Source organism: Amborella trichopoda, chromosome 1, assembly GCF_054954075.1.
Source record: "Amborella trichopoda isolate Santa Cruz 75 chromosome 1, AtrichopodaSantaCruz75HAP2 v2.0, whole genome shotgun sequence".
NCBI classification, from domain to species: domain Eukaryota; kingdom Viridiplantae; phylum Streptophyta; class Magnoliopsida; order Amborellales; family Amborellaceae; genus Amborella; species Amborella trichopoda.
The window spans coordinates 41,929,767-42,001,855 of record NC_142336.1 but is presented as its reverse complement, the minus strand read 5'-3'; the positions used below and the strand labels follow the sequence as shown (position 1 = coordinate 42,001,855).

Sequence of the window (72,089 nt, the reverse complement as noted above, 5' to 3'; positions counted from 1 at the left end):
AGCTTTCATAAACGGCCTCATTAAGCACTTGTAAATTTTGACAATAGTATGGGGTAGGCCACGGCCTTCATTTTCATTTTTTAAAAATTTTACAAATCTTAAAAAATGCACTTACAAATAAAAATTTAAATAAAAAATTGTAAATAAAAAATCACAAATATATTAAAAGATTAATTAAACTGTTGCCTGCCAATTCTTTCAAAGAACCGGTACGGACCGATCTGGATGCGCCAGTTCAAAAGGAGACAGCCAGATCTAAATATATTACAGGATTTAAAACGGTTAAGACAATTCTTGATCTGGATCAGACGATTTCGATCTGAATCGCTGGATTTCCAAACAAACACTGAGGAACAATGAACAAAGCGTAACTTAAGTCATTTAAGAAAGAAAAAAAGGCATTATACTTGGGAGAACCAAAACTAAAAGCATCACTAACAAACTCCGATCCATAAAAAAATAACAGAAAAGAGAATTAAAGTAAGAAATTTGCCAGAAGTGTGGCATTAGATGGCTAAAAATAGAACCAAAAACCTCACCATTCCATACAAAAACAAACCCCCTGATATGGAGAAAATCAATATATACCCCACTTTTCTAAAACACAACGGTGGAGTTAGAATTTCTCAGACAACCACAATACCCTCCGAACCACGTATAATTGATTTAAAAAGCACAAAGCTTCCTCCTTATCAGAGATTGATCATACCTTCGATAAGAGATTGATCCTACCTTTGATGAAATTCGAATGAATGGCATGGCTCTGCAATACCACGTTTTCTTGTTGTCCTTCTATGGCTCAAAATTATACAATTACAAAAACCAAGCTTGTGGCAGATTATATCACAAAAAGCATATAAATCATTCACCCAAGCTGCTGCCTCATAAATCCAGCAACTTTTTCTTTGGGCATGTGACAAAAGGCCCAAGAATTGGGGAGTGATATTTACTAAAGTTTTACTATCGTGGTAAGATCAGGCTGGTAGCTGAAGCTTCGCATTGTTCTTCCAGCTGAAAAGATTGTAAGAAGCAGTTTAATACCCACTTTACCACGTGTGTACATGGGAGAACAGAGAGAGAGAGAGAGAGAGAGAGAGAGAGTTGCATGTTGATACAAATGTATTTGTGAACTTTTGTGATTTGTGAACTTTTGTGAATTGTTGACACTATATCTAGTTTCACATTTTCTTTAAAAACCAGTGTGATTCTGATAGTACGTCATATCTTGTCAATCTTCTTTTTTTTCTCTGATCAGCCAAGTCATATTTTTCTGAGTCACGAGTCACAATTATGTTAGTTATGTGGATTTTTACCTGATGAAGTAATAATAGAAAAAATCAGCGTATAGAGCTGTCTGCACAAGCCCCGAGACCCAAGCTGGAAAAAGAAGAACAAGATATAAGAATACCACTATTGAAAAGATTAGCAGTAAAAATACTGGGAAAGTGACATCATATCTTCTAGATGCATCAAAATAACAGTAACAAAAGAGTACTTACATATCCATCGACCATAGTACTTCTCAGTGAAATAGCGGTAAATCCAGTGCAAAACATAAAATGCACGGTAAGCCCTGCAACAAAGATACAAGAATCACCAAAAATAAAATTCAAATTATTTTTCAGTTTTCAAACATCCATATCAAACTTGACTCATACATAAACTAAGGTGTTTTTCAAAAACTTGCCTGCAAGTTGCCCAATCACATAAACAGCATTCCTCAAACTGCAGGCAGTTTTTTCGAAAGGAATTGCATCTATCGTTTAAATCAATGAATCACTTTCCTTTGCTGACTCCCCTTGCTAGAAAACAATTCCAGTCAATTCCATTTGTTAAAATTCATAACACTTCTTAATTTTCAAACATCCATCTCAAGTGTAACTCGTACAAAACTGCATTTTTTTAAAAACATTGCCAGCAAGTTGCTCAACTACACAAGGATATTGTCAACAAACAAAAGATGAGTCATTGCTTAACATCGGGTGCAGAAGCAAAGCCCTCATGTTTCAGTGTAAAGAATTGCCAGACGCAGATTCCTCAAAATTGGTGGTCATTATCATCAATTTCACTTTATATGATTCCAAAATTGAATATCCTCTCACTCCTTTTTAAAATAACCAAAGCATCACAGCAATATGAAATGCCCGTGATTTTTTACTAACATCCTTGTCCAGTGCCCAAAATCTACAATATCTTCCATATAGAGAGTAAAAGAACTCCAAATCATAGTAAGGGAAGGAAAATATCTCAAACTGCAATTGGCATACAACTTCTCAGTATTGATTGTATACGTTTCATGTGAATTAGCTTTGGACATTATTTTCCTCTTAGAGATACACAGTTTTAATTTGTAATGGATCACGTCCAGAATCTCTATAATTTTATTTACTCTTGTTTTTGCTGTTTTCTTTCATGTTCTGTCAAGCCTTCAATTTACTTTCGAAGAGCACATGTAGAAGGCAACAACAAACAAAATCAAGTCCAACTCAAGAAAGTATACACCATGCAATAGGCCTTAAAATGTGAAGAACCAAAATTTTACTTAAAAATGTTAGATGTAGGATCCCATAGCATGAGTATGGAGGCATTTAATTGTTATAGGAAGTGGGTAAATGGCACAGAACAAGCCTCTTGCAACCGAATAATATGCAGAAATGTTATCACACTAGCTCATCCCTACCAATTCCTCAAAGCACATGCAACCCAAGGAATCCAGAAAATCACCAAATCAGTCGCCAAATCAAGTTATGCTTTTAGCATTCTAAGGTGCTCCAACTGGGAATCACGGCACCATTGTGTTATAGTCAAGTTGTTGACATTAGCAGCACCACGTCCTAGGTTCAAATACCACCTCTGCACCCATAAAAGCGTGCTTCTGTTAAATAGGATCCCGAGCAGATGATGACTGAGACTTTTTTGTCTCTTTTTATATCTTTGGTCAATGGTTCATCTAAGGTTCTTTTTCTTGCACTCTATTGGGGGCGAGGATGAGTTCCTGTCTTCCTTCTGGTTTGTGATGATGCAGGGCCATATGATGGAGCATGCATCTTCCTTTTGTTGATGATAGGCTATGAACCAAAGAGAAAAACTTAATGTTCTTCATTTCAAATCACTAGCTGGTGCCAGCGCAGAAAATAAAAAGGTCTCATGATGCAAGTGCTAGTTCAACCAACATTACTAGAAGCATTGCAACTCATCCAGAATGAAAAACTTAGTTTCTTCCTAGCTCATTGCCTGTATGCATGTGTGAGCCCCTTGATTTACGGCCACCCAGAATTCAGTTGCTATAATTAGATTTTCACAGTGGAAACGGAAGTCTCTGTCTTTGGTAGGAATATAACTCCATCAGCTAACAATATCCAGTATTTTACTAATTTAAAAAAAAAGAAATTCTCAATATTCCATACAGTGTATGTTGTCCTTTTAGAACCTGATGCAGGGAAAATTGAGGGAATAATAAAATTTGTACGAAATAAGCCAAACACATGCAATTTTAGAGAAACCCTAAGGCTTTCTCCCACCTATGGCTCAAGCCTTGGGCTTCTTTTACAAGACAAAGTCTTTTTTTTATTAAAGAAGAATACACTCTCCAGCCCATCCATGCCATTATTTACATTGGAAATTATTGTTTTGGACTATTTGTCCATCCAATCAACTTTTGACCAAAAGGTCATAACTTATTTATAACTTGAAACCAAACTCCCTAACTTTAATAAAAATATCTAAAAAGTGCCTAACTGTTCCAGCAATGAAATAAATAAATAAAAACATCTGAAGTAGCCAAAAAAAACTAAAAAGAAATATCCAAACTATTTCTTGCTCTTCTTGTTCTTCTTGGAAGCCCTCCTAGGGTTTTCATTCTCCAAATATGGGCGAAAATTAGGAGGAATCTGTTGCTCCAAAAGAAGATACTCGTTGCTACTTGTTGTGCACCATCAAACCCCCTTGCAAGCACCATCAGACCCCCTTGCAAGCAATGAGAAAACAAATTTGGCTGCCAAACCTCCTAGGCATGCTGGCAGCCCCAATGGGAACTAGGTGAGACTGTAGGCAGCATGTCTCTGCGAGCCCACATAGCGCCTGGACCCAACGTAGGTGACCCCCTAGTGTGGAACCTATACAGCCCTCAAATTGCCCTTGACCGGGGTGAAATACACCCTTGGCTGATGGAAAAAACGTCCTTCTCCCCCCCAATAAGTAAAAAAAAAAAAAAAAAATCCCTTCTAGGTTTGTTCTGGAAAATTTCACAACCTGAAAAATGAAATTTTTAAATTCTTTTTAGAGATGGAGAAATTTTTCCAACTTTTTGATTTCTTGTCATATCAAAGAGTAAATGTTCGTATAATTTTTCAGAGCTGAAGTGGTTGCAAAAGAAGACTTTCAGCCACCAAAGGTCACCAATATGTGCCAAGTTTTATTGTGTTTAAAATGATAGCATATTTCATTTCTTGGTTTAAGGTTTCGGAATTTTAGCTTTTGATTGTTCTTTTCGATTTTCGATAGTTTTCATTTCTTTTTTAGTTTGATCGGGTCTGTTTGGGTTCTAGTTTGAGTTTGTAAATTTCAGTTTAGTTATATTGGTTCTAGTTTGAGATTATTGACATTTTATTAAGATTTGGTAACCCGATCTCAATATTATCAATAAGCTCAAGCATTGTAGGAAATTTTTCTACTTCGTTGGTAACTTTGTTATACATTTGAGTAATTGCTCTCCTATTTGTAAATTATTAAATATTTTTAAATTACTTTATTGCTTTGAGACGTTATTTGGATTTGTTGCATTTACATTTGTAACCACTAACTACACACTTGAGGGATGAATTTGACGAGTTACTTTATTGTTTCATACAGTAGTTTGATTTTGTTACATCTTAAACTACATTCTAGGGACTTAATATGATTTGTTAGTTAATTGTTTCGAGACATGACTCACACTACATACTTGAATTTTGCGAATAATTAAACAGTAAATGCTTGAGTTGTTGTATCCATAGTGGATTTTTTCAAACAAACAAATACGTCTTGATATCGGTTAAATTGTTTGTGTATAGTGTCTTTTTTCAGCATTTGGGTATTCGGGTTTTTGTCTCAAAATTTATCTAGCTTTCGTTATGTAAGAAATTAGAAGTTTTTCTAGCCTGGGTTATAATTATTAATAATACTTGAATCTGAATAACTTGCATCCTACACTTATAGTATAAGGGCCGTAACCCGATGCTGGTCCCACCTAAGCAGGGTCCTAGGAGAGGTGGACTGGAAACGGTCCTAACCTTTGGCTTATGCACAAAGTGGCCGTTCTCAGGACTTGAACCTGCGCTCTTGCGCTGGCTACCTGAGTCTTTTACCGTCACACCAAGTGACAGCCCCCTACACTTATAGAAAATTACTTTTGGTTGTTTTGTCCATTTTTCAGGTTTGAGGGGTAATTTATTAAGTTGGCACCATGTCTTCATCTAGCTTTAACAAACAAGTCAACCCGGAACGGAAAAATAGATTTTGACCAAATCCGAATGATAACAATAAGGTGGTATGTAATTATTGTAAAAAAGGAAATTAATTCCAACATAAATCAGTTAAAAAACATTTGGTTAGCAATAGAGAGGATGTAGGCCCATGTATATAGGTGCTTGCCAATGTTAGGGAAGATATGTTTGAGCATTTACATGTGGGTCGAAAGAAAAAGAAGTTGCGAAGAGAAAACACGATGATGTAATAAGATCTGTAGATACAAGGGGATTAGAAGAAGAAGCTGTGATGATGTTTCCGTGGCTGGGGAAGGGGGCTCTAGCATGAAGGACGGGGTTTGGGCATGGGAGGCTTCCAGGAAGAAGACCTATTGATTCTTACTCCCCCCATCCCCATCCCAAGGTTCAGGTTTGAGAAATGGGCAGACTTCTACTGGAGCTCGTCTAAAAAGGAAGAAACAGTACTGATACCTTGATATCAAATCGGCATGCCTTTCACAATTGAGCTTCCAAGATATGTTGTGAAGATTGAGATGGTTCGAGCCAGGGTGTAAGGCCCCTCTAACTAATGAGCTCAAGTCCTCATTGAGACGAGGTGGAGCCCACAAATCAGTACCTTAAGATCAACAACGACACAGGGGGAAGAGTATGGTCAGTATCATTACTGGGACATGGACCAATGGAGGAATAGGAGTATGATGAATTTAATGGTGAATTGGCATATGGGGAAAATATTTATGAGGTCCATTGATGCATCAGGTTAGATTCATGATGCCAGGTCAATTTTTGAGTTATAAATCAGTGTGTTGAGTGGGGGCAAGCACACGTGGTCCACGGAGTTACTGACACGGTACAGACCAACATGGCAGCTGCTAAGATGTTGAGTACGAAGAGACCATGCATTTTCTGGACAGCATGCATGGCTCGTTGCATTAACCTTAGGCTTGAGGCAACTAGCAAGATGAAAGTGGTGGAAGGAATTCTAAAGAAAGCAAGAATCATCACAATTTTCATATATAGTCACTTATACATTGGCCATGATAAGAAGTAATAGAAAATAAGGCTTTGGTGAGGCCAAAGGTTTCAAGGTTTGCAAAAAAGGACCGGGATCGATGCACGCCTTTTCAGATTGGACACAAAGCAAGTGGTCCAATGATGCAAAAGGGAAAAGAGTGTGCGACCTTGTTGTATAACCCCAATTTTGGAATGGGGTTCGCTACTGCATCAGTGCTTTTGAGCCAGCTATGAAAGGTATTATGCATTGTGGATAGTGACAAGCAATGAGCAACGTGATATATTTACAAGGCTATGAACGTAGCGAATGAACATAGCGAAGGAAGACATGGAGGAACTTTAAAACAAGAAATGCTCCTATGCTAAAAAATGTGGAAGAAAAGTGGGGTTCAAAAGCTGGAAAGGCCCTACATATTGCAAGGGATTTTCTCAATCATGCTTATTTCTATGTTCATCCTTATACAGAATTCTAAGGATTGTTTCATGAAAGCAATTAATAAGTGCAGTGTGGAACACAGCCCCGAGTCTGAATTCCAATACCCAAGTATGAATGGAGCGCGACAAATACAAATACTCAATGAGAACACTTGGAACAGAGATAGCAACAAGGTAGAGTATGATAATTTTGCCATGTAAGTTCAAAATTTTCTTGGTATTGGTCTATTTGTGATTTATGTAGTTGGTTCTAAGTTCTAATTTCTAACTTTGACTTCCAAATATGCTAATAGATATAGATTCTAATTTTTTAAGGTAAAAGTTTTAGCTTCATGGTGAAACAACCATAGAGGGAGCTCTTCGTGCATTATCCAACAGTTACAATGAAGAGAGACATGCTTTAGCATAAGAGATAGGACGAAATTATATTTGTTCAGGATAATCAAAAGATGGAGAAGCGCCATCTGGTGCTCCATGAAATCGATCCAATTGTTGTGCAAGATTTAAATGAAACATGCAAGCAGTTGGTCGGTGATGATGCTAGGGATGATCCAGTATTTACAGGGGAGAGCTTGACATGGAATCAAGTTCACGAGGCAGCTGGAACCACTTCAAGATCTACTCGGGGCGCTAGATCTCAAGCTAAAAGGAAGGGGAAGAGGGAGATGCATACTCAGAGGAGACCTCAAGGAAGAATATGAGGATGGAGATGATTCTGATGATGATGGCCCAACATAATCGACAAATTCAGGTGCATTTGGTGGTGTTTACACTATTAGAAATGCTGTTTGCTAGTAATGATAAAATTTAGGCTGAAATTTGAGTTCATCAAAAAAATTTCTCGTTCTGAGCGTTGTTAAAAGTCCTTTGTGTTATGACATTTTATGGGGGGCGTTATGAGTCTTATGACTCCTGTGAGTTGTGATACCATGCGTGCAAAGAATGACGTTACTTTCCCGGAACCTGAAGAGTTTCTGCGTAGATGTGCCGCAATGACGGTTGAGATTTCAAGAGACAATTCTTGACCTTTGGAGTCACATGGTGAAAGTGACTAGGCACTTATCTCTCTATAAATAGGCACTTATTTCCTCCAGTTTTGGATAGAGAAACAATACAATTTTCCGTTAAGCATTTTTTTTTAACTCTCTCTAGAACAGAAACAACTCTGGTCCTCTAGATCTCGTAGTACTTGTGCATTTGTATTGGCAAGATAGCTTGATCAATCCCATGACAAATTTGCCAAGTAGAAACTTAGATGCACACAAATTTTTATTAGTAAGGGGCAAATATTGTCTTGAGAAAGCGATAGACCATGCCTAGGAACAAAGAGATTGAAATTCCTTTTGTTCTTACATCCTTTTTTTTTACCCCGTTTCACCCTCCATTTCCAATAGGAAGTATGACTTTGAAATTGCACAAATGTATAGCAAAATAACATATACAAAAAACTGAACTACATTCTTTTTTCTTTTTTTTTGTTCTTTCTTTAAAGAAGCATTCGATTACTTCAAGGTACCTGTCTTTCTGTTTGGGTTGCCGAGATATCTGGGTGCCCACCTAGACGGTCAACTCCGCCTTTTGGAATATTGCTTGTTTGTAATGGAGAAGTTATCTTGTGGGTAATGGAGAAGTTATCTTGTCGGTTTATATGGAGTGTTGATCATGAGGGCTCAATGATTCACTTGGTAAAGTGGGAGGATATGCATATTCCTACCTAGTACAAAAGATATAGAGGCAAATGGTTGAGGCTGGCCAGGAAGGCATTACTAAGGACTTGGCCTTGAAACAAGGAAAAGGGAAGGGGAGACCGTAGGAAGGAAGCAAAGCCTAAAGGTGGGGGGGATGTTAATGTGTCAGGAGGGAGTTTCTTGACAAAGCGATCGGAGAGCAAGAGCGCACGAGAGAGAGAGACCCTTGAGGGGGGGGGGGGGGGGGGGGGGGGGGGGGGGGGGGGGGGGGGGGGGTCTCCATTCTGTACAAGTAATGGTATAGGTTTCAAGGGAAACATTGATGTGGGAAAAGAATTCCACTACATTCAGGAGGTTTATTTAGGATAGCAGAGGGCAGCGGGAGGGAGGACAGTCAGTAAAGCTCATATAAAGGAGTGGCATTGGTTTAGAGATATTAAAATGTAGAAAAAAGGCATGATTTATCAATCAATATTCGTGCACAAAGTCCTAATGGATTATTCTCACTGCTACTCTTCATTGAACAATCATGGATATTGTAGTTCAATTTTCTTGAACACGTTCACACTTTAAACAAGTTGCTCTGTGTCATAAAATGAATCCTCATAAGTACTCTACCTTACATATACCCATCATACATTGGGTTATGTATTGCAACAGTGCCCTTTGGCAAGAAAAATAATTACTTCATACAGATTTTACAAGAGAAAAAGCTAAAAGTGAAGAACATGTACCGGGCTGTACATGCCAATCCAGTATCATTCCCTCTCAAATCAACACTGTAAGGTCAAAAGAAGTAAACATTTACCAACCAAGAACAGACGTCACAAGATATTTACGTCATAGGAGCACAAAGGAAACATCTTGCAGGGATGTCTCCTCAAAGGAGCTTCTCTCTAACAATATCATACAAGTTCGTGAAATAGTTTATTCAGGCCAATCTGACATCGTTATTGCTTAGGAAAGTATAGATGTAAATAACATGCCTAAGCCTCTAAATAACCCATTTATCCAGAGTATGTCATTGGATATTGACAAACAGAACCAACTTAATAGTCCAATGAGGCAACTAAAAGAATACTAGATTGCAATATCCAATGATGTGAGCTAATCTATAGATTTGGAGCTTTGGATTGCAGTCCACGTGAATACAAACAAACTAAAACCCATTGATATTCATGTAATGAATGACAAATTGATGAAGCTAGCTCAACGCCCAGGTTGCACCAGTGATCAGTTGCCAAACACATATAAAGTACCTATTTGTATAGGAGAACCGAATAAATCACGATGGGAAAGTGTGGTGGAGAAGTTCAAGGGAAGGCTAGCCTCATGGAAGCGTAGATTTATCTATAGTGGAGGCTGCATTAACTTAATCAAGAGCCAGCCTTTCAAATATCCTAATATATCAGATGTTCTTGTTCAAAATGCATATGAGCACAGACAATAAAATAGAAAGAATTCTTATGATGCGGTGACAGAGGGAGCCACAATTTCCACCTTGTAAGATGGGATTATGTCTGGCCCACTAAAGATCCGGTGGATTGGGCATTGGAAACCATTTTTTTGAGAAAGTTAACCTTGAATTAAAGAATGTGTGTACAAAAAGCTAGGCAAACCACAAGCGGATGCACTAGGGGGAAAGAAAAGAAAAATAACAGAATCAAAAGGCCTTCTTTTTGAAGGTTTCAGTTGAAAGAGCAACCCAAAAAAAGATGCAGATCTAAAAAGACATGCTAGTTATCTGCCAAAGATGCCGCTGTTTTAGCAAGGGTTATTGGCTTTCTGGTTTCCTTCTCTCTAGATATGCCTCCAAAAGATGTGCAAGTCCCTACAAAGGGATTCAATCTCATTGAAATACTGAGCCAGGAACCAGGGAGGTGGGGTGGAAGAGGGCGTCTGCACCCAAGAGATGACGCTCTTGGAATCTCCCTCAATAATAATAGAGAGGAAGGTTAGGGATTGAACTAGCTTGAGTCCTTCCAACAGAGCAACTGTTTCAGCCTCCAAAGAATCAGCATGCCCTATAGGTTTAGAGATAGAGGCCACCGTTGTACCAAGGTGGTCCTTGACGATAGCACCTACTCCAGACGGCCCAGGATTTCCGAGGGAACAACCATCAAAGTTGAGCTTAAGATGTCCGAGTGGAGGAGGTCTCCACAAGGATGCACGAGGTAAGCGCTTGTGGCTGTATTGAAGAACAGCAGTCCAATTTTGGACAAAGGCCGAAGTAGATAACCCTTTGAATCTGTGGTGATTGGACACCCAGAAAACCACGTGTATTTGAACTTGGCAAAGGTCTTGTACCACGAAGAGTACTCCCCCTGAAAGATTCTATTATTATGTTCAATCCAAATTGCCCACAGCAAGGCTGCCACCGAAGATTTCCAGAGTAAAATCCCAGCCTTAGGCCAAGGAAAAGGTTGCAGGTCAGAGAAAATGAAAGGCACATTGGCAGGGAGTATCGATTGATTATTGAAGAGGTTAAGTAGTTTCCCCCACAAACATAAGGCGTAGGAACAGTACAGGAACAAATAGGCATTGGTTTCCTCATCTGCCAAACATAAAACGCATTGGTTAGGAAGCGGAAGGCCTTTTCTTTGTAGCTGGTCTACTGTGAGAACCCTCTGGGAAGCCAGCCACATGAAGACCTGCATTTTCAGGGGCGCAAAGGAGGCCCAAGCTTGCGCAACAACAGAAGTTGGATTCGCAGGTAAGATTGGGGGCTGAGATAAATTAAGGTAGAAAGAGGAACCGAGAAAGTCCTGGATGGTGACGGAACCCATATAATACGGTCAGGCCCAAGGGGGGCGATGAAGCAATCAGATAGTTCAGCTGCAAGGGAAGCAAAGAGAAGAATTTCTGGTTTGATAAGAGCCCTTCTGAAGACTGGATTCCGGGATCTCCGGGAACCTGCCATAGTCATCTCATCTGCAACGGTTGCATCTTGATTCCGGGCAAGAGAAAAGAGACTTGGAAATCTGTCCATTAGAGTATGCCCAAGCCACAGATCCTGCCAAAAAAGGATACAATGGCCAGCTCTCGGGTAAAACCTGATGCGATCTTTAAGTGGTTCCCGAGTGTGAGCAATCTCCACCACCACTTTCCTAGCAGAGTTAGGTTTTGCCATCTCATGCTTTTAATCCCACTTTCCTAGCAGAGCTAGGATTGGGCATTGGAAACTTAAAACGAACCAAACATTGCACTATTGGTGAAGTGTTGTTGGCAGTCTATGAACCACCAGAACCTCCATTGATATCACGTCATCAAACAAACGTATGACCCAGGGCCCATGGGGTGGCTTCCAAACAACCCAGCAATTCAAGAGTCTCCAAAAGAAAAAATTCTGGGACATGGCATGGCATCAGCTCCAGTCACAATGAATTCATCAGCCACATCAGATTCATGGTTACAAAGGGAGAAGGACTAGGTTTTGGAAAGATTTGTGACGAGAACAGATCACACTACACTCTTCCACCCCCACCCTTTCCAACCTAGTGCCTAATCCTGATATTTCAATAGCCCAGTTAATGGAACAAATTGGAAAACAGAAAATTCACCACAATTTGTCGTAACCTCAAAGATGCTGAATAAGAAGTCAAGGTGGTAAAGAGTGCGGCGAGAACTGTAACTATGATTATGATCTACATTAGGTGCGCCAGAGAACTGTAAGTAGAACCGAACTAGAGACCAAGATCAATAACCACCACTGGCAGATGCAGATGCCAATCCATAACCGGTGAATAAATGGACCCACGGTTGAAGCACCCTATGACTGGGTCCTCAAACCTTCTTGAAACACTGAAGTCTTACTTCATACCAAATCGTAGTAGGAACAAGCTAATCTGGGGCCCTAATCCAAAAGATAACTTCTCTGTCTTCATTCTATTATGGCTGATACTCTTCAGGTACGAGACTAACATATTCAAGAATCCCTTGGACCAACCCAACACCTTGAAAGGTTCAGGCCCTAAATTGGCCGGCTGTATCCTACAAAGCTTTAGACCTGGAGCACATCCAACACAGTGGCACGCCTCAGTGTGTCATGCACAGGTCAGAGGAATGTATCGACCATTGATTTCTTAACTGTGCAATGGCCTCAACAGTCTGGTCCTTAACCCTTGATCTGTTCGACGTTACATGGGTTTGGTCAAAATCCATTTAAGGACCTTTCCAGTCATATATTCCCCTCCTTTCCCAACAAGGGGACTATATCCTATGGCACTATACCTCAATGGCCATCATACTGGTCCCGTGTGTTAGGAAAAAAATCATCTCACATTTCAGGAAGTTCAATCAAGCAAGTCGACCTCACTGATCACATGGAATCTTTAGTCGTATCCTGGGCCCTTCCCCAAACACCGAATTCTTCTGACTATCCTTTGCTGATTTTGATTACCAATGGAAACACATAATCTGATCCAAACCAAGTAATCCCCAAAAGCCATCCATGTGGAAGCCACCAAGATGCACTGAAGCTCAACTTTGACAGAAGCCCGAAGGGAAACCCAGGTTTGGAAGGCATGAGGAGGATATTCAGAAACAATGGCATGCAGACCCTTCTTACCTACTTGGGAGCGGCAGGTCTTTGCGAACACATTCAAAAGCAAAAGCATTGGTCCTACTCGCAGGCCTTAAAAACTATAATAGAGAATGGGAAAACAATCTGACCATAAAGGTTGACACATCCAATGTCATTGCTTTGGCATCTAAAACAACCTCATGTCCATGGAAACTGGTACAAATAGTCAATCAAATTCATGATCTGTGCTCAACCATTCACATTTCCCCACACTCGGTGAGCAGTGAATATTGCTTCTGACAATCTGTTCAAACAGAGGGAACTTCTTCCCTCTCCTTCTCAGAAACTCCAAAACCCATTACCCCAAGTTCCCAACCAAGCCAATGCCAATCCTAAACTTTGATAGATCAAAACTTCATGTTTGCAGATTAGCATCACCCATTTTTTGTACAGGAATAGACACCTCCACAATTTTGCAACACAATTGTGTACATATCCTGAAAGATTCATCAATGAAAGTCATTTGACTTTCCAAAGAAAAAGCACATTAGATATTTTGAAAATGATGCATGAATAGATCATTTTAATCTAGTGGGCAATTCCAAATATAGTATATGACCCTCAGAAGTAACAGAAGAGGACAAGCGATTGACATTTCCATTCATAGAGACCGTCTTGGAAGGATCCATCGCTTCTTGGGGCATTGCATCTTCATACACCCCCCCACTCCAAACAATAACTACACCAAACCCCATCCATATAATGGACAGACAATAGTTGACCATACCCAAACACCGTAATTTGCTGGCTAAGTTGGAAGATATTGAGAAACTGGTAGAATAGAATCATAGATACACTACCACATAGAGATGACAGGAGGGACAATCTGGCCTCTTCTGCAGTTATACCTGCAAAATCATCATCAAGTCTTGGTACAAAAAGATTTATATGTTGATATTGTAATCTAAAACCCATCAGTATATGCACCAAATGCATCTTATTCAGGTTATCCTTAAACATCTGTGGATCAAGAGTATAAGATGTGTTCATCTTATTCACCCAAAAAAGAAGTGCTCATCAGCACTTGTTCATACCGAATCTGATCCAAGGCTCTAAAGTTGTTATTATACCCATGCCAGCTTGAGTAAATACAGAGAGATCCTATTCTAACTCATTAATACCTATGCCAGCTTGAGAATATACCCATAATATTTTTAGCTTGGTTTTATTCCCCAATCAATTGTTCCTAACTAGATGCTTCACTGATTTGTCACTTTCTTTCTCGTGCAATTTCGCCCAATTTATCAGATTTCTAAGTGCTCTCTTTCTTTTGGCAGGGCAAGAAGATTACAATAGGCTAAGGCCATTGAGCTACAGAGTAGCAGATGTGTCTGTGGTGGCTTTCTCTCTAGTCAGCCGAGCCAGTTATGAGAATGTTATGAAGACGGTTGTGCTTTTATTCTTTCTGGGTTTTAGCTATGGTGCTTCCCCACACATCTATAATTGTCTTAAATCAAGTTTACAGTATTCCAGTCTTCTGACCTCTAGACTCTTGGTTACCCAAATGCTTTTCTCCTTCGCATTTCTGGGTCAAACTTCACGTCTGATGGGCTCTTGTACATTCACCAACTTGAAAAGAATGATTATCACTAGTTGACGCGAAATAATTCTGTCCTCCCAAAGAAGCACATTGTAATTTGCTCCCATGGGCAAAACCTAGCTAGGAGATTAGCACCCAAATTTTTGGGATGGAACCCACTCAACCTGGCGATCAACCTAAATCAAATTTAATTCACACTCTAGAAGTGCTCGAAAAAAATCACATCCTGGCATGGAATAGAAACCATCCAATTTTTTGATGGGTACAATTAGGTAACTAGGAACTCAAAAATCATTTTTTCTTTTTCTGAAAATACTCACCTGGTGATTCTAAATGAATCCCAAAATTTCAAATCAACAAAATTTTCCAATATGGGTCTTTGGCCGGAAGTAGCAAGTTTTACAATTTGCTCCATGCAAGCATATGGTACGATACACAGCTGCGCAACATCTATCGTGAGTTCATTACAAAGCGCAAAGCAGATAGAACATAGAAGAACAGTAAACTACTACTTTATATACAGAATACACTCATTTTCACCTCAATAGGACGAAGAGAATATGCAAAAAGATCAGTCTAACTAACCATCGCAAAAATCAGCACAACTCTCTATGAGAATGCAGATTTATCCCCAAAAAGGTCTAGAAGAATATTAGCGAGTAATGAATCCAATTGCATATTGATCTCCAAATACAATTATTCACATGCGCGACAAATAGCTTGAATGCTACCACTCACCTTGAAGCTACCAAATAGCTTGAATGCTACCACTCAGACTGGGAAATTCCCATTAGTACCAATGAGCCCGTAATGATTGTGCTCTGCTAAGCTCAAATACACCACTCAGACTGGGAAATTCCCATTAGTACCAATGAGCCCGTAATGATTGTGCTCTGCTAAGCTCAAATACACCACTAGTGTGGTTTTGCAAAACATAAATCCAGGTTCGTGAGTTAAGGCTTTGATTGGAATCACCGTTGTGCAAGAAACCCCATATTACTCGTGTCAAAGGTGAAAATACTCCATGTGAAACTTTTGGAAAATCTTACATGGTTCGGGGCTTCCGATCCACGTGTAACACATAGGCAGTCCTATAGACAAGTTAACAGTAACAGATGCTGGAAGAAGTTGCTTTGATGGATTCTCCAATCCAAAATGATTGAAGAACTGTAATATTCAAAGAGAAGGAGAGGAAGAATTTACACAACCCAATTCCCTGCATGTAACAACTCTACAGTTATTTGAAGGTTGCTCATTTAGAGAAGAATGACCGCAATTAACCTTGTGGAAACTAATAGACCCTCTTCCCTACCATAGAGAAGAAAAAGTGTTAAAAGGAATGAACTGCTCTTGTTGCTCCACAGATAATCATAGCAAAAAATAGATTGATTTAGGATCTTGAGACCAGCTAGCCTGAAATGTATGGAACTATGTCTTAATGCCCATGAAAGGAAGAAGAATCCCTCATGTACAAAGTTCACATAGTCCTAGTGACACATATATCTTTATCAATATACAAAACTACACAGAAAATACAAGAGAAATGTATAATTACATGAATAACCATCAAACCATCTATCAGGCATATCAAAGGAATACGTTTAATTTAGGTCCAGAAGATGAACTTGAGTTAGAAAAGAAAGATTGCACCCATGGGGATAATTCTCACAGGAAATGATACAACCCTTGAAGTTTCTAAACATGCTATGTGATCATAACATTGGTGACCTAAGTGGGAAAACACACTTATGTCATGGACTTATCACATTCACGAGATAACAAAAGAAGACAAACATACCAAAAAAACTTTGATAAAAATAACGACGTCACTTTTGAAACAGCTGAAACCATTGTTCAAATCTTGGTAGTTGCTGAGTCAACCCAACAAGATCACTTCTCATATCACATTTTGAGTGACACTTATCCTCCCCAAGTCTAAGTCAACTAGGGGCTCGTCCGAATCATCCAGGCTAAAACAATTCAAACAAGACTAATTCGCTGTCATTTGATTTCACTATGAAGAGAAGGCATTTCTATTATTTTGTTATGACTTTAACAATATTTTACAAATAGCGGCAACTCATCCCAAGTAAGAGGTTGTAATTTCATTGTGGATCTCAAAAGTAATAAATTCCCATGATTCTAAATCTAGGACTAAGGTATACATGAATTAATTATATGTAATATTTGTAATCCCTTATATTAATTCAAGTAAAAACTCATTCTTCTTTCTGGGGATTTGTAATTTTACCATTTCCTGTAATATAAATAATGCAAATCATCATCATCACCCAAGCCTTATCCCAACTATTTAGGGCTGGCTACACAAATCATGTTCCACCATTCATCTCTATCATATACCTTTATATCGGCTAAGATCACGAGTTGGAGATAAGCAAACTTGAACCGCTGACATCTACCAAGGGGTAAACCAACGCCTCTCAAGCCTCCCCCACTGATTCTACCATAGAGGCCAATGATAAACAATAACCCCCCCCCCTCCCCAACACAGCTTACAACTTTCATTGTACTTCTCCAAGGAGCAACTCCTTTCAAAAATCAATCAAAAGGTGCTGAGTTGGAATCCCATTCTAAGGATTCTTGTGGTTCCGGAGTATCAAGCTACAGGAGAACCAAGAACGGAGAACTCTCCCCCTTTTCAGCCCGACTATTTGGTCTTAAGAATGCTGGTTTAAAGAATGAAAATGGTTATACCCTCAGTTAAACCAATTGGATCAAGATTCATAATAGGGAGATGGCAAAAGTCTTCCGCGGGCTACCAACCTAACACAACTCTCCTCCTTTTTCATCTAGGATTGGAATGAGGCAATTGTTGAGTTCCTCAAAAAATACAAATCACAGGGTTAAATTGAATGGTCTCCTAATCAAATAACCACGAACCAATCAATTTCAGCATGAGAGTTTGTACGCGAACTACGGCTGAAAGCACCAGTCGAAGACCCAAAAGGCTGACCTGGGACTCCTTCGAGTTCACTACACTAGGTTACCTCTCAGTTCAGGAAAACATGGCTTGCTTGGGCTATAATTGAATTATAGCCAAATCATGGTCATCCGGGGTGATTTGAACTAGGGACTTATTTGATTCAATCAAGCAAGATCTGTTGAACAATTCCCATCCATGATCTACAGATCAATTTGAAAATGAATGAGCAATATAAAAAATTTATAATGCAATATACAATAAAAATGAATGAGCAATATAACAAATTTATAATGCAATATGCAATAGACAATATATGGTATGACTATTCTATTTTTCTCTGTTACTGTACTTCCCTCCTTTTTCCTGTTCCAAATCCCACTTTTCCCCTCTTTCTCTTAGAAGTTCTTTTCTCTTGCATTTATTTTCAAGGTGCTAATTTTTTAAACCTTCCCCTTTTAGTAATTGGAACCATCTGTGTATTTCACACTGTCCATCTAATAGATAAGTTGTGCAAATGGCTCTGAGTTGCAAGGATGAGTGCAGTAACCAAAAGTGTGGGTGCAAAAACCTGCTGCCTCTTTCTAATTATTTTCTAGAACTAACACTTTTGCAAATTATATACAATAAAAAGGAGCTAGAATTGCCTGTCCCAAGCCGTGATCAAAAAGGAGGAGGGTTGTGTTAGGTTGGTAGCCAATGGAAAACATCTGCCAGATCCCTATCATGAATCCTAATCCAACATTATACGCTCATGCTAGGGCATTCCCTATAGAGTAGATCATAGAATAGGATTCGTGTAGCCAACCCTAAATAGCTGGGTTAGGCTTGGATGATGATGATATCAAAAGGCACTCAACTCGCCTAGTCAGTCCTTTAGGCCAGCATGTTAGCCCAACTTGGAATCAACCAAGTATACGCCCACGTTAAGAAACTAGGATTGCAGCATTGGAAGGGTGGTTTATTAATCAATCGTTAAGTATGAACTGTATGATACGGTTTTTACATGATGATAATTGCCCTTGCAAGTTTTATGCACTGTTAAAAGTAGAGTATTTGCGGTAATCATCACGAATGGATCCAACTTAGGGGGTTTCTCTATTGGGAAGTAAACAATGTCACATATTCAATTCATGTAAGATACAATCATCTTTATGGGCCCTTCTATTACACATCTTTAATCCAAAATGTGTCGGACTAGTAAGTATCCAATTACTCTGGAATATGGTAAGTATGATGCCTGTGAATCTGATTACATATAGGAGAAAATTGACAAAGAATAGAAAGCATATTTCTGGTTCTCCAGCGTCTTAATCTACAATCTGTTAGGAAAATGTGGTTTCTAAACAGGTCATATTTAACCATTACAAGTGTAGTTTCATGCAACATATATCTCAATGATTAAAGCGGCTAGTAGTAGATCTGTTTTAGCAAAAATGCCAAAACAATGGAAACAACCAAATATGGAACTCTGATGGAAAAACTCTCAATAGAAGTCTTGCGAGAAGAAAGCATTAAATCATGACACTTTGCAATTAATGTATTCTAATTTGCTGAGAGTTGAATATGGAGAATATAAGAAGTCATCCTCAAATCTAATTTGGATATCAGATATCATACCCAAGAAAGAAAACATATTGCACAGTTAGGTTGTCCACGTTTCCACTTCTCTGTACCAAAACCAACTGAGGAAGAATTGCCACTGCCTCTAAGTATATGGAGAATGCCCACAAGACCTACAAGAAAAAAGAAGCAATGAAAGAACATAGGAATATATGACCCTAGTTTGTTGACTTCAGTGACCAATATTTAACTAAAATATAAACACGAAAAAGAATATCCCATTCTATTGGTAGGCAAGCATTTTTTATTTGCTATTTAGATACTTCATATCAGTGAGCAAGCATTACTTAGTTAACCAGGGAATAAAAGAACTGGATAACAGACATAAACACATCTTAAGATGGCAATGAATCTGATTTACCTTAATACAAATTATGAATAGATATAGAAACATCAAAAAGAACAAAGATATTCGAGTAAATGGGGTTCCAACAAGAGATACGTAGAAATCTAAAAATGTGAAAAACGATAGTATCAGGTTCAACGTTATAATTTGGCAGACCTCTACCAAAAAATGCATTACATAAATTTCAAACACTGAGAAAGGAAAAAAGTGATCATCCATATCTGGCATAGAATAATACGAAGAAAATTAACTTCATGTTCACATTACATCCATGTTTGGAAATTCACATGAGAGAAAAATATTCTGGAACAAAGAGCAATTGATGCATTTCCCATAAAATCAATGGAAAACCAAAACAGAGTACCAAATTGTTGATAACAACCAGAATGCATGCATGAAATATTCAAAGAATGAGCTCATCTCATAGGAAATCAGGAAACTCATACAAACAAGCCATGGGGATATGTTTTAAAATAAATAAATAAGAGGAAAAACCTTATATGATCCATCCTGAAATACAGCCAATGTGATTACTAAATGATCATCCAAAAGATAACATATTACACCAGTCTCAAAAAATTACCTCTTTGATGGTGAACTTCTCATGAACAAGGAGCGCTAGGGCAAAAGAGCATGCCACCAGAATGTAGTGGCGAAAGGTGTCGAGATCCTTGTCGTAAGAGTGCCTTACAGAAGGGCGGGCACGCATGCACCACACAATCGCCAAGGAACTCACAATGAAAACCAATTTCATAAGAGAGTTGTATAAGGATATATACTCGGTGAAAAGATCCAAGTAACGAGCAACAAACACCATAGCATAGAGCTCTTGAGTCTTCAATGAAATCCCTAATTCCACACAAGAGTTCTTTGTTTAATCAGTAACCAACTAATGCCATAGATACAATTACTCAGTTAATAATCATTATCATAATCAAAGACTTTTCCCAATATGAATCCTAGTCGGCCATTCTGCTCTATGGAGGGCCATAAGTCTATATCTTTTCTTATTACTTCCAACCATGTCCTTTTGGGCCTACCCCTTAGCTCCACTTGAACAATTACCCGGCCGATAATAATAAATAAAAAGAGTCACCAGAGAAGTCGAGGTTTCATATCACAAATGGTAGTAATAAGTCATGTAAAAAAAGAAAAAAATTGTAAAAACAAAGTGGCAGCAATTTCTCCACGAATGGTCATTGTACATATCTTAATTATTCAAATTTTGGTTAAACAAGGAAGAAAAATACATAATGAAAGAAAAATCCATGACTTGTTATAAAATATACAAGCGACTATCTCCATTCAATGGAAATTGTCAACTACAAAAATGAAAACGAATAGAAAATCCATGAGTACAATTCCACGAGGACAATTAGCACTTGAAAAGTGGGAAGAGAAAAGGAAGTATATTTCTACAGATAAAATGTCATCAATTACACAAAATCCACCAAAAAAGTCGGGAACACTCTATAGTCAATGCACATTCCACAGAGAGAGATGATTGAGTTTACCTGAACACGATTGGGTAGCATAGATCTTCAGGAGGAGGACCAGAATGCTGAATAAATGGGTCATATCCCCGAGAAATCTAAAGATATTCATGGCTTCCTGCCCTAATCTGACACTATGCTCTCTCTTTCTCAAAGCTCCAAATTCTTTTGCCCTAATTCTTGGACCTGAGACGGAGAGCGCGTGTTTGAATGTGATTTTTCTTCATTGGGGCAATTGGACAGGAGGGAGAGCGAGCAGGCCAGATGTCGTTCCATGGAACCAGAATATTAAGATACCCCTCGTTTTTCGCTCATATTTCTAAAGTGGCTCTTTATAGGACACGTCCGTTCCCAGCAATGTTAAACAAAATTACTCCCCGCCACCTTTTAAAATCACTTCTTCAGTGTTCTCACGATACTACGTATCATATTATCACATTCAGTCCTTCGAGGGATTGTATATAATGACACACCATTTATCTCAAGCAACCGGAACGATTAACCAACAACGGGGTCGGAAGCAGTTTAACCGGTTCAATTGGTAAATTGATCAATTCAACTGTTTTAACTGGGCAAGTCTCAGGCGGTCAAAAAATTGTTGAAAAAAATAAAAAAATACAAAAAAACTAAAAATATGAAAAGCATATAAAAAATGATTAACACAAAAAATATTCAAATGAAGTTGAAAATTAATGAAAAAAATGGATTTTAAAGAATCGATTTGTGTCAAGGGGTATTGTAAAAATGAAATCTTTTGATTAACCATGTGCATTTTGGTTAATTTTTTTCTACACTTGCTGCAACAATATTTGCAATATGATCTTTAATTTATTTTTTTTCTTATTCTATTTCATTGCAATAAGATACATCCATGTGTAAAAATAGTTTCTATATTAGCAATATTAGGCTTTAAATCTTAAGAAATTTGGAAAATTTTTGCATTTGCTACAACAATAGTTGCAATATGATCTTTAATTTCATTTTTTTTTCCTTATTCTATTTCATTGCAATGAGATACATCCATGTGTAAATTTTTTTTCTATATTAGCAATATTAGGCTTTAAATCTTAAGAAATTGGAAAAATTCTGCATTTGCTACAACAATAGTTGCAATATGATCTTTAATTTCATTTTTTTTTTTCTTATTCTATTTCATTGCAATGAGATACATCCATGTGTAAAAATATCAATGTTAGGCTTTAAATCATAAGAAATTTGGAAAATTTTTGCATTTGTTACAACAATAGTTGCAATATGATCTTTAATTTCATTTTTTTTCTTATTCTATGGAATGAGATACATCCATGTGTAAAACATTTTCTATGTTAGCAATATTAGGCTTTAAATCTTAAGAAATTTGGAAATTTTCTACATTTGCTACAACAATAGTTGAATATGATCTTTAATTTCATTTTTTTTTTCTTATTCTATTTCATTGCAATGAGATACATCCATGTGTAAAAATATTTTCTATATTAGCAATACTAGGCTTTAAATCTTAAAAATTTTGTAAAAATGCATGCACATTCTCGTAGGCTTTTGAATTGGAAATTAACCAAACCAAACCAACACAACCCAACCCAACCCAATTTTTCGTGGGTTTTTTATTGTTGACCTACTTTTTTGTCTTCTTCTTTTTTTTAGGTTATACTAAAATAGCTTCATTAACTGAGAAGTCATAATCCGATGATGTTTTCCTCTATGTGGGAATAAATCATAGTGTAGAATACATCTCTAGAACAATTCATAGAGCAATATCTATCTGTTGCAATTTTTGCATGTAGCAAGTTGGGTTGAGAAAAAATATGATTGGTATTTTTAAAATTGAAATAAGTTGTGTTTCTGATTTCATGGTAATTCATGTTATCAAAGGAAGTGTTTGCATGAAATTTTTTTTCCTTCTCTCTCTCTCTCCCCATTGATCAACTAATGAGACTTCTTGAGATGAAGGTTTGAATACATATATTTTTGTAGTTTGCAATTTAACGTTGGGTAAGACAAAAAAATGAGATGGATCCCATTAATTCAGTTGGTCTAAGATCTAGCACATGCCCAAATGTAAACAACATGGATGAAATCCTTGATGGTGATTATAGCTCACCAAACAAAGACCAAGAAATAGAAGAACCATGTGTAGGAATGATGTTTGGATCAAAAGATGTTGCATATGAGTTCTTTAAGTCTTTTGCATTGGACAAAAGTTTTGGTACTCGCAGGGGAATACTCATAACAAGAAAGGTAAACGGATAGATAGGGTTTATGTTTGCTCGAATGAAGAGTTTAAATAAGAAAAACCTAATAAAAGTGGAAAAGTTTTCCCTCAGTTAAAGTGTGGGTGTGCGGTTAAGATATGCATAAGTAGTAAAGAAGACGACGAGTGGAAAGTGACTAGCGTCGTGCTAGATCACAATCACAATCTAGTTAGTCCAAGAAAATCTCATCTAATTCGCACACATTAATCATTGTTGAGTGCTACGAAGTCATTGATACATTCAATGAGCTCGGCAATGGTTAAGCCTAGACATATTCATGATATATTCATAGAGCAGGCTAAAGGGATTGACAATGTCCATTGTATACAAAAGGAAATCCAAAATAAAATAGCAAGCATTAGAAGAAAACTTAGAGGGAAAGATTGGCAATTTAATTTTGCAATAGCTCTATAAAAAGAACAAATCAAACCTATCATTTTTCTATAGATTGAGATTAGATGATGATGATCACATTCTCGATTTCTTATGGGTAGATTCTACATCTAGAGTTTCCTACCAGTGCTTATCTGATGTGGTTACCTTTGATACCATATAAAAGACAAATACATTTGGTATTCCCTTTGCACCTATACTTGGGGTAAATCACCATTTCAATACAACTTTCTTTGGATTTACACTAATATTTGATGAGAAGATATAATTGTTTACATAGGTATTTGAAAAATGGTTGGAAGCCATGAGTAGACGGCAGCGAGATGTTATTCTCACTTACCAAGATCCTGCAATTTTTTCTACAATGAAACAAGTTATTTACCAAAGTAAGCATCATTATTGTAAGTGGCACATATTTGCGAAGATCAAAGAAAAAATGTGTCATGTCTTGCGCATGCATCATTCTTATTTAGATATCTTAGGAGGAGCGTGGCTAGCCTAACAATTGAATAATTTGGATGGAAATCAATGATTGAGAATTATAAGCTGGAAGACAATGAATGGCTCAATGGCTTTATGGTTGTCGTATACAATGGGTTGATGCATACTTGGCTGACACGTTCACTGTAGGTATGTCTTTTACTTAAAGGAGTGAAGGGATGAATACGCATGTGTGTCTTCTAATCAAAGGAGTGAAGGGATGGATACGCACTTCAAGATGTACTTGACACCTGCAACAAGCTCGCGTACATTATTAGAAGTTACTGCAAAAGTTCAAGATAAGAATGTGTGAAAATAGAGGGAAAATGATTTGAAAGATATTCAAACTACTCTAGTCTTGCGAATAACCACTTTCATTGAGTCACATGCATCAAAAATCTAAACTCAAAAGATTTTAAAGATATTTGAGGAAGAGGTGACTAATTGTTTTAATTTTAGGAGGGAGACAATTGAAGACAATGGACAAGTTGCTACCTTTAAGGTGTTAGTCCCGGGGACCACACCTAGATCTTACTTAGTGAAATTCATTTACCATGTCAATTCTATTTCTTGCAGTTGTCACCTGTTTAAGAGGATGGGCCTTCTTTGCAAGCATATACTGAAGATTTTTATGGTGAAAGATGCGTTTGAAATTCCTCTGTAATATATAATGAGGCGTTGGACCAAACACGTAAAGAAGGGAGTTTTTCTTGATGACATTGGAGAACAAATTCAAGTAACATCTAAACTACCACGCTCCATTAGATATAATGAGGCTATGCAGGCAAGTCGATCCCTTGTTGAGCATGCTTTACAAAGTGTAGAGGGCCATGAGTTTGTAATGTCCATTATACAAAATGGAATTCGTCAGTTTGATGAAAAGTTTGGGTGCAAGAGAGGTCCACAGGATGACACCATGAGTCATGTCAATGAAGATGATAATGTTATTAATTGTAGTGGCATACCAAGTGGAAGTAACCATTGATGCAATGTCCTCGAACATGCATGAGTACAGATAAAGGGACGACTAGCCACTAAAAGAATTAAAGCTCGTTCTGAGAGATGGAAGCCAAAGGAAAAAAAAAAAAAGGAAATGCACAGTTTGCAATGGCAGTGGGCATGCTAAAAGGAACTGCCCGTCGTTCGTTTGTGATAGGTACAATTGCATACTTTTACATTATTTTGATTTGGAATTGTATTAGCTTCATTATTGTTGATATATTTGATTTTGTAGACATGAGAGCACATCCTTAGTGTGAGGGTACACCTAAGTGGACCACACCCCTTCATGTTGACTAACGTTACTACATGGAGGGATGTAGGGAGAGTTGTCATCTCTTCATGAGGGGGTTACCCTCCCATGAATAGCATGTACCATGCACCATAAGGGTTCCCATTCATGAGGAGGTTACTCTCACGTGAATGAGATGGCCCCTTTCTCTTATTATAAAAGGGGAAGGGTAGAGGTCTCTATACACACCACAACTCACACACGATAAAGGTGTGAGAGCTCTTATTGTGAGAGAGAAAGTGTGAGAGAGAGTGAGTAAAATCCCCCTCCCATTCGAGTTCTAAGGATTGAACCAGCCCTTAGAGATAGAGTTGTGCGTGAGAGTCGAGCTAGGACAACTCTTATTGCATTTTGTGGGAGTGTTCATGAGCTTCCAACTCACTCGGGATATGCGGTGTGGAACAGATTTCGACAACTCTAGTAGTTATCAAACGTGCCCACATGAGTTGATCGTTTATCTCCACATTCGTTGTGCAAGCACTCATGTATGATACTCGGTTCCCAGTTGATTATTTTGCTTTCGCTTCGACCGCTGGACCATATTTTTACCAACATTGGTATCAGAGCCATCATGAAACTCGATTCCCAATTGTGCTCGCATTATCATTCCCGCCTTGCTTATGAAGGCTTAGTTATGGTTGGCCAATGATGTTGTAAAGTGCACATGATGGTTATATTAAGACCATAGGCATGTGCATTATGTAACCTCATGTATTGACTTCATAGTCGTGTTGGCCTTATGCATTGGTTATGCAAGTTGAGGCATCCTAGACCATGAACATCATGGCTAACTAATCTTGATAGGCCTCGTATGCTAAGCCGTGCATGGTGGGCCCTACTCTTTTTTTTTTATCATTTTAAGGCCGCATAAAAGGGCTTTTTTTTTTTTTTGGGAGTGTATCTAGGAAGGTTCACGGCTTGCAAATTGCAAGGTATTTGAGATGCTAGATCCAAGAAAGAAACTTGGTATTGATTACAAGCAAGAGTTCAATGTGGCCACGCGGAATTTTCATATCAAGATTTTTAAGGGTCAACTTTTTTTCAAGTAGCTAGACAATTAACAAGCGTAAAAAGGATAATCTAAGTGTAATCATGGATTAAAACAAACCATGAAACATCCATATTAATTGGTGCAATTTTGATGTTTTGACTTAGAATGACTTCTAAAAATGTGATTGTAGATCTCACTAAAAGTGAAAAGTTGGGTGGAAGCAATTTTTCTATATGGCATAGGAAAATGCAATATTCTAAATGAGCAAGGTACACTTGAACACCTAACTACCATTAAGCAAAAACTTGAACAAGGTATCATTGAAGAACTTCTCCGTTAGTATGAGGCATGAGACAATGCTGACCGTAGCACTCGCTTTACTTTGCTAAGTACTATGATTGATGACCTCATTCGTGAATTCGAGGGATTCACCACGACGAAAGCCATGAGGGATGTACTTCAACAGAAGTATGTTGTCACTTCCGCTGCTCGGTTACGAGCCTTATCTATGGCTTTTAAGACATACAAATGCCTCCAAATGTGTCGATGGCAAACCATATCAAAAAAATGTCTCAAATGATGCATGATCTAGAAGCAGCTGGAAACACACTCAGTCACGAGCAACAAATGCTCGGTTTGCTTAGGTCTCTTACAGAATATTGGGAGAACATAAAGTCATTGATGCTGCATAATGAAGTCGTAACAACTTTTTCCCAACTTTCTCATTACCTTGAGATAAAGGCTGAGTTCTGCTGATCTTCTGGAGCTGGAACCACTCTAGTTGCCCAATCAAGCAGGCCTCGAGGCCATAAACCTCGAGAAAAGTTTAGGAATGGGGCACCTCAAAGGAAGGAGTAACATAAGCAAAAGGCTGAAAAAAAGAAAAAAACCAGGCATAGACGTGGGAGGCACATAAGGGACAAATCTGAAATAACTTGCTACAATTGCGAGAAGAATGACTGTTTTGCATGCGAATGTCCTAAATCTAGAAAGGTATGAACTGATTTCCCTAGCTATACAAATGTTTGCACTTAGGTGCTTGTTGCTCATTCACAATTTACTGGGTGGATTGTGGATTCAGGAGTGACAAGGCATATAGCAAGGGATCGAGAAGGGTTCGTTGAGCTCTAAACTTTGTTGGTTGGAAGTCAGAAGATCTTCATGAGAAATTACGCATCAGAGGATGTACTAAGGGTTGGAACTTACCAACTCTGATTTCGAAGTGGACGAACCCTTCTTCTCCATGATGTCCTCCATGCTCCCGAAATGAGAAAAAGTTTGCTTTCAGTTCTATGTCTAGTTAGAGATGGTTGCTTTATCAGTTGCATGCTTAACTACGCTACCTTTACATTTCCATATGGTTTTCACTGCTATGGCTAAATTTTGAATGACTTATTTATTTTGGACAATGATGATGTTAATTTTTCACTTCTTTCTACCTATATGACATCATCATCCTTTTTCCACCTCTTCTATACACACAACAGCATAATATGGCATGCTAGGCTTGCTCATATAGGAAAAGATATGATGATCCGATTAGCCAAAGAAGGATTATTGCCTTTATCCAAAATAGACCTGTCTATCTGTGAACTATGTATAACTGGAAAATCAACTAGATATCTATTTCTTAAAGCAAAGAGAGCAATCAGTTTTCTAAATATAATACATTCTGACATTTGTAGTCCATTTAATGAGATGACCCGTAACGGTTATTTTATCACATTTATCGATGATTATTCTCGCTACGGGTATGTACACCTAATCTCGCATAATCACAAGAAATAGATTGTTTTCATCGTTTTATACTAGAGGTTGAAATCAATTGGACAGAAGAATTAAGGTTTTTTACACTAATCGAGGGCGAGAATACTTATCTGACTAATTTAAGAAGCTTTGTGAGAATAAGGGAATCCCAAGACAAGAGACGATGTCCTACATTCCGCAACAAAATGGTGTTGCTGAAAGAAGGAATCATACTCTGTTGGACATAGTGAGGTCTATGATGGCTCACGCCAACTTCTCAATATCATTTTGGGGAGATGCACTCCTTACTACGATGTATGTCCTAAACAGAGTGCCATCAAAATCTGTCCCCAAGACCCCTTATGAGTTATGGATAGTTATAAAGCTAGATCTTTCTCATTTATGTCCTTGGGGGTCAGCTGCATATGTTCACATCCCTTCTCAATTGATAGGGAAACTAGACAAGCGGTCTCTTGAGTGCTTTTTTTTTTAGATATTCTGAGCACTCAAAGAAATATGTGTTATGTCAAGAAAGTGATGGTGGCAGGATGAAAGAAATAGAATACCATGGTGTAGACTTTATGGAGATGAAATTCCCTAACAGGAAGCAATATCGTATGTCTGAAGAGCTCTATGAAGATCCTAAATCTCAGACAAACATTGAGATAGTTCCTTCATTTGAAGGTAATAATGGGAGTTTTCCTATGATTGTCAATGATAGTGGGAGTGAGTCACTGGTTGAGAATGAGCATATGACCCATATTGAGTCACCGATCATGCTAGAGACACCTATTGAGAGTGAATCGCAAGTCGAAGTTCGAAGGAGTCAACGTGGGAAAGTTCCTCATAGACATTTTGAAGTAGAGGGTCTCGCATGCATTTCACTTGATGTTGATAAGCCTAGCTCATTCCAAGAGGCATTGAATTCTCCTGCTATAGACTAGTGGATGCCTACTATAAAACATGAACTCAATTTTATGGAGTAGAATCAAGTTTGAGAACTTGTGAATTTGCCGACTAATAGAAGAACAATTGGAAACAAGTTGGTCTTGAAAATCAAGAGGAAGACAGATATAACTGTAGATAAGTATAAAAGCTGCTTAGTGGCGAAAGGGTTCACTCAAATTGAGGAAGTGGACTACGATGAGACATTCTCCCTGGTGGTGAGAATAACTTCGATTCGCCTAATCCTAGCAATCGTCACAAATATGAACCTGGAACTCTTCCAAATAGATGTAAAGACTGCTTTTCTGAATGGTGACTTGATGGAAGAGATCTATATGGAGCAACCTAAAGGTTTTGTAGCCTCTAGTCTTGACCACAAATTGTGTAAGCTCAATAAGTCCATATATTGTCTCAAATAGTCATCAAAACAGTGGTATATCAAATTCCATAGGGCTATAATGACTTATGGTTTTGAAATGCTTCAAGAAAACCATTGTGTATACATTAAGAAGTATAAAAAAAAAATCTAGATACTGTCTTTGTATGTTTACGATATTTTATTAGCTGGGAATGATCTGGAGCAACTTGTTGCTACAAAGGAGTGGTTGTCCTCCAAATTTGAGATGAAGGACATGGGTAAGGCGAGTTACATACACGATGTTAAGATACATTGAAATCGCTCTTAAAGGTTTCTTACCACGTCACAAGAAACATATATCCAAAGGACTCTTGAGCAATTCCGTATGCAAGACTTGAAACCCATAGATACTCCAGTTGAGAAAGGGCATACTATAAGTCTTGACATGTATCCGCAGACAGAAGCTGAGAAGAACAAAATGTCACGTGTTCCATATGCAAGTGTACTTGGTAGTTTGATGTACGCGATGTTATGCATGCGTCCAGATATTGCTTATGTAGTGGGTATCGTTAGCCGATACTAAAGTAATCCAAGATAAGGTCATTGTCAAGTAGTGAAGAGGATTTTTCGATGCCTTCAAGGAACCTTGAGTCAAATGCTATGTTTCCAAGCAACCGATTTGTGGTTATATGGATATAGTGATGCCGATTGGGCAGCAGACCTAGGTGAGTGTAAATCAACCTCAGGTTATATCTTCTTGCTAGGAGATGGTACAGTCTCATGATGTAGCAAGAAGCAGTCGTGTGTCGCTCTCCCCACTATGGAGTTTAAATACATTGCTTGTAGTGGAGCAGTACAAGAAGCCGTATGGTTGAGAAGATTCCTAAGAAAGATGGGTATTGTTGCGACTGGTAATGAGCATGTCACTGTATTTTGTGATAATACAACGACACTTGCTTTTGTAAAAGACCTAAAGTACCATGGAAAGTCAAAACATATTGATATTAGATATCATTATATTCGAGATATTGTTGCACATGGACTGGTGGTGTTAACTCATATTCCAACAATTAAAATGGTGGCGGATCCCTTGACTAAGGCAATTGATAGGGCCACACATTAAACTTATGTAAGAACTATGAGCCTTAGAACCCTATAAGTTTATGTTACATTATAGGATCTTGGTACCCTATTATAATTGACTATGGATGTTATTTTATGTTATAATGAATGGTTTGTGCATTTTAATACATACGGGCTCACAATAGTGTGAGATTATCATTTAATTTGCCAGTAGTTCAAAGCTCACTACTCGCAGAAGCTACCCTCAATATTTGGGATGTTGGATACATGGTATATTTATTGTCTCAACCAAGGGTTCGAGATGAGATTCTATCAGGGAATTTACATGATCAATTCCAATTGACGTTCCGAAGATTGTGTAGCTTGTAAGTAGCTAGGGATGAACACCAGGAATGTTCAAGTTGACGCATGGATGTAACTGTGAGGTGCTAGGTGGCGACCGGTGGCATGGTTGCGAAAAGACTATAACCTACATGGTGTAGATTTTGACACACATTTGATGTGATCCACCATGATGTGTGATTCATACCACACATGTTATATTAGTGAACAAAATATCTACACATGTGGAAAAAGTTAATCATGTTCCTTTTTTCCATTGTGTGAGACTAATAAGTAGGTGACCCATGATGCCCTCATAGACCTTAGACTGCATTAAGAAACTTTACTTCGATTATTCATTTTCGTATGTATTCCTTACGATCAAGTATGAGACTCTTCTGGGACATTGCTGAGACAATGGTTCAGGTCAGAATAGAATAATATATGTTGTAAGGGAAGACCATTTGATATCACACTCTGTCTTGGTACCACAAGAAAATAATACACATTACACGCACATTGGAAGTAATTGTGTACGAATGAGCTAAGTAATCTTATGTACTGGGCTCATGAGGGATTAGTTGAGAACTTAGTCCGGTGTTGTTAAATCGGATCTAGGGCAGTTGGAGCAGTTTTTGTTCTACAGGTATGGGAGAGATGAGGTGTTTCATGCCAGTTGGTTGGAAACTTGGTGTGGTTCTTTCTAACAGAATGTTTACTCCTGTAGGTCGCATACCGCATTTTGCATTTGTATGAAAGAATACTAACGATGCGATAATGAACAACAACTATTATTTGGGCATATAGCCCCTCCCACATACAGGACGAGTGGGAGATATAGACATGAGGGTGCATCCCTAATGTGAGGGTACGCCCAAGTGGACCATACTCCTTCATGTTTGACTTACGTTACTACATGACGGGAGGTGGGGAGAGTTTTCATCTCTTCATGAAGGGGTTACCCGCCCATGAATGGCATGCACCATGCACCATGCACCATATGGGTTCCCATTCATGAGGAGGTTACTCTCACATGAATGACTTGGCCCCTTTCTCTCATTATACAAGGGGGAGAGGTAGATGTCTCTACACACACTACAACTCACACACGAGAAAGGTGTGAGGTGTGAGGTGTGAGAGCTCCTATTGTGTGAGAAAGAGTGAGTAAAATCCCTCTCCCATTCGAGTTTTAATAATAGAATCAGCCTTGAGAGATAGAGTTGTGTGTGAGAGGCGAGCTAGGACAGCTCCTGTTGCATTTTGTGATAGTGTTCATGAGCTTCCACCTCACTCGAGATTTACGATGTGGAACATATTACGGCAGCTCTAGTAGTTGTTGAACATGCCTACATGAGTTGATTGTTTACCTCCATATTCGTTCATCAAATTTGTTGTGCGAGCACTCAGGTAAGATACTTGGTTCCCAGTTGATTATTTTGCTTCTACTTCGGCCGTTGGACGGTATTTTTACCAACAAATTTACAATTGTATTAGCTTCAATTGAAATGCTAACACATGAATTTATCTTCCTCTTACAAGGCTAAGAACAAACCACGTCTTGACCTTCAGACCCATAAGACGGTAGCAAATGCATGTTGACGGTAAAAACCAATTGTTTGGAAGGCGTGTTTTAAGTTAATTTTGAAACACCTTTATATGTGTGTAGATTCTCCTATTTTTTATGAATACACACTCCAAATTTTAGGTCATTCTAATTTGTAGAAAAAAATGAAAAATAAAACACTACTGGACAATAGTGACCGCGGGATGAACTTTGGACGGCGATGGGGTAGGCGAAATCACTATTCATTTTCGCCTATAGGCATTGCGTAGTGTTTTCCTATATATATATATATATAACCTTGTTTGGCTCCATTTTGTTTGCCTAATTTTTTATGTTTGAGCTAAGGTTTAAAAAATAGCGATCTAGATCAAATTTGGCCAATCCGGACCTCGTATCGGTCATATTGTTTCGAATCCCTAAGTACATTAGGATCCAATATCACGGACAGAAAAAGATTGCAGTTAGTTTGATAATTAGCGAGTGACATTGCTTCTTCGGTCCGAATCAAGAAATCTGTTATATATGATGCAAATGGATCTTGTTCTATTGGTGAATGATCCCCTCTAAAAAAAATCGGTTTTTTTATTATCCGGATCAGCATTTTACTGTAGCGAATCACCAAGCCCGTCGAATGAGGTTTTTTCACGACTTTTTTTCACTGAGAGCCCACGGGTTCATCTATTGAAGTCAATGAGTGTTTATTTTGTTGTAAAACTTGGACCAAACGATTGAAAATAACATCACGAATTTTCGGTCACCATTTTACGACTTTTGTTCACGGGTTCTTCAAAATCCGCCAATCCATCAATTTTGGCTGGATTTTGAACTATTTTGTGTAAAATTTGGGGTGTTTGAAGAAAATCATGTTCTTGACAAGATCGTGGAGTTGATTTGTCTCATTAAACAAGGATTGTAGGTCGAGTTTGCAAGAAACTTAGTTCCTAAAAAACTTTACCGTGATCCAATTTTTAATCAAATTAGGACAATTTCAATCAAATTCAGATATGTATTTTGATCCTCATTGCATCAATTCACAGATCTTTCTCTGTGGTTTTCACTGGGTTTTCCAAAAAAACCGTTATTTATCGATATGGACTCAATTGTAAACCATTTTCTATAAATTTTGGGCCATTTTGAAGAAAATCATTTTCTACACAAGATCATGGAGCTGATTTGTCAAATTAAACACAGATTCTAGGTCTATTTTGCAAGAAACTATGTTCCTGAAAAGCTTGACCGTGATCCAATTTTCTATCAAATTAGGCCGATTTGAATCATGTTGAGGTATGTATTTTGATCTTCATAACTTCGATTCGTAGTTCTATCTGTATCACGATTCGTCATTTCTTTTTTATATATATGAATTTTTGTTATGAATTTCTATGAGGTTTTCACGGGGTTTTGGAAAAAACCACAATTCCATTGATTATGAGCTCGATTGTGAACAGTTTTCTATAAATTAAGGGGCAGTTTGAAGAAAATCATGTTCTTCACAATATTGTGGAGTTGATTTGTCAAATTAAACAAGGATTATAGGTCGATTTTGCCATTTATCTTGATACATTATAGGGTTTTCAGAGATAATTATTTTTAAATTATTTACTGAATAAAATTAGAGAGTTTGACAAATATAGACCCTTGATATATACAGTATGAGAATATGTATTTATTTTCAATTTTTGGTACTTATATTCAATTTTATCTCATGAATTTACAATTTTCATGGGGAAAAACTTGCATTTTTCAATTTTATCTTCGATTTTTTAATGCAGTAAAATGTAAATTTTGTGCATGTATGCATTTTTTTTTTTTAATGTCATGAGAGTGGAGATTTTTGGCCTATGCCGGACACGAGTTCTACTTAATGCTCCCTGTAACTGGGATTCCTTTGTGTAGAATTGTAATGTGCTATTTTGTTGAGAATATGTCAGTATTTTTCACTTGTCAGTGTTGAGAATACTGTTAGATTTGATTCCTTTGTGCACGATTATAGTATTCGCTTTTTTTTTTTTTGCATGTAATTAGGATATTTGTAAAATTGAAAGATGGTTTTATCCCAACAAATCAATCACATAGAAGAAAAATTAGAATATATATGATTTGTGATCCCTTCAGGAAAAATTTATTGAAAATCTCGATTCACAAATGTGTTGATTCACTTCTATTTGCATAGATCAATTCATTTTATATATGTTAATTTTTATCATCATGTTATGAAAATGGGCTCGCCTAATTTGTTAGTTTTAATTGGATTTGAGCCTCTTTCTACCTAAATCATATGTATTATTTAAGGCTTCAAATTCTGAATTTTGTATATGTTTTTTTTGTTTTTTTTGCTGACTCCACTCTGAGTCAACAAGTTGCTTTTGTGACCCAAGCAAGTACATTCGAGTTAGGCAGGGTATTATACCCTAATTGAAAATTGCTAAATAAATATATTTAGCTTTTCATAAATATAAAAAAAATTGAAAATATAATAAAAATGGATAAAGTAAATGAGGTCTATAAATCAATTTATTTACTAATAAAATCGTTACTATTTAAAAATCGTTCTATTATTGCAAGTCGAAGTGTTTACGTGTGAACTTGAGGCTTAACTATCAAAATACCCCATTATTTAGGGTTCTAAAATTAGAACATTACTTTTAAATGGAAAAATGTATTCTGGTTTTGGACCCCAAAGCAAGGATGTCATTTGACTTAAGTGACTTTAGTGGGTCAAAACATCAAACTATAGTGGATCAAAACATTAAAATGCCATATCTATGACATTTTCTCAAAAACAAAAAAAGAATTGGTAAAATAGTGAACATTCAATATGATTTTCTACATACTCAACAGTTATCATCATGTCCAAATCTAAGGATGACCCTGCATAGCAGTATGGGTTCAAAGTTGATCCAAACAAAAAAGACAAAATAATTTGTAATTATTGTCAAATGGTCATAACTAGTGGAATAAACCTGTTCAAGTAGCATTTGGCAGGGGTTAGGTGGGGGGTCGGTCTATACAACAATGTAGCTACCAATGTCAAGAAACAAATGGTTGCTCTCCTCAAGGCATATAAGGATAATAAGATAGCCAAAGAGAAGATTGCCAGCCTATATATGCCATCAAGTGGGGTGGATCCAAACAAGAAAGATAAAATAATTTGCAATTATTGTCAAATGGTTATAACTAGTGGAATAAACGGTTCAAGCAGCATTTGGCAGGGGTTAGGCGAGAGATCGCTCTATGCAACAATGTACCTACCAATGTCAGGAAACATATGGCTACTCTCCTCAACGCATATAGGGAGAATAAAATCGTCAAAGAGAAGATTAATGAAAAGATCGCCAGCCTATGTATGCCATCAAGTGGGGTGGATTCAGACCAGCAATTCAAATACGACATGGAGGTTGCAATGAGAGCCAACTTAAAAGAAGTTCACCAGCGGGAAAGTGGGATGGGTACTTATAGTAGTTACGAAATGGGCATGTACGGAAGCCCCTGTCTGAGCATTTATAGAGGGCCTGGCCAAGCATGTATGAAGGGCCCAGCATGAGCATGTATAGAAAACCCGATTTGAGCATATATGGTGGGTCCACCTCGAGTATGTATGGAGGGCCCAACAGAAATGTACCTGGAGCCAGTTCAACAACAACAAAGGAGGCGTCTGGGGTAACCTCATCCCAAGCATTATGTAGAGGACATTACTCTTAGCTTGTCTAGCATGAGAGGAGCATGTAGTAGATCGGTGAGGCCAATGGTTGAGGGTCACATTGATCTATTCACCTTGAGCCATAAATCTCAACAGATGACCCTTAGAGGCATGATCAAATATGCAAGGCATTTAATGGTAAGGCACATGAGGAAATGGTGGTATGTTTTGGCATTCCCCTTCAATGTAGCTAACAGCCCATAATACCCCTCTATGGTCGTTGAAATTCAGAAGGCAGAGCCTAGGGTGGAGCTTCCTATAACATATGAGCTTAGTGGGAGCAATCTTAGATACAAATGTAAAAGATTCTCACAAATGAATTGTGGATCTTAAGAAGCGTTGACCGAGAACGGGCTTCACCTTCATGAGTGACGTTGGTGGACAAAGTCCATCAGAAAGAATACCTTAAGTTTGTGGTTTATTGCCCATGTAGTACGACATTCTTGTCCAGTAGAATTGCCACTGGGGTGAAGAAGGAAGCGAAGTTCATTGATTGTCAAAGAGGTAGGAAAGATTCATGTGGTCTACTTCAGCCCCAATTGTTTCTACGTGGTGCCTATTATTCCTAATAACATCATTGAGTGGGTGAAATATATTATCGAGAGGTCGGATATGAACCATATAACCTATAAACATTCCATTGACCTGATGCATAATTAAAGTACTAAAGCATAATGTCTTTCACAAATGTCTATGTATAGAGAAGCGAAAGGCTCGTTTGCAATAAGACTTGCCATAACTTCTCGAAGTACGATGGATCCAGGTAATCATGTCTGTAATTACGTCTTTTTTTACACCATTTTCCTAATGAAATATTTTTTTCCTTTCTTACGCTGCACTTTACATCTTATTTCAGCTAAATGGTGTTAGTGTCAGCATGGTGACTCATCTCACGTAAAAAGGATAACAATCAAGGTGCTCTTCCAGACATGTTCAGCTACTAGAAATGAGTGGAACTGGAGGACCTTCTTGTGGATACACACCCTAGAAGAAATTGACAGACTTCTGAGAGACTTCATAAGCTCATTTTCATTCATTACAATTCGAAGCTCTGACGACATCAAGAGATGAAGATTGAGGATTACAACCCGTCGACTTGGATGCGATACTTATCGCAGATACAACCAAACAATGGTTTGTGGAGGAAGAGTCTCGAGAGCTGGGTAAGAAAGCATTTCTCTAGAAAATCGGTGAGGAGTGCGAAGAACAAGATGTTGATGAGTAGGGAGGAGGAGCCCACCGACTTTGAGCAATTGGTTGAAGATCTAAACGGTACTGCACCTATTGAAGGAAAGTAAGAAAGCGATATGGGACGAAACGAGATATATAATGATACTGAGGCAACCCTATCCCAACCTGGATATATGCAACTCTAGATCCAGCAACAAGATGGTGGGTGTGAGCAATAGTATGGAGGGGAGCAACAGAGGGGGCGTCATCACGAGGGCTAGACAAGCCTTAGGGACGTCGAGCAAGGAGATCAATAGTTCTCCAACTGTGGGGGTGTGGGTATAGTCAGGTAGACACCGAGGATTCCGAGGCATACATGAATCGACTTACTAAATTGCCAAGATAATTCAATGAGATGCATCAATGCGATGATGAGGAAGAACGGCACCACCTTTCATTTTAGTAGTAAATTGTATTTTGGTTGTTGTATGTTCCAATTTGGACTTTGTATTTATATATTTGATTATTATAGACTTTTTTTTTCAGTGCTAGAAATAAATGGTTAACAAACATCCAGACAGGAAAACAACGTCTTAATATTCATATATTTTTACAAAGTAATAAAAGTACATAATGTACCACCCATTTTTTTAGAAACTCAAACAACATTATTTTTAGAGATTTTTAATGATTTTTAAAATTTTTGTTGTGCCAAAATCCACCGATCTGACACAGTTTTTTGGGTGACCGATCTGGGTCACCGATCCATTTTTTAGAACCTTGGTTTAGCCATTCATTGTGGGTTTGATTTGTTTAGATATTTGGGGATTTGATGTAGTTGAAATGTGAGGATTTTTTAATTCTGGGGTATTTAAGTTTTATAAGGAGGACGTCTTTAGTTGACATCTATAAAGCGGACGAGTTTATCTTTTGTTTTAGAAGTTGGGTTTAAAGATAAGGGAAAGGTTTCTATACTTCCCTTATAGCATAGAAGATCTAAGCTTCTCCTACCATCCAACCGCCCAATTTTGATCAAGAGAGCCACTCACCATTTGATCTTAGATCCGATGTCGCAAACTATTTTATTTTTAGTTTTTTTTATACAAATTTTATGAATATGAAATTTGGTACGTGTCATCTTCTCATTGGGGCGCACCTATAAAAAAAATTTAAAATAATTTTTCGATAAAATATAATGACCAAGCACCAACTTTTAGGGGTATTTTTGTCATTTTATTTTATTAGAAATATTATTTTTATATTTTTCACTAGTGCAAGTTTAATAGAGGATTGGATGTCTAAAATTTGGTGTCAAAATAGTTTATAGGAAAAAATTAAAAATAAAATAGTGTGAAGACGTGACATTGTGATTGGGGCAATCTTAGCCCTCCATTCAAAATGGACGGTTGGATAAGGAGAATGCTGTAAGGAAAGAATAGAAAGCTTGGCCTAAAGATAAAGATGATGTCTTTTTGTTGGTAGGAGAAGTTTAGGAGAAGCAGATGATATAAAGTTGATGTCTTTTTTTGTTGGTAGGAGAAGTTTAGGAGAAGTAGATGATATAAAGTTGATGTCTTGTTTTGTTGGTAGGAGAAGTTTGTTGGTAGGAGAAGTTTAGGAGAAGTAGATGATAAGACTGTAGTTGTTAGACGAATAAAGCTTTTACCATAAATAGTAGTTGGGTTATTCTTTTTGGTATAGATATTAAAAAGGAGGCATGGTCATTTTAAAAAACGAAAAAGTTTATTTAGAGTCGAGGCTCTAGACAATCAAATTTGAGCTTACCTCAAAAAGTTCACTAGAAGAGGTTGTTTTGATGCCCAAATATGTTCAAATTGATCATCTCGACATCAAGATGCATGGTCATGAGAAAAAAAATGGATTTCAAGTTTTGAAAATAGTGTATTTTGTAACACATTTTTAGACCGTCAATTGTCAAGATTTTCAAGTTTTCATAGATCTATCGATGTACACTATTTTTCAAGCTTTGAGCTTTATAAATAACTATGAAAATATATTTTAAGGCTATCACAAAGATTTTCAATAGTAAAACCAGATTTCTCAACACTATTTGAATGTAGGCTCTAATTTGATTGTTTAGAGCCCGAGCCTAGGCTCTATACAAACTGCACCCTTTAAAAAATGGTGAATAGTTTTTTGACGAGAATAAGACAGATAGAGTTCCCTTGTGGGCTTTATTTTTCTTTTTTCCTCTTATGCTTGTGGGCACATCGCCGAAGATTGGGATCCGTATGTTTGTTCTTTCTTATTGTGGTTTTCTTCTCAGTTTTTATTTCTCTCTCTAAAACATGGCTTTTTTTGCCAGCGTTGTTTGCCAGTAATTTTATACTGTATCACCTTCTCTAATGCAGTCTGGGCTAAGTATCTAACAATTGGTTTCTACACCTAATTGGTTTCAACTACACATCTTAGAGTGCTAAGAAACAGTCGATTGTGGCTTGTTCAAGTGCCGAAGCGGAATACCAATCTATGGCATGCCGAAGCGAAATACCAATCTATGGCATCCACTACTGCAAAATTGACATGGTTTTCTTTTATTCTTCGCGATTTTGGGTTGCCTCTTCCTCAGTCACCAACGCTTTTTTGACACAATATCAGTACTCTCTACATGACTGTTAATCTAGTTTTTCATGCATGGACAAGTACATTGAGTTAGACGATCATTTTGTTTTTAAAATGTCGCTTTGGATTACTTATTACTCGATTTGTTTCCTCTCGCAATCACGTAACTAATATCTTCACCAAGCCTTTGTCAGAAGATTTTTTTCAAGACTATTACTTCAAACTCGGGCTTCAAATGCCTACTAAGTTGAGTTTGAGGGGGAGTTATAGAAACAAACTTAAAAAATTCCAATTTTTGGAAAGGCCACAATAGAAATATTGCTCTTTTTTTTAGAGGAGAATGTAACAAGGTAGGAAATTGTATATTCTATGTAATAAAATATGAAAGTATTAAACTATTGTTATATATTGCATTTAATAAGATATGAACGTATTACACCATTGTATTACTTATATATATATATATATATATATATATATATATATATATATATATAGAGAGAGAGAGAGAGAGAGAGAGAGAGAGAGAGAGAGAGAGAGAGCGGGGGGGTTTAGAGTTAACAACCCCTCAAAATACAAAGGTTCAATTTAGAAGGGGTTGTGATGGGTGTATTTATCAAAACAATAATTATTTTTTTATTAAAAAATTATTTAAATAGGTAATTTTACCATTAAGCAATGACAAATTTGAAATTTTCACAACAATACAATGGCATTTTGGAAGTTAGTATCCTAAAACTTTATTTGTAGAGATCCTATTCCTGAATATTTTACAAATTGAGGCTGAAGCAAGCGCTCTGCTTCATGATCTCACTCTTTCACATAATAGAACTAAGCAGCTAATAATAGGGTGACTCCATTAATGTAGTGGAGATGGTCCAAGAAAGAAAGGTAGAACAAGTGGAGGATTATCCCAAACTTTCATCATATCTCAAAAATTTTGCAAGGTATATCGCAACCATTTGCTATGGCTACAGAGAAAGTAATTATGAAGTAGATGTCAATCTTTGATCATATCCAATCTGGACTCTCTCTTGTCAAATTGAGAGTCTACTGTCCCTGATCCACTTTTTAGTTCCTGCGTTTGGAGCTCTTTTCTTTTATCTCCTTTTATTGTTTTTATTTGATGTATTTCTATTTGGTAACAAGTTATCAATAAATAATAATAATAAATAAATAAATAATTCCTAAATAAATAGTTTATTTTTTAAACATCATGTACTGGCCTTAGGTTATTGTATAGCGTTGAACGTTTGGTAGGTGTTTGTGGGACTTTGGGGCATCCATTCAATTATTGAAAGGTAGTTGCAAAAGCATGAGTAGGGAACATGAGGTGACTTCAAACTTTTCCCATCCATAAATACTCTTATCCTTTTAACATTAGGGTCATACTTACTATTTATTCATCTCTCTCTCTCTCTTTCAAACCTTTTCTCATCTATAAATACTCTTATGTTTTTAACATTAGGGCCATACTTATTATTTATTTCATCTCTCTCTCTCTCTCTCTCTCTTTTGCTGTAAAACTTTTCTTTCAAGGAGGAAATGGTGGATCTAATTATTCTTTGGTGGCTTTACAATGGTTTTCCTATCCCACTTACTCCCATTATGACCCAACCCAAAGGAAGTGCATGGTGAGTTTGTTCCCTTCAATTTGCCTTTTGGATTTGTGTATTATGATAGAATTTAAGGTGCTAACCTTTTGGAAAAAGTTTATATATGGATGCAAGAACTACGGATGCATCTCAAAAATCCATCGAAAAATGTAGTTTTAATGTTGAAAAACCCTTTGATTGATCATCTTGACATCGAGATGTATGGCCATGAAAAATAAAAAGATTTTAAGTCTCATAAATAGTGCATTTTACAACATATTATCTACACCGTCCATTTTCAAGATTTTCATATATTTATAGATTTACTTGATTTTTACTATTTTTAAAATTTAAAATTTTATAATTAGATATAAAAATAGATTTTGAGATAATCTTAAAAGCATTTTACATCAAAATTATATACCATGATAAAATTTGAAGGTGCACCTTACCTCTACAGCTATAGATGCATCGGTATGTCAACTGCACCCTAATATTTTAAGGGAAAGTATAGAATGAGACTATTTATTTTTGGTATAAAATTGTCACATTAATCTTGACCATTGGATGTGAAATTGGGTGGCTGTAATTATTCTAACGACCAAGCTCAAACCAAAAAAAAAAATCCAAACGTTGTGACGCATCCAAATAATCAAATCTCACATCGAATAGTTGTAAGTAATTATAACCACCTTGTATCACGAGTAAATAGTCTCGTTATATACAGTATCATATTTTCATAGTCCTATACACTAATTGCATCCTCTATTGTATTCGTCCGTAACAAACATTTGAGATCAACAATTTATCCACTCAAGACAGAAAACAGGGAAGGATCCTTACATCTCAACCCTCATTGTTGACAACGGTTGGTTGAGGTTGCATTTTAGCGTATAAATAATATGATAAGACTTCTCCCCATGTGTTTATAAATGTGGGTTTCTGCATGGTGGTTTCGGCAGATCCAATTGTGCATTTGCTCGACTCAGCTCAATTGAGGTGATTATTGTGATAAAAAACTTCCTCAATATCTTTGAACCTTCCTAAGATTAATTCAAAAGGAAAAGATGATCTTGATCTCAAAATCCCCCATCATCAAAGTTGGCGATCTCTTGGAGCGTATTTTGATTTTAGGGAAAATCAATCTTTGAAAAACGGATCAATCACCCCGATTGCCCATCTAAAAAACCGGTTTGGATCGGGGTTCGGTGGTTCAGATCCGTGAATCGGCCTGATAGGCTGGATTAAAAAGTTTCAAAAAATCACAAAATTTTCATTTAAATCTAGTTTTTAAGTTTCCAAAATATGGTATTTGCATTATAGTTTTTATTATTTTATAAAAATGCGTAAATACTGAGAACACGTCTCATATCTGAGTGTTTGTTGTCCATTTTATAGTCATACTGACAAACTTAATTTTTTTTATTTTGTGTTTTGTATTCTCCAATGATATTTGTGCTTGTAAAGATAAGGGTCTTGTCCACCGTATTTTTATTTTTCTTAAAAATTAATTATTAAATTAATTATTTATTTCCATTCATACACTTGTGAGAAAGATGAAAAAGGTGTTTAATCCCACATCGAGCATGCGGGAGAGAGACGAAGGGAACCAAAGCCCTTTAAGGATAGTTTTAATACGCAATGGGTATGTCACAAATATTTTCTCGTCTCATAAACATTCGCAATTGTATTTACTTACAGGTTATTCATTCTTATGCCAATGCATCTCGACTATTAAATCTGAATGGCATAGGCGGTATCAGAAAAAAATAAAGGTAATTAATGAAGACCTTTTTCATTTCTGGATAAATTTAGAAGATGTTTGTAATTTGTGTTGAGGTCCTTGACAGTCGTTAATCCACATTGATACAGCCATTGTAGATTTATATGCATCTTAGCATTGATACAGCGATTGTAGATTTATATGCATCCTAGCATTGATACATGTATTGTAGATTTATATGCTTCTTAGCTTGGTTTATTACTATTCATTGAAAAAACTATTATTTTTGTAATATCACATGTTCCCTAAATCCTACTAGTGCTCTAGTACGATTGCAAATGGAAAGAACAAAGAAACATGTACTTTTCCATTTTTTTGAAAAAAGGAAATTAAAAATGCGTGAGAAGTGAACTTCTTTGGATGAAATGACCCCTTAAGATTGAAATTTGCTATGTGTCGCCCATAAAGATGGGTTGGGCCATAGACGTGAAGGTGTAGCACTCCAACCCCTAAAAAGGAAATTTACACATAGTGAACAAGGCTCTTTGAAAAAATTATCGCGCATAGAAGAGTAAGATTAGTTGAAAATGATTTATGTAGCCTACTTCAAATAGTTATGATACTATTTGGATGATGGACAAAACTCTTTGAACGTTTTTATAGAAATTTGATTGTTCATGAACTCGATTATAATTTGTAAATATTATACATCCAAATGATGACACTTCACATTGACATGTGTACGGCCCGAAAGACAAAAGGGTAATATTCATGATCTAGGATACCCAATGCATATTAGTAGGCTATTATGGAGGAATTTTTGAAAATATGAGTATTTTCAACGTATGGACATGTTTCTCAAGAATTTAGTTGAGGTTTGTGAAAGTATGTAAGGTGTTCATGTGTTTTTGGGCTTGGAAATCGAGTTTTTTTTATGTGAGAGGTGTCTCGAACTTTTGAAGTCATGTTCTTGATTAAAGAAGGACTTGTGTGATCTAGTCGGAGTATATATATATATATATATATATATATATATATATATATATATATATATATATATATATATATATATATATATATATATATATATATATATATATATATATATTTCATGGCTTAGATCACTCACAAATAGTCCTTTTACAATAAACTAACTTCAAATAAAATAAAAGAAATACATCTAGGATCTAAAAATTTGATGCCACATAAAAACTTTCTTTCAATAACCAAAAGTAAGACACAACCTATGCTTGAGAATAAAAGACATAAAAATAAAAATGCAAGAAACAAAAGAGGGTGCTGGAGATTATCTCAACCGAGCTTCTTACACCCACACCAAGTCATCACCTTTCAATGGTGTGGTATCAATGGTCAACCTTCAATTCCAACTAGGAAAGCAAGTTTAGGCCAAGTCAAACCAATGGAACATAAACCCTTTTTTCAATCACAAAACTCGACCACAGGTGAGAACCCCTTTGATAACCTAGTTGAGAGATAACTTCTCTTCTACCATACCCTAAACCCTTAGCCCAACATAAGTTGAGATATGGGAGAGATGAGTGAACTCCAAGAGATAAAGAGAGTGGGGCATGCCCCCTATGTGGGATATATATATATATATATATATATATATATATATATATATATATATATATATAGAAAGAGAGAGAGAGAGAGTAATGACCCTCTCATACTCATCTGTGTAGGATCCTCCCACTATCTATATAGTTCATGTTCCGCTATATAAATTCATTTATAAGCACTTATAACGCTTTAAATGGCCACACGCACCTAACACTTGAAACTATTGATTGTCTTCGCTTGTAGAATGTTATTACCATTGTGGCATATTAGAATTTGTCTATCTCCCATTGTGGCGTATTAGCATTTTTCAATGTCGTTTCATTTTTATTCTATTTGCTTTATGTTTTGGCTGGTCCTTGTTGTTATCTCTTGCTTTTACAAATTATCAACAACCAAACGAACTCAGGGTTTGTCACAAGTATTGGAACTTTTCCAATCATAATATATGCATACCTATGCGTATGATACTAGCTTTGCATGTACAATCACTGTTTATGATATCACATGGGCGTATTCAAATATTGATGTTTTTATCTATTTTATGTGAAATTTTGAAATAAAAAGTTATAATTCCTTATTTGTGCGGTTTATAAAAAAATATACATTAGAGGTGAATTATTTAATAATAGAAAATACTTTGATAGGGTTTCAATCATATCAAAATAAGTAAAACCTCAATCAAAACTCACTGGAAAACCTTGAAGTTGTTCATCTTGGTCTTGAGTATTGACCATTATGGTTGTAAAAAGAAAAAAAAAAGAAGGATTTCAAGCCTTAAAATAGTGTTATATTGTAACACATCATCTATACTGTGGATTGGAGGTGAAGTTTAACTTTATTTCATAAAGCCTAGGCCTTATAGAAGCTGCATCCTTCAATGATTTAGCCATTTCTTTTGATTTAATTTCAAAATGCCCATCAAAACACCCATGATTGTGCTTAAAATAGTTGAATATTCATAAATGTTAAAAGTTAGATATTTATGTGTATTTTGACAAAAAAAATTTTATTTGATATTGACAGGAAGGTGGACTTAACGAGCAGGGGCCCAAAAGGAAATAGAGTATCTCATTACCAGACTCTACATGCCTGGGTTCACCTTAATTGACTACAGTTTCTTATGGAAATATGTACTATTGTATTCAATCTTGCATTGACTGCAGTTTCTTATGGAAATATGTACTATTGTATTCAATCTTGCATTACTACAGTTTCTCAAGGAAATATGGCTTCTTGACATTTTGAAAGTTGGCTCCACATTTTAGCAATCAACTTTTCCTGTTGCCAGAATAACTACAATGATCTCAATCTCATGTGACAGCCCATGTACAGGACAATGTAGAGGAAATAAAAACAAGAGAATTTTGCTAGACATCTATTTGTTTCTCAATCTCATGGCAGCACACCTGCAAAACCATGTAAAGAAAAATTAATTAAAATAAAAGATTTTTGCCCTATATCAAATCCTTTCCCTTGTTTTTTGGGGTCAGCTTTAGGTTTCGAACTTGTAACTTCATGTTGCTATTATAAAATATAAACAGCTTAACCATATAAAGCCTCTTTTATTTATCCAAAGAAACACCTATCTCTCAGTAAAAGACTGTCATTGGTCAAGGTCATGAAAATTCTGGTTGCCATTCAGAATTGTTACTGGATTTCGTCACTGCGATCACGATAGAGGGGAAAAATGAGCATAGAAATCTTTCTTAGGAAGAAGAACAAATGACAGGATGGGTTTGTTTTGTTCAAGCTGTATGTGTATGTGTCTATCCGGCAATGGAAAATCGACAATTTTCCTTTTGTATAGCTGTGCCGATTTTATTTACCTATGCCCTTTTTCTTTGCTTTTTCCTGCTAAAAGCACAGAAAATATCAATACTCTTGCTGTGTTGAAGTCAGGTAGAGGGAGCAAACACACGAGCTCAAATGACATTCCCTGTTGTTAATAACTAGTTAAATGCACATAAGTGTAGTTAAGTGAACAAGTATTGAATGGAAAATACAAGAACTTTTTCTTAGTGATAAAATATTACATTCAACAATTAGAATCATTCTAGACAAAGGAAATATGTAATAGGATATCTATCTGTTGCAAAGCAAAAATCTTTGCAATTTGCAGTCCACTTAGACCTATGTAAATCGCACGAACCCCCTCAGCCGCTCCCACTATAAAATGGAAAAAAGAGAACCCATTTGACAAAATGGAAAAGATGGTATAGAAACCCCATCCATCTTAAAAATGGAAATATTGTAACTGATACCTCAACGCTACTTTTTTAAATAAGTAATGATCCTATGTGTCCTTCACAAATACGGGCTACATAAGATCGAAATCTCCTCATAACGAAATAGATGAGGAAGCAAGATCCCCCAGTTCAAGGGTACAAGTTCCAAGACCCTATAACTTCTCCCTCTCTCCCACACACTCTCTCTCTTATTCCTACCAAACGAATAAGGATGATAATGGGCCAGGGGGCCCGACTCGTCCTGGTCGGCCTTGGCCTTAAAAATTAGGTCTTTGGCCACGAAATGTGGCCTGAGGACTGGGCTATGTTGGGCCACCATGGCCCGAGGGTCAGGCCGGGCCTGGCCTAAGCCTAAACGGCGACATGATTCGCCTGCCTGGCCCTCTTTTTTTTTTTATTATTTTTTAAATTACGTTTAGCCCAGCCCCGGCTGGCCCAGCCTGGATAGGGCTAGGGTAGGGCCTAGGCCACGCCTATGGGGAACAAGGCCAGGGCTAGCCCGGCCCATTGACATCCCTACCATTGATGCCATCCCATCTCTCTCTCCCTCTCTCTCTCTTATTCTCACTTAGGAAATTGGCTCATTCTAGCCGCTAAACTGTTTTTTTTTTTTTTTTGACAATATTAAGAACTTTATTGATCAAAAAGAAATACAAGAGGATAGTTTCAAAAGAAGGCCTAACTCCTTAGAAACACAAATTTCCAACACAAAGACACCCTTTCTTGCTAGACCATCGGCAACTCATTTACACACCGTTAAAGAAATATGTGAAGGATACACATACATCCATTATCCTCAACCATGTCCAATAAACCTCCCTCTCTCTCTCTCTCTCTCTGAAAATTACTTGAGCCATGAAACCTTGACGCAGGCCACTCGAGGAAGATGGTCATCAAGTCGTTAATCAGAAGCTTATAAAAGGGTAGAGTCCACATCAAGGAAGCCATAAAAGGTCCCCTGCTGTATTAATTGGTGACCTTGAAAATCTTTGTGCAAAACGGCTCATGATCCACTCCCCCCTACAGTTTCAAAAGGCAATCATCTAGGACAAACTGCCTTTGCCAAAAATAAACATGTGGGTTCGCCATTGATCTATATGAGAATTCATGGCTATACAGTAAAAGCAAGTATTTTTTTGCTTTCTCACAAATACACTCAAGATTGAAGTGGGTTCCAAGGTCCTTAGCTCCATCATCAGCATCACAATTTCTCTTCGATTTCAAAATCATTAACTCCTTTCAAAAACAGGAATCGTAGAGGACAGAGAGAGAGACTGACCTCTATAAAGCTTTGCGCATGACCACCCACTTCTGCCAACAATCTCTAGAGGACATGATCCGGGCCGAAACGAGTTAGCTCAAAATAAACCTGTGGCTTCACCATCGATACATAAGAGAATCCATGGCTATATTGTTAAAGCAAGTATTTCTTTGCTTCCTCACCAATAAATCCTTACCTCAATCACCTGCATAACAATTTCTCTTCAACCTTCAAACAAAGGAACTCTAGAGGAGATGACCATGGGCTCAATAGTCCAATTGGGACCTTTGGTCTAGAAAGATGGTAATTTTCAGGGACCAATTAGGTGGAGCTCTATAAGTGGCAATGGTTAGAATTTGCTGGCTCTCGGGACCAATTAGGTGGAGCTCTGTAAGTGGCAATGGCTAGAATTTGATGGTTCTCTTTGTGTATGTGTGTGTGTGTGAGAGAGAGATATGGTACGGCATCAGAGAGTAGGTATGAGTGAAAAGAAGTTTAAATGGAGGACAGTTACAGGCCTTACTTTTTAACCAAGTGACCTAGCATCACGACCTGCTCTGGAGATACAGATGAGGATCCTATGGTCATATATTAGGGTCTTGTGAAACCTGTATTCGTGAGGGATTCATAACATCATTACTCCTTTTTCACATTTAAATTATATAATTATCTATTTTTTATAACAATTTGTTTATAACCAAATTTGGGAAGATCTCGGATGAAATCCTCTCTGATTTATGTTTCAAACTAAGAAATCAAAAACATGATAGAGAATAATGGGTTCCATTGAATTACATTACATGAGAAGATGGATCCAAAGCAATAGGAACCAAGAAAAAAAGGAAAGTGATAAAAGAACAAGAAATAAACTAATTAAAATAATAGGAAGACTAACATGGAACTCGGTCCCTCTAGTTTAACAACCCGAGTTGGTGGCCCAGAATCCACTAGAAGTTCAAATGTCTTCATCCTCAATCCTAAAGGATTTCTTGAATTTGAGAAGTACCTAGGACGTATTCGTCCTAGGGTTATTGACTTGCTCCATCCTAAGGATTTTTAGCTTTGAAATTAGGGTTTGATAGATGTTGAGAATTAGGGTTCTAGACCAAAGGTTTCTAGGTCTGTAGGTTGCTCTAGGGTTCTTCTAGCCTAGGGAAATTCTTTCTAATTTCTACGGAATTTTTCCAAGATTTTAGTTTGAAAGTGGCGCTCGCTACCTGTAGTCGTGACCCCATGCCCTATTGTCCTCCGACAGGCCGGGGCTTAGCCCTTTGTAGGTTCGGTGGGGATGGTTGGGAGCAGGGTCGTGACATTGAATTACAGGAGGCTAGAGGGGTCTATATAAGCTTCGATGAGCTCCCTAGTTCTTAAGGAATAAGAATTCTAATTAGTTTAGGGCTAGGATTTTCGAGCACCTGATTGGCTCACATGTTTGACTGGTTGACTAGGTCAAAGGATTTGGTTCTACAAGGTTTATGATTCTAGATATCCCCTACCCTTATAGAAGCAGAACCAGAGTCAGCACCCACACAGAAAAGTACTAATCTTAATTAGACCGGGCTTCCCGGAAATTATGTGCCCATTTAGGATCAGCGATGTGAGGTACGTTCGTGTTGCTGGTTGAAATTAAGCCTATGTTTCATTGGATGGTGCCAAACCTCCTATTGAATTTAGCAGTGGTAAGTGCTATTCTAATGGGTTTGGGATGTCCAAACTAGGTTTTCCGAGCTTTATGTGATGTTCTAAATAGACGATGGCACAAATTCTGATAAGATTTGGTGGTTTAGATTGCATTTGCCTAGTGTTAATATTTTTTAAAGGGCTACAATTCTCTAGGCCATGGTGTACTAACGTTTACAAGGGTAGTATGGTCTTTAGGATTTAAGGTTATATGATTATAGGAATTTAAGGTTTTTAGGGAGTAAGGAAATTAACCAATTTCAAATTGGGTGTCCACCTTCTTTAAGGAATAGATGACAGGCAAAGAAGTAGATACCTACAGTAACTTTTGATCATTCTCTCCCCTAATATTAAATAGTCAAAGGATGCACAAGTCAATTTTTAGAGCATCCTTGATAGGCCACATCATCCTACTCAGTCTTTCCCATAGAGGCTTTGCAAACCATGGGCTGTGTGCCCTGGTAATAAGACCAGGAAAGAACTTGATTTTGCAGCATGGTGCCTATGGTTCCTTCCATGCTCGGCTCTCTAGGTCGCGCTGAGAGTGTATTTTTGCAAGCTTTGTGCCCTATGTCCCGGACTTTAAAGGGCTTGTGTTCTCGGCTTTGTGCCTACAAACTCCTCTTTTAGTTGCCTTCTCTTAGTTGTAGCATATAACCTTACCATAGTTCCAACTATGAAGAAGCCGTTGGTCATCATCACATCTCCTTCTATTTATGTATTTTACCCTTTTAGCTTCAAGCTGATAAAATGAAGGGTGAGCTCTTGCCCAATGGAGTCACCAAATAATTTTCCCTAGTGGAGTAACCAAAGAATTGATTGGCCCAAAGCAATTCTCCTTGAGAAGATATCAAAAATAAGAAATAAAGGAAAAAAAGTAAAGACCCCAATAGAAACCCGATAAATCAACAAAATGGGGAACAATATCAAATTTTATTGAACTATGAGTTTAGATTTGTGAAGAGCTCCATAAGCTTTCAAAGACACTTATATCATTTTCATCTAAGTTCAGTTAAGTAAAGAATACCCTTGATATGTCCACCTTGTTGGGTGTGTGTGGCAATTAAAGGCCTTATGAGTGCTTGTACATGAACTTATCGATATAGTGGAACATGAACTAAGTGGCAATGTGGCCCCGTAGAACATACTAAGCAAACGATAGTTGCTAATACCGGACTATGCTTTACGAGCTAGGTCGGTCTAGTTGGAAAAAACCCACGTCACCTAAGCATAGAAAATAAATCGATAAGGGCTATGATGGTTCATCCCTTGATGAGGTCGGAGTATGTCTAGAAGAGTGAGCAGAGAGACTGTGTGACCCTTGTGTGTGATGGATGCCTTCAGAGACGAGGTCAAAGCCGCATCTGCATACCATCACACGACATGCACAATGATAACCATTTTCGAGAAAGCAAACCACCTTTCAGGGTGAAGCGTGTGCATGTGCCAGAGATAACCTTTATGCATCATCAAGCTATGAATTGTATCAGGTCTGAGTGACATTGGTTTCGTCTCTAGGGGAGAACCTGAAAACCATAGACTGAGACTGTGACCCCTTACCCATTGGCTAGATTTTGGTGACCTGCTAATGATCCACTGCATGTACTGTGGGTCAAGGGTAACACTAGGTCAGTTTGAAAAAGCATGTGTGGACCGTAGTCCACAATTGAAAGTAGAGTGCCCCAGTGTATATGTATTCCTAGACATATGATCTTTTTCCCATCAAAATATTTAATTATGTTTATTTTAATATATATAATTTTTAAAACTGTTATTTGATTTTTTTCTAAATCTCTGGATATTTTATTTATCAAATTTGGATTTGTAAAAGCAAATTGATTTTACATTGATTTAATTACTCAAATATGATTTTATGAATTTTTACAAATTATATTATTTTTAATATTTCATGGGAGGCGCAATAAACTTTATGGGCCCACCATGACAAATTAGGTGGGGCCCATTGTGTGGCACAATGGGTGGCACTCCCCACCTATATGGCTTTCTATTTTTGTAGAGCACAAACTCTTGTCTTGAGGAATAAGTAAGTTGTATTTTGGAAAGCTTGAGCCTTGAGGAAATTTTGAATCAAATTTTAGTATGTGTAAGAAGGCTTGAGCATAAAATAAGAAAGGACAATATTATCATATATTAATTTCTTATTTGAATTAATTGATGGAAAATGGTTTAGGAAGTGGTGGATAATAGTTCTAGCACCTTCCATATGATTTTATGGCCTATCTATGAAAAGGATGACTCATGTCTCTTACCCCACAAATCACCCAAGATCAATGGTGCGTATTCAATCTCATATGAAGAGACAAGCCTGGAATAACCCTAAGAAACCCTAAACCATTGAAGCACTATAAAAAGGGGGGCACCCTACCTAATATTCTCTATACCTACTTTCTATCTCTCTCTCTCTTACCCACAAATGGGGGCACACTCCACTCTCTTAGAAAGTTTCTCTTTCCCTCATGCAAACCTAAGGAGCATGCCCCACTTTCTTCATCTCTTGGAGTTGCCTTTCTCCCATCTCTCAGCTTGGGTTTTTGGCTAAGGGGTTTAGGATGTAATAAAAGAGACTCCATCTATCGCAAACTAGGTTATCAAAGGGGTTCATCTAACTTTTGAGTTTGTTTGAAAAGAGGTTCATGTTCCATTAGTTTGGTTTGTTCTAAACTTTCTTTTCCGATTGAGATTGAAGGTTGACCATTGATCCCGCACCCATCGGAAGGTGGTAACTCAGTGTAGGATATGCGAAACATGGTTGGGGTAATATTCGGCACTCTCTTTTGTTTCTTGTATATTTATTTATTGTGTCATTTATATCCAAGCATAAGTTGTGTCTTTTTTTTGTTATTGAAAGTAAGGTTTTGAATCGCTTTAAGTTCTTGAGATCCTAGTTGTATTCTTTTGTTTATTTTACTTGAAGTTCATTTATTGTAAAAGGACTACTTGTAAGTGATTTAAGCCGTGAAGGAAAAAGAAAAAGAATTGAAAAATAAGAAAGAAAGAGTATATATACTCTAGTTAGATCACACATGTCCTTCTTTCATTGGTATCAGAGCAAGATTAACTTGATGCCTTATTTCTTTTATTTCATTGTTTTGGTGAGTTGGGAATGAGATATAAGAAAGCTAATGACATCAAGTGATACACCTCTGGAGAGTTATTGGTATATTCAAACACCAAAACGGCACTCTGATAATGGGTATTCTACGTTATTTGGGAGCAGTGATATGAAGAAGATAATGATGTATTATTTTATTGCATATTTCAATGATATTGTATATTTTTTAGAGTATGATCTATCTACCAAATTTCAGTGGGAGATCCTAGGGGAATTGAGAGTTATAGACTCATCAATATATGATGTCAGTTCTGAAATCTAAAAACTATCAATTGAGTTCCATGAATTTTTTCACCAATCATATAATTTTACTTTTATCTAAAATTTAATTGTAACTCATCAAATTTAGTCTATTTAAAGAAAACAAATTATGAAAAAAACCTTTGTGGTTTGAAAGATATGGTCATTTTATTGAAGGGTATGTAAGTGATGTTTTCTGCAACGATAACTGTTTCAAAGACTTGGAAGTCATGATTTTATTTTCATTCTTAAGAGATTGTTTTATGGCCCAAACTAAATTTTTAGACTTTTATTCTGAGTCTAGTTTCTAATAAAATTTATTTGAGAGAGAAATATTCATGAGAAGTAAGGAATAAAAATTTTAGATTGAAGAGTGGTTTTTTTTAATTTTCTGCAGCTTGGTGTGTTTTCATTGATGATGTGAATATCTATATTTATCGGGCCTACCTAACAGAGTGATAAGAGGCCTGTAGAAATAGATTTGTTGTCATTTTGTGTTTAATTTCAAACAAAAAATGTTTGAAAAGGAAACTCCTTGTAAGTGGTGAGAAAAGAGAATTTTACAAGATAGTATTCATCCTAGATTTCTGGAGTATGATTTATTTTGTGATGTAAATGTCACTTATTTATTTCTCTGAAGAAAATAATTATTTGGGATTCACACTATGATTTTATGCTTTGGTTTTGAGTCTAGTTTTCAATAGAAAATATTTCATGAATAAATCCTTTGTGAATTGAAAAAAACAAATATCTTATTGAGAGGTGCACAACCTGATTTTGTGTTGAGAAAATTGGATTGTGAGGTGAATATCACTAAATCATAGGCCCACTAAATGGTGTGATTTATGGATGGAATTGAGCACTATTTTATATTTTTTTAATCTATTTGAATACTTAAAAGGATTCAGAGATAAACTCTTTATGACTTGAGATATATCATATTTTTATCATCGAATGCTCATATTTTATTTTGTAATAAATTAAAAGATGTGGCATATTAAGGCACATCTTTGGATTCCTCATAATGGACAACTTTTTAAGGCTCATTTAAAAGTTTCATAGTGTGCTATGAGTATGGTTTATAATATTAAAATTTCAGAAAGAGGTAATACTGAGTTGGCGAGATATGACATTCGATGTGAAGATTGTTAGATCTAGAAATAACAGAAAAAAGAAGAAACACAATACCTATAAAAGTATCTTGGTTTCTTTGAAATAAATGGATATATAGAAAGACTTTATGGCAGGTTAGAAACTCTAAAGATCAGTAAGAGAATCGAATTTATAAGTTTTGGAATGATGAGATGAAGATGAGTATTTATTTATTGTGTGAGAAATGGAGAATCCAAGTGCCGAAGAGATGTGACACTTTTGTGAAATGTAAAACCAATGACAAATAAGTTCTCTATCAGTTGTATACTCTTCCAAGATCACCAAAACATGTCAACAAGTAAAAGCAAATAATCAAGAAAGCTTAGGTACCATACTACATGGTTTCGAGGTATTAAATCTATCTCACACTACATGGTGGTAATATTGGGAAAAATGATTCAGTAACTGTTTATTTATGTTCCCTATACTTCTTTTGTTATATTTTGGCTATTTGTTTTATGAATATGTATAGAGTGTATGGATATTAAGTAATATGTACTAACAAATTTGAAGAGCTAGTTTATGAATACCCTATGTTTTTGTGCCTCGTTGTGCTTGAGTATGAACTACTTAAAGTAGTAATACACATGGATATTTGTTTTGATCAAGGACTATGATGTGTTGGCTAATTCAAATATGCAAGCACGAAGGGAGTGTTCTGATGTAACTCAGTCTTAGTGACCATCCTCCCAATAATGTCCAATAATACGATGTGTTGTATGTGATGATGATCTTTTGATAAAGTCTTCATATTTGCCAAAAAGAAGTATTTTGTCAGTTTTTTTATAACCATTCTTTAGTCATGTTTTATTTTGGAAAAAATTATGAGATGGTCTTTATAATTTGTTTTAGTGGTCATGAACTTGACTTGATAAGAAATTAAAGGTGAATGTGATAAAATGATTTATGAAGACTAAGCATGTATTAAATTAGATCATTTGAGAAAAACCTAAGTCTATGAATATGGTTTTGAGAAAGCCCCACAGTCATGTTAAGTCTACTAAGTCTTTATGGAAAATCATTCTAAACTGTTATACTATTATCTAACTATTACTTGTGAATGTATATAGACCAAGTCAATAGCTTTTTTATTAAAGAGAAAAACATTAAGCCTTGAAGGTATTTATAAACTTGCGAGGAAACTATCATTTATTCATGCACTGCTTTTTAAATACCCATAAGCTTTGATCATTATTTCTAGTTATTTAGAATCATCAATTACTTAATACCTTAAACTATAAGGAATGTTGTAGGAAGGTCATCTTGTTAGGCTTCATTGACACATGTTGTGTTAATTTGATAACTTGGTTTGTATCGATTCACTACCAAGAAGACTAGTGTGATTGAACCTTTGTGGTTCAAGAAAGTTTTGCATATTGTGAAACCAACAGGCATTAAATTACTTGTTGTATAAGACTTGTTATACTACCTCATGATATAGGCATAAGAATGTTGAAAATGTATATATTATATGTGCAATAATTGAGTGGGAGCTGCTACAGTTGCACGATTTTTTAGCTGCTTGAATATTCAGATACATATGTACTCTATCATGAAAAATCCAGATAAACTAAATATTCCACTTGGAGCACCTGCTAGTGTTTGACAGACCAGCTGGAAAGCCAGACTATAAAGTTGTTCACCCATGAAATCCGGATATGTAGTACTGGTTGTATGGCTACAGAAGGGAGCAACTTGAGTGAAGAAATCCTTTGAGCCCATGAAGATAAGAACCCATGCAATGAGGGTACCTGATGATCTTTTGTGATAACTGGTCCATGATTCACGATGTGACATGAAAGATGGATTACGACCATGTTCGGGATGAGATCCGAGAAGAAAAGAGAAAGAGGCACAACCTCCATAAATCCTTTTGTAAAAAGATTAATGGCGAAAACTATGATTAATGTATTGAGAGAGAATAAGTGAAAAATGTTTGAGAGAGAGATTGTAATTAGGAGAGATCGAGATTAGCTATATACCTACAGAGGAAATGATAGGGGACCCTCTTGCAAAGGAGGTTGCGCCTAATATTTTAGTGTGACATGTGAGCGAGATGGGGACGGGGGAAAGTAAGGAAGAGAGAATGTAAGGCTTTCAAAGGCCAAGTGGGAGATGTTGAATGTGTGTGGCCTTTAAAGGCTTTTGAGTGCTTGTACATGAACTTATTGATATAGTGGCATATGAACTCAATAGGAGTGTGGTCCCGTGTGGACCGTACTACACAAACAATAGTTGCTGATACCGGACTATGCTTTACTAGCTAGGTCAATCTGGTTGGGAAGAACCTATGTTACTTAGGTATACAAAATAAACCGAAAATGGTTATGATGGGTCATCCCATGATGAGGTCAAAGTATGCCCGAAAAAGTGAGCCGAGAGACTGTGTGACCTTTGTGTGTGCTTAAGGCCTTCAGAGGCAGGGTCAAAGCCTCATCCATGTACCATCACACGGCGTGCACAATAATAGCTGTTTTGGGGAAAGCAAATCACATTTCAAGATGAAGCGCGTGCATGTGTGAGAGATAACCCTATACACCATCAAGCTATGGATTGCATCTGGTCTGGGTGATATTGGTTTTGTTTCTAGGGAAGAACCTGAAATCCATAGACTAAGACTATGACCCCTTACCCATTGGCTAAACTTTGGTGACCCGCTAATAATCCCCTGCATGGACTGTGGGTCATGGGCAATGTTGGATCGGTTTGAGAAAGCATGTGTGGACCGTAGTTCACAGTTGAATGTAAAGTGCCCCAGTGTATATTTATTCCTAGACCATATGAATCTTTTTCTTATCAAAATATTTAATGATGTTTATTTTAATAATATATGATTTTTAGAATAGCTCTTTGAATTTTTCTAAATCTCTGGATATTTTATTTATCAAATTTGGATTTGTAGAAATAGAGATATTGATTTTACATTTATTTAATTATTCAACTATGATTTTATGAATTTCTTAAAACCAGTGGTTTAAAAAACGGATCGGTGCCTCGGATTGGGCACCTCAAAAACCCATCCGGATCGGTGAATCGGTGATTTGGATCGGGAATCGGCTGAATCGGTCGAATTAAACCTTAAAATAAATCCAAAAAAATTATTAAAATTCATTATAAATGTTGTTTTTTAGAAATCCAATAAGAAATGTGGGTACTACACTATTAACTTTAATTTTTTCATCAATTTACAAATATTGAGATGTTCTTTCCCTGTATGAACTTATGTTAACCATTAAATTTGCATCACACAAAAGAAAAATCATAGAATTATCATAAATGAAGTATATAATCATACATGGACTGCAATAAAGAATGGATTAAATCGATGAAAAATGACCACTAAAATATCGAATTGACGGAAAACCCTAATCTACTAAAAAAAACCAAATTATTACAACCTAACGAACTATAATCCAAAATTATTACAACCTATCTAACTATAATATTATATACTGAAATTTCAATTATTGGTTTACATTTATAATTATTTTATTATACAACTAATAACAAATCTAAAATATCTTATAATATCATCTAATTTAAAATATATAATTGATAACTGTAAGAAAAATATAGTACATTACATGGTTTATAATACAAATAAATTAATAAATAAAATAAAATATTTGGTTATCAATGTAGAAATTATTAGAATGCATATCAATTTTCGAAATAACACTTTAATTTAAAAAAAAATGAATTTTTAGGTTTCTAGAATAAATTTAGTGGAAGAGATTTTTAGTAGAGAGAGATTTCAAATGGCCTTATTGTATGAACCCTATGTTTAAATTAATATTCCTAAATTTATATTAAAGATCACCATGTTATAAAAATAAAAAATATAATTACATCATTTATTCCTAGGTTGTATAAAAAATATAATTACATCATTTATTCCTAGGTTGTATAAAAAATATAATTACATCATTTATTCCTATGTTGAATTACTTTTTATTTATTTTTTAACAAAAAATTAAGAAGATATTGTACTGCATTTTTTTTTAGTGTTGTATTACCTTTTATATTATTTTTGACAATAAATACTTTTTATATTACTTTTTATATTTTTTCTTTTTATTTTTTTTAAAAAATAAAAATATAATTTCAAACTTTAGACGCGTACACTGAAATCAACAGAGCTAACCAACTGCACCACATAGTTGAATGATGCTTTTCCTTTCATAATAATTCTATACATTATATTACCGCCTCAAGTCTTATATTGGTTCCACATTGAAGGACGAGTGTAATATGTTGCTCTATAAATAGCTGTGTAATAGAATACAATGTGTGCACGTGAAAGCACAGGGGCAAGGTACCATGTAAAGTTGGATTTTGATAGCCGTGACGTGCTACGTGTTGCTCCTCGGGGCTGCCACGTGTCTCCACTCGCTCGATTTTATTATTGCAAAGCGTCGAGAACCCGTCGAGTTTAGACCGATTTATGCCTGCTAAAAACTATATTATTTTAAATATTTCATGGGAGGCACAATAGGCTTTATGGGCCCACCATGACAAATTAAGTTTATACCACAAAGGATGGCATGCCCCACCTAGATGGCTTTCTATTTTTGTAGAGCACAAACTCTTGTCTTAAGGAATAAATAACTTGTATTTTGGAAAGCTTGAGCCTTGAGGAAATTTTGAATCAACTTTTAGTATATGTGAGAAGGCTTGAGCATAAAATAAGAAATAATAATATTATCATATATTAATCTCTTATTTGAATTAATTGATGGGAAAATGGTTTAGAAAGTGGGAGATTATGGTTCTAGCATCTTCCATGTGATCTTGATGGCATATCTATGCAATTGACGGCTCCTATCTCTCACCCATAAGTCACCCAAGATCAATAGTGCATATTCAATCTCACATGAAGAAGTAAGCCATAAAAAACCCTAAAAAACCCTAAAACCATTGAAGCACTATAAAAAGAGGAGCACCTTACCTAATATTCTCTACACCTACTTTCTATCTCTCTCTCACACCCACAAAGAGGTGGCATGCACCACTCTCTTAGAATCTATCTCTTTCTCTTAAAAAGTTTATCTCTCCATCATGCAAACGTAAGGGGCACACCCCACTTTCTTCATCTCTTGGAGTTCTCTCTCCTATCTATGGAATAGACGGCTCATATCCATCACCCAACAAGTCACCCAAGATCAATAATGCATATTCAATCTCATATGAAGCAGTAAGCCTTGGAAAGCCCTAAAAAACCCTAAAACCATTGAAGCACTATAAAAAGAGGAGCACCGTACCCAATATTCTCTACACCTACTTTTTATCTCTCTCTCACACCCACAAAGGGGTGGCATGCACCACTCTCTTAGAATCTCTCTCTTTCTCCTAGAAAGTTTCTCTCTTCCTCATGCAAACCTAAGGGACACGCCTCACTTTCTTCATCGCTTGGAGTTCTCTCTCCTATATATATAGAATTGACGGCTCACATCTCTCACCACAAATCACCCAAGATTAATAGTGTATATTCAATCTCACATGAAAATGAAAACATGAAAAACCCTAAGAAACCCTAAAACCATGGAAGCACTATAAAAAGGAGAGCACCCTACCTAATATTCTCTGCACCTACTTTGTATCTCTCTTTCACACCCACAAAGGGGGGCATGCACCACTCTCTTAGAATCTCTCTCTTTCTCCTAGAAAGTTTCTCTCTCCTGCATGCAAACCTAAGGAGCACGCCCTACTTTCTTCATCTCTTGGAGTTCTCTCTCTTCTATCTTCAACTTGGGTTTTTGGCTAAGGGGTCTAGGGTGTAGTAAAATAGCCTCTCTCAAACTAGTTTATCGAAGGGGTTCACTCAGATTTTGAAGTTTTATTGAAAAGGGGTTTATGTTCTATTGGTTTGGTTTATCATAAACTTGCATTTCCGATTGAGATTGAAGGTTGACCATTGATCCCGTGTCATTGGAAAGTGGTGAATCAGTGTAGGGTATAAAAAGCCCGGTTGAGGTAGTCTACTGTACCTTCTTTTGTTTATTATATATTTATTTATTGTCTCTTATTTCCATTGGTTGTCTTTTTTTTGTTATTGAAAGAAAGACTTTGAATGACTTTGAGTTCTTGAGATCCTAATTGTATTCTTTTTTTCATTTTATTTGAAGTTGATTTATTGTAAAAGAACTATTTGTAAGTGATCTAAGCCATGAAGAAAGAGAAAAAAAATAAAAATAAAAAATATATACTCCGACTAAATCACACAAGTCATTCTTTTAGACCTGAATTACAATACTCAAAATAACGCAGTTCAGTCAATTGGGGCATTATTCCGAAAAAATATAGCCAATGAGTTTTCAACATCGGTTTGAGAATGATGTTTTGTGCTACTTCCTTTCATAGTTTTCGCTTTGTGCGTTACTGCAATTAGAAATTGGTTAAGGGTCATTTCTCTCGTCAAGCAGAGTTCTTTTATAGACTCTTGACAGAGAAACGGTCATGATTTGGTGACTTGTGACGATCTGGAACGACATTCCTTTCTTCTTTTTGGAGTGAATAGCCTTTGAATGTTAGAACTTCAAATTCAAATTCATGCTTTCGCACTGTCATTATTTGGCAGCAATATCTTCTCCAATCCCTTATTCGTTTTGTTAGTCGACATTGCATCTGCATAAGCTTCTCTTTTTATAACTGCGTATAGTCAACAAATCTTCAAACCGAGCTGAAAATTTCCCCTATTATGAAAGCTTTCCCATATGATACTCCTAAATCTCTTATTTCATTTTATTTCCTCCGACACACTTGATGCTAGTTTCCCCCGTTTTTGTTAACCGTGGTGAAATTCCTTGAAGTGTCACAAAGCACACCCACTTTGCAGAAAGAAGACTGCAAATATGAGCTACAAACTGTAAATTTGGCTGGACTACAATAATTTTTAATGTTCACCCGAATCAGAAAAGGTAGGATTTTGCATTTGCCTTCCCTGATTTGAGTATAAACCAATGAGGAAAAATCGAAAGATCTAACCGGTAACCGTCCGGTTAGATCGAAACCCGCCACTGGATAGTTCTGATTTTGCATGGTTTTGGTGAGCGGAATTTTAAAAAATAAATAATATAAAATCCCAAATAATAAGATATTTTGTTTATAACACATTTTTTAATGTTTTTCATCATTATGACAAAGATTGGAAATCGTTTTGGCCATTAATACTTATATTTATATATTTTACAAAAAATTTCAAAAATACTCCTGAACACAAATTGATTTTTTTAAAATTTATTTTTTCATTAATTTTCAACTTTATTTGGATGTGCTTTGTTTAATCATTCTTTAAATATACTTTTCGTTAGATTTATTTATTTATTTTTTAACGCCAGATACTTGCTCAATTAGAATGGTTGAATTGGCCGGTTTACCAATTAGGCCGATTGAACCGCTTCCGAGCCGTGTCCAGTTAACCGTTTCGGTTCGATTTTTTCTACACTGGTATAAACAATTTCATGAAGTTTTTGGTTAACTTTATCTTTATTTCACTATATGTATGATCACTTTTTCTTAGACGTAAATTGGCTGCATACCAAGGGCAACATAACTCATTAAGCGACCCTGGAGGGGCAATCATGGTTGTACGCCAGAGGTGTATAGAGCTAATAAAATGTGGGTTGAGTCATTTTTTATGCTTTGTGAGTCGCTAGTATGCTACTCTTACTCTATGCTTGTTGCATGTGCTCGTGTAACGCTAGTAAGCCATGACCATTTTGTCAGGACCATCCAATCATTTGACAAATAAGGGAGAGAGAAGAGGCCCCATAAGAAGATGTGATGACCCAAATACTAGTTCCATCTCTTTCGATCGTTCATTGAATTGAATGGCTGGTGATAAGACATACACTTATAGGGTCTGATTTGTATAAGGTTGCAACCTTAAACAATCAAAATAAGTGCACTATCAAATTTATTATAATATATGGTATTGGTGTCAAAAATTTTTAGGATGACTTGAGAATCTATTTTCATCTCTAATCATAAATCTTTGACTCGAAAATTTGTTCAAATCAAGTAGATATATAAACACATTTAAAATCTTGAAAAATGGATGGTCTAGATAATATGTTGTAAGATGCATTATTTTTGGGACTTGAAATCTTTTTTTCCTTACCATATTCATACATCTTGATGTCTAGATGATCAATTAGAGGGTTTTTCTACTTCAAAACAGTATTTTACGACGGATTTTTTAGGGGCACCTTGATTCTACATTTCAAGGTTACAACCTTATACATACTTTTTCCATGCTTATGTCATTTATTTATTGATACTAGTAATATACACGTATGATGCACGTGTACCAAGTAGTAGTCACTAAAATAAATTTTCATTCTTAAACAAACATATTCGATTACAGAGAATTATAAAAAGAGAGAATTAGTTGGATCCATCTTCACATATGGGCTTCTATTAGATATTAATTTCTTTATATTTTAACTATGTTTTTTTATAACTTGCTTAAAAATTATTACTAATCATATTAGTAAATTTGTTATTTACTTGTAAGTAAATATTATAGCTTTCTTTTTGTTCCGCTTCTTGCTCTCAGAATTTATAGAGACTTGTTCTTGCCAACGAGAGCGTAAGTACTGAGCGAGCCAAAGAGCGGAAATCAAGTTGGTCCGATCAAGAAAGGCATGGGAGTTCCGGGGCTCCAGTTCAAAACTGGCTACCTATAAGTCACTATTCATGGAAATGCCACAGGTCCTATAAATCCTTTCTCTCCTCAAACACGAAGGATTTCTCACCTTCTTTCTTGAATTATAGAGAATTAGAAAAAATAAAAATAAAAATATCACATAAACTTCAAAATATGATTATAATTCTATTTATGACCTGCATTTTGAGGTAATTATTTTTTCTAAAAATAATTTCAATTACATTATTTAAATCTCTAATTTGTATTTACGATTAATTAGTATCGCGTTTCCCTTTTTATATATATATATATATATATATATATATATATATATATATATATATTCAATTATATCATTCACTAATATAAATGAAATTAATTTGACTTATTATTACTTATAAGTGAGTACTATTTTACTTATAAATGGTCACTTAAAAAATTATACGATTTTCCAATGCAAAAGTGCATTACATGTAAAACATATTCATAATATTTATCTATTATTCTAATCATATTTACATTGTTTTTTTAAATATTCGCATTATTAGTGTTGCTTCTACTATTACTATAAAGCCAGTTAACAATAATAATTTAAATTATTATCTTAACTTTAAATTAATTACAATAAATTCATATAACTTTATTTTTATTATTTGAATATTTTGTTAATATTTAATTCTAGTTTTAATAATTTTATATTATTTTCATAATTATAATTAATGAAACTATACTTATTATTGTTATAATACATGAATTACTACATGAATATTAATAAAAATAAATACATGTTGGAATATTTATCATTCGAAACATATAATTATGATATTCATGAAAAAAATTATAGTTACTTTGTTATTACTTTATTAATAATATGTTATAACTACTAAAGATATTCTCAGGTCAAATATTTTTCTAATTGTAAATTTTAATGTATAACTATATTTAATATCATCTATAGTTTTAAAGAATTTTAGTTTTTAAAAGTGTGGCCATAAAATTTGTATATTTTGAAATAAATATTAAAAAATAACATGCATTTAGCATTTTATTTTGTAGAAGATGTCATTTCTATTACATACTTTATTTACGTGTGATTTGACCCCAGTGTTCGCAAAATTGAACCGGAACGGTTAACTAGGCGTGGGCCTCGAAGCGGTTTAACCGATCTAACTGGTAAACCGGGCGATTCAACTGCTTTAAATGGGTAAGTCCCGAGCGGTGTTGTGCATAGGACAACGATGGATGACCTGAGAAGACAATGGCCTAAATCATCATCGTTACCATCACATTGCATGTACACTAGATAGCCGTCCGAGAAACGGCCCTTTGGATAATGGTATGTGACGTGTACATGTACGGGAGAGACTACTCTTTGCAACACTGGATGTGATGTGTACATGTGTGGAAGAAATTACTCATTGCAACACTGGATTATGCTGGAAGGATCACAAAACATAGTGCTGAAATAAGGCCTGGACTCGTACTCAATGAGGGACCCGTAATTCATGGACTAGGATGGAATTTTCTTAATTCATTGGTTGATTTTGATAATCCAATCATGAACCCTTGTGAAGTGCTATGGGTTATGGGAATGATTGGGTTAATTCGATAATGTTGAATAATATGCGGGCATAGAGAGGATAGAGTTCTCAATATATTTGTTGTAATATGAACTCTATAAATTAAATTTTCATCAAATGGTATATATATTTAGATATATTTTAATTATGTTTCAGATAATTAAAATGATTTTTCAACCTCTCTGGGTATTTTATTTTATTGAAAATTGATTTTTAAATAAGGAAAAGTCATTTTTCTAAATTTATTTTAATCAGAAAGAAAAATAACATATTTAGAGGCTTTATAAAAATCATTTTAGTACCTAAAAATTATATTTAAGGTTTTGGGTCCATTGCGGTTCATTGGGACCACCATATTATGGGGTGTGGGCCCACATGGCCACCCATAGGGTGGGCCGCCCCACCTCCTTCTTACCTTCCTATTTGAGGCATGTGTCATACATGTGCATATTGATTTGAAAGATTTAGGAAAGTATTTTGTGTAGAGATTTTGATTGTTTTTAAAAGAGAAAGTGTAAGAAAATAATTGGAATAGATTTAATATTTTTGCTACACAATATTTGATGCGAATAGAGTTATGGAAATTGAGTGATACCTCCTCATTCTTTTAATCATGATGGTTAATCTAAGGAATGAATAGATGAGATACCTTTACCCCACAAGTCTCAATGATCGAAAGTTAAGATTAAGTCTTATAATGAAAGTAAAACCTTAACTCTAGAAACTCTAGCCTTTATGTTATATAAACTGCACTCATTCTCTACACACATCATATCTATATCTCTCTCTGAGCCAAAGGGTTGGCACGCCCCTATCAGATCTATCTCTTCTCTCTCTAAGATTAGGGTTGACAAAAAACAAAATCCTGAGGGGTGGCACACCCAAGCCACAAAGCCTAGCCCATAGGTAGCCTTATGCTCATTTGTTGAGCCATGGTCTAGTCTATCACATGTCATGTTCTCTTTTGGTTTTGCCTAGGCTTCTCAAGTTGCGAGATAAGTTCTTGAACTTAGATCCCGTGCATCATTGGTTCCTTGGGGCTAACCTGAGACAAAGTATGCGGTATTATATTGTGTTTTATTATTTCTCATAATGTATTTGGACATTATAAGTAATTAGGGTGGTGAAAATATAAAACAGAAAGAAAAGTTTTAGTGGGATACACTTGATTGTGTTACATTGTCCAACTTTCAATATTTTTACTTCACATAATATGAAAATTCACATATGAAAATCGTAATACATGGATTACTACATTAATATTAATAAAATTATACTAAAAATAAATACATATTAGAATAGGACAGGGTTAGCATGCGGTCTCCTTAATAAATCCATTTTTGTGATGGATTTTTTTACTTAATTTTTAAGGATATGCAATCTCTAACATGGAGATCATGAATATGAATAAATAAATAAATTTTAAAAAACTAGAAATAATAATTCTATTAAGAAAACATTTGGACGGGTAGTTTGAATTATTTTTAAATGGACCACATATTTGCATCCATCTTTAAGATGGATGCCTTATACTTCTGGACCGTATATGTAGAAATACGGTCCGGCCCGCATGAAACAATTTTTCATTAGAATATTTATAATTAGAAATATATAATTATGATATTCATGAAAAAAACAGAATTACTTTGTTATTACTAATAATAGTAATATGTTATAACTATTAAAAACATCCTCAGGCTAAATTGGTTGATTAATTCTTTTTAATGGTAATTTTTTTTTTTATATATATATATATATATAATATCACCTATAGTTCTAAATAATTTGAATTTTTAAAAGTATGGTAAAAAAATTCATATATTTTCAAATAAATATTAAAAAATAACATGGATTTGGCATTTTATTTTTTAGAAGATGTTTTTATTACATACTTTATTTATGTGTGAATAGGGCCCATGCTTTGAATGTGAATACACCTTCATAGATGCCTCCGTATAAATGTTTTATTCCAAATACCATTTCAACTTCAATTTTCAAACTTTAGAGTTCAATATCATCCTAAAAAAAAATTGGTAGAGGTCAAGATACATTTGAATTTGGATGAGAGTTAATTGTCATACTTTCCTTTTTAGATTAGAAAATTGGAAGATAGTCAAATGATTGAGAGTTAATTGCAATAGTTTTCCTTTCAGATTAGAAAATTGGAAAAGAGTTAAAGGATTGAGAGCTTGCTAATAATTTTAACTTTGGAACATTGAAAGAGACTAATGGTAACTTTGGAACATTGGAAGAGACTAATTTGGAACATTGGAAGAGACAAAGTAAGTATACTTAAATTCACCTTGTAAAAAAACGGATATCAATGTAATATTCTTTTCCATATACATTAAAAGAAAATATTTCATATCCATTTTTCTTTTTTTCACTGTGATCCTTTTTAACTTTCCTCTCCATCAGGATTCACAAATATCTTTACTTCACCACTTGAAAATTAGTTTTCATAATATGGAAATTGATATGGCTAAAAAAGAAAAATCATTTGCAAATGTGGTTTGTGGTCGGAGTCTTTAATGGGTGTTGTTAGCTACAAAATAGGAATGTGGGTAAGTATTTGCTGTGAGGCATGTTGAGTCATGTGGAGTCTTTGTACAGATTTTGATGTTGAGTCATGTGGAGTCTTTGTACAGATTTTGAAATTGTTTCCTGAATTTTCTAATAGTGCAATATCTCTTATATGATTATATTTTCTTATCTTGAGTCCTCTTTGAGTAGTGTTCTAACACAATAGCTTGAGGAAGCAAGAAAAACAAATTTAAATTTCAATTGCCAAAATTTTGATGTGCCATAGTGGTATCAGAGCATGTTCCAGCCATGGTGGGCGGGGCGGCTCGAAACACGTGCACCTTTCAGATGGGAAAAGAATGAAAGAAGTCTAAGTCTCTCATGAAGAATTCAGATAAGTCTCTAACCAGTTGAGGTAAACTACAACTAAATAAGTGAAAATGTTGGAGAGGGTTCTTCGGAGGTTGGATGAGATGAGGCCCCATAATAGAGATCCAGAAGGATCAAACGACCATACCCATACTTCTACAATGGGAGGCGGCAGTCTAGGTGGAGTAGGTACCACACAGACATACGGTCATACTGGCGAGCATTCAAACTAGGACAATAAAGGTTGGCTTTCCAAGATTTGATGGGAAGAATCCTACGGGGTGGCTCTTCAAAGCTGAAATGTACTTCTCCTACCATCAAGTACCACATGAACAATGGCTCACCATTACCTCCTTCAATGTAGAGGGGGATGCCTTAGAGTGGTATCAATGGTACAAGGAGTACCAGCCTGACCCAAGTTGGGACGAATTCTTGGAGGCATTGTATGTGAGGTTTGGGCCAAGTAGGAGTGAAGACTTTGCAGGCAAGTTGTCTAAACTCATTCAATCCACCACTGTACTTGAATATCATAAGGAATCTCATAGACTCTCCAATCGGGTTAGGGGGAACGGATAAAGGAGGAAATTCAGCTAGGTATCCAAAAACTTTAGTCGACTACATTGCCTGAAGCATTAAGCCTTGTCAAAATTCAAGAATAAGAGGTGACTGTGAAGAAGAAACTGCTGAAGGTGGAGTTTAATAAGCCACGCCTAGGGGATGGCAACATCTACTCTTCCAAGCCCATTCCAACCGAAAGGAAACTAACTCATGCAGAGGCAAGAGAAAGGAGAGAGAAGGGCCTATGTCATCACTGTGATGAGAAGTTCACTCCCAACCGCAAGTGTAAGACCCAAGAATTATTTTGGGTTGAGGGGCTGTTGGAGGATGAAGATGAGGAAGAAGTGGTGGATTTGGCCACTGTAGAAGTGCAAGAGGTTGGGTTGGGTGAGGCACCGGAGGATTATGTGGTGTCAGATATATCTTTGCATGCTATTGCAGGAGCCTGAGCACCTCAGACAATGAGAATTATTGGGACGTTGAGACATTGCTTACTCACCATTTTGATAGATAATGGGTCAACTCATAATGTCATTGATCCTTTCCTTATCAAGAAGGCTAAGCTTCCAACTCAATCAGATGCAGTGTTTGATGGTGGCTAATGGGGAGAGACTAAAGGGGAATGGGCGAAGGAAGTTCCAATAAAAGTTGAGTTTTACCTGCTATCTTTTGGTGGATATGATGCAGTTCTTGGGGCCCAGTGGTTACACATGCTTGGACCTGTTTTGTGGGATTTTGCATCCTTATCTATGAAATACAAATAAGGGAGGAAGGAGTATACGTTGAAGGGAATTCCATCTAGCAAATCAGAAGTTATTAGACCCGACAAGGTGGCAAAACATATGAGAATTGTTTGCCGTGCCTATCTTCTCCAATTGTGCAACATGATCGTGGCTACAGGGGAACCCAGACATTGATCCATGTATCCAACAACTGTTGGATCAATTTGCAGTTGTTTTTAAAGAACCAAAAGGCCTCCCTCCAACTAGATCTCATGACCATAGAGTACCCTTTGTAGATGGAGCTGCACCAATTTCTGTTCGGCCCTACAAGTACCATGATTTTCAAAAGTCTGAAATTGAGAAAATAATTAAAGAATTGCTTTCCAATGATATTATTAGGTCAAGTACCAGTCCCTTTTCCTCACCAGTACTGTTAGAGAGGAAACAAGATGGGTCCTGGTATATGTGCGGATTATCAAGCCCTTTACCATGTTACAGTTAAAGACCAGTTTCCAATTCCAATAGTTGATAAATTATTAGATGAGTTGTATGCTTCCTAATTTTTTATAAAGTTAGATTTGCGCTCTGGATACCACTAAATCCGAGTTAGAGATAAAGATGTGCACAAGACAACATGTAGGACTCAACAAGGCCATTATGAGTTCCTAGTGATGCCTTTTGGGCTCACAAATGCTCCTTCCACTTTTCAAAGTTTGATGAATGAAATGTTTAGGCCCTGTTTACACAAATTTGTGCTGATATTTTTTAAGACACCTTTGTGTACAACCACTCCTTAAATGATCGTTTGAAGCACTTAAAAGTGATGTTAGAAGTCTTGCGTGAGAACAAGTTGTGTGAAGGATTCTAAATGCTCTTTGGGTATTTTAAAGTTAATTACTTGGGCCGTGTGATTTCTAAGGAGGGCATGGCAGTCGACCAAGACCAGGTGAGGTGTATGCTTAGCTAATCTAGACCAAATTCCCCAAAATCCCTAAGGGTATTCCTTGGGTTGATCGGTACTATAGGAAATCTTAACAAATAACATGTATTTGGCATTTTATTTTATAGAAGATGTTGTTTTTATTACCTAGTTTATTTATTATGTGTGATTAATTGTAATATTTTCTCTTTCTTTATCTCTAGATGACAAGGAGATGCAACTGGCATTGCAACCTTTGCCCTTTCTTTCTCTCTAAATTCACTTACTCACTCTAAATTCACTTGCCCTTTCTCTCTAAATTCACTTGACCTACATTGTCTCTATCTTTTTTATTTTTTGAAATGTGTCCATCCAAGGAGATGTAACATTTGGATGTTTCTTTCTTTCTTCTTTCTTTATCTCTAAAGTCACTTCTCCTATATGAATAGGGTATTTTTTTTTTTTTTTCACATATGTCCAACCCTTAACTGTGGCTTAATTAATTTCCATCTCAGGCTTAATACTGCAAAACATAAACTTTAAAAATAATACTACAAAAACATAAACTTTAAAAATCGACAAATAAAGCATCAGACAAATCAAAGGGCCACAAAAAACTGCAATTAATAGGAAACCTATATATTATAGATATAACCAAGGAAAAAGTAAAAAACTACAATTAGTATGAAACATACAAATTATAGATATAACCAAGGAACAAAAAAAGAGCACACTAACAAAGAAGGAGAGGGATAAATAGTGAGTACGATGAAAATTGTAGTTAGTAGAGAAAGAGAGATGTGGGATCTCAAGCATCTTTTCTTTCTGAGGAGAATGACGAGTCGTCCAAGGACAGTTTGGCTTCTCCCTTGAAAGTTTCCTTGAAATTAAATTTTGATGGTTGCTCCTTTGGCAATCCAGGAGAATCGTCCAATGACAATTTTGGCTTCTACCCCCGAGAGGTTGCTTTAAACTAAACTTCGATGGTTGCGCTTTTGGAAATCGAGGTTTGGCAGATGTGGACAGTGCTACTTCAAGACTTAAAACTCATTAAGGAGTGTTCGAGGGGTCAACTTTGTACGATTGAGGGAGATTCTCTAAATACAATTTTATGGTATAAGAAAGAGCAAATGGCACCATAGCAACTTCATCAAATATGGTTGTAGATTATCGATCTTGCTAAATTTCTTGGAGTTTCTTTTCAACATAGCTTTGGGAAGGAAATGAGTTACCTGACTCTTTGGCTAATAAAGGGGGCTATGTTGGAGGCCCTAGTTATTTGTGATGATCTAAACTCTATCTTGTAACATGTGAATTTTCTAAATAAAAGATTGAATATTGTCAAAAAAAAAAAAAAAAGAAAAAAAAGAAAAAAAAAGAGATGTTGGGAAAGAAATAATGTAAAAAAAGATGTTGGTGAGGATAGTAACAAAGAATGACCCAAAATGTGGAGAGAGAAAATGAAGGAGAGAAGGTTGTTTGTAGTGTTTTACCGCAGTAGTTATGGGGCATTCAATATTTGAAAATCGTTCTTTATACACCCACATTTTCGTCTAGGGTTAACATCTAGGGCTAACATGATGGCGTCTCTATGTCTATGTAGAGAGAGTTTTTAGGAAACCATTCTCTCTCTCTCTCTCTCTCCTATTTTTCTCTCTCCTCATCTCTCTCACGTATTTGTTTCGATTTCATCTCTATTTTTTATTTACTTTCCTATTTCTTCTCATTTAAAATATCTCTCATATTTCTCTTTTTTAAATCTCATATTTCTTCACTATCTCTCTCACATTTTCTCAATTATTTCTTTTTATGTTATCTCTCTTTCTCATTTACTTTCATATTTTTTCTCTTCTAAAATATCTCACATATTTATCTTTTTTAAATCTCATATTCCTTTCACTATCTCTATCACATTTTTTCTTTATATATCACATCTCTCAACTTTTAAGTGGTTGTTATTTTCTTTCGCAATTTGGATTTTAAAAACTCATAGTAACTTAAAAAAAAGATATCTCCACTCCTATCTAGAGGGAGATTTCCGTTTTAAAAAGAGTAAGATTGCAACCTTAAACAATCCAATTAAGGTGCACATCCAAATTTTATTATAACATGCAATTTTGGTCTAATTTTTTTTTAGATATCTAATCATAAAA

At 36.1% G+C, this 72,089-nt stretch overlaps 1 protein-coding gene and 3 long non-coding RNA genes across 5 annotated transcripts; 2 read left to right on the top strand and 2 right to left on the bottom strand.

Moving 5' to 3' along the window:
• Positions 1 to 475: 475 nt before the first annotated feature.
• Positions 476 to 21,364, bottom strand: LOC18425631 (ER lumen protein-retaining receptor A). Of its 2 annotated transcripts, XR_016054900.1 has the most exons (7): positions 21,149 to 21,364; positions 20,218 to 20,483; positions 19,286 to 19,401; positions 1,688 to 1,802; positions 1,500 to 1,573; positions 1,314 to 1,377; positions 476 to 1,011 (listed from the first exon to the last, which is right to left on the bottom strand). XR_016054900.1 is itself a non-coding variant. In XM_006830175.4 (6 exons), exons 1-6 carry the CDS (start codon positions 21,237 to 21,239, stop codon positions 975 to 977), a joined length of 648 nt encoding a protein of 215 aa, XP_006830238.1. In that variant the 5' UTR covers positions 21,240 to 21,364; the 3' UTR covers positions 476 to 974. The 2 variants fall into 2 exon arrangements, 1 of the variants encoding a protein (XP_006830238.1); XM_006830175.4 differs by lacking the exon at positions 1,688 to 1,802.
• An 11,997-nt stretch (positions 21,365 to 33,361) lies between these two features.
• LOC148783839 (uncharacterized) lies at positions 33,362 to 37,966 on the top strand. The gene is made up of 2 exons (XR_016054887.1): positions 33,362 to 33,835; positions 37,108 to 37,966. It is a non-coding gene; the product is annotated as an uncharacterized LOC148783839 (long non-coding RNA).
• A 3,426-nt stretch (positions 37,967 to 41,392) lies between these two features.
• On the top strand, positions 41,393 to 46,130 carry LOC110006495 (uncharacterized). The gene is made up of 3 exons (XR_002279510.2): positions 41,393 to 41,638; positions 43,301 to 43,374; positions 45,930 to 46,130. It is a non-coding gene; the product is annotated as an uncharacterized LOC110006495 (long non-coding RNA).
• Positions 46,131 to 47,917: 1,787 nt separating this feature from the next.
• Positions 47,918 to 49,113, bottom strand: LOC148783838 (uncharacterized). Its single transcript, XR_016047033.1, has 2 exons — positions 48,432 to 49,113; positions 47,918 to 48,172 (listed from the first exon to the last, which is right to left on the bottom strand). It is a non-coding gene; the product is annotated as an uncharacterized LOC148783838 (long non-coding RNA).
• Positions 49,114 to 72,089: the final 22,976 nt, after the last annotated feature.

What these genes read in the sequence shown, in the direction of transcription:
- LOC18425631 (XM_006830175.4), bottom strand. Translation starts at nt 21,239, where the DNA reads ATGAATATCTTTAGATTTCTCGGGGATATGACCCATTTATTCAGCATT. An exon ending in GTACTATGGTCGATGGATAT is followed by an intron (nt 1,378 to 1,499) that starts GTAAGTACTCTT and finishes TTCTTTTTCCAG; the next exon opens with CTTGGGTCTCGGGGCTTGTG. An exon ending in TTCTATTATTACTTCATCAG is followed by an intron (nt 1,012 to 1,313) that starts GTAAAAATCCAC and finishes CAATCTTTTCAG; the next exon opens with CTGGAAGAACAATGCGAAGC.